The following is a 72,089-nucleotide window of genomic DNA, read 5'->3' as shown; positions in this document are numbered from 1 at the left end:
CCTTCCGGGGCATCCCCAAGCTTAGACGATTGAGTCTCCTTGAATATTTACTTGGGGTGCCTTGGGCATCCCCAAGCTTGAGCTCTTGCCTCTCCTCCTCTTCCTCATATCGAGACCTCCTCGATCTTCGAACACTTCATCCACACAAAACTTCAACAGAAAACTTGGTAAGATCCGTTAGTATAATAAAGCAAATCACTACTCTAAGTACTGTTGCAAACCAATTCATATTTTGTTTTTGCATTGTAGCTATTGTAATATAACTTTTCAATGGCTTAATCCACTGATAGAAATTGATAGTTTCATCAAAACAAGCAAACTATGCATCAAAAACAGAATCTATCTTAAACAGGACAGTCTGTAGTAATCTGAACATTCACCATACTTATAGTACCCCAACAATTATACCAAAATTAGGAAAAATAAATAATTTTTATAGAAAGACGGTGCAAAAAGTTTCAGAAGAGTTTGACATCCCAGTAAAAAAATGTAGAATCGCGCACTACAGCTAAAGTTTTTGTCCTGCACCGCACAAACCAACAAGCATTGTAAACATCCTAAAGGCAAACCTTGGCACATTATTTTTATAATACAATGGAATTGTACAAGGGGATAATTATTTTTGTTGAAAAGTTTCTATGATCAAGATTCACAAAGTTTCCGTGAGCATGAACAAAGTTCAAGGCTAGCTCCCACTTTAACAATGCCCATCTTTCTCACTTTCGCTTTTCTTTTTGAAAAGTTTTGGGTTCCCCTCTTTATTTTTTTTGTTTTTAAACTTTATGAAAGCACTCAACAGAAATAAATGACTCTCTAAATCTTCCGGATTGTCTCCCTGGCGGCGCTTTCTTTAAAGCCATTAAGCTAGGCATATAGTGCTCAAGTAATGGATCCACCCGGATCCCAAGGTATATCAAAGCCAATTTTAATTAATAATGATTTGTGATTTAGTAGTGAGCACAAAGTAACATATATCATGCAATAAAAAAGTCTAACTCTCTTCCTATGCATCGGCATGTCATAAAAGAACAATTCATGCACACATAGTAAAGGCCAATGCATAGTATAAACAATTTCTTGCAATTTCATCATGTTGGAAACAAAAAGAGGCGGAGATGTAGTTCCTCTCTCATAATAATTGCAAGTAGGAGCAGCAAGCACATGCATATTATATCTATCAAAATCATCATGTGTAGTAGCAAAATGTAACCCATCAATATAATCCTTAATAAGAGCAAACTTCTCCGATATAGTGTAGTAGGGAGAATTCAAAAAGATAATAGGACTATCGTGCGTGTGTGCAATAGCAACAATTTCATGTTTAACATAAGGAACTATAGCGAGTTCATCTCCATAAGCATCATTCATATTGGCATCATGGCCACAAGCATAGCAAGCATCATCAAAAATGGGTATTTCAAGAGAATCAATGGGATCATAACAATCATCATAGCAATCATCCTTCGGTAAGCATGAAGGGAAATTAAACAATGTATGAGTTGAAGAGTTACTCTCATTAGAAGGTGGGCATGGGTGATCAATCCGCTCTTCCTCCTTTTGTTCTTTGCTCTCCCCCTCATCTTTTTCATCCAATGAGCTCACAGTTTCATCAATTTCTTCTTCCATAGACTCCTGCAAAATATTAGTCTCTTCTTGGACAGTGGAGGAGTCCTCAATATATGGTTTAACATAGGCATTAGAAGCATAATTATCATAAAAATATTGAAGTATGGCAAAATTTTCAGATTTGTAAAGAGTAGCATCATACTTTTCAATCAAACAAGCAATTTCATAAGCACCCTTAAAAGCAACAAATTCTTCAATTTATTGAACATCGTAGTAATTTTAAACACCCTTAGCATACGAAGATACAATTCCATTATCACTAAACTCACATTGATAGGGAAGGTGTTTCTTAGGGTTTTCAGAGCAACAAGTAAAATCATATATTTCACACAAATTCCAAGCATAGCATTGCAAACGATGAATTTGATCCAGTAAAAGTTTCCCTTTTTGAGATAAGCGGTGTCGCACATAACAAGCATGTTCATCTAATGATTTGCCCTCAACTAAGCTAGTTAGGGTTTCAGCACGAGCACATAGGGACCAAAGATGATCCAAGTAAAAAGCTTCAGGAGTGTGATAGATTTTGAGTGGTTCTTCAACCATTGGTGTAGTAGGTACACCTATTTTTTGGTATTATGCGTTTCCTACCCATAACTAAGGATATAAAACAACTAAGAAGAGCAAAATAAAATTACTTAGTGATAAAGCAAACAAGCACACACGAGAATATTCACCCCACGCTATAACTCCCCGGCAACGGCGCCAGAAAAAGGTCTTGATAACCCACAAGTATAAGGGATCAGTTGTAGCCTCTTTAGATAAGTAAGAGTGTCGAACCCAATGAGGAGCTAAAGGTAGAACAAATATTCCCTCAAATTCTATCGACCACCGATACAACTCTACGCACGCTTAGCGTTCGCTTTACCTAGAACATGTATGAAACTAGAAGTACTTTGTAGGTGTTGTTGGATAGGTTTGTAAGAATATAAAGAGCGCGTAAATATAAACTAGGGGCTGCTTAAATAAAGAAGCAATAAAGTTAGTATAGCGAGTGTGGAAAAGTGGTGGTAGGAGTTGCAAAATTGTCCCTAAGCAATTGACTACTTTACTAGACCGATAGCAAGTTTTATGTGGGAGAGGCCACTTCTAGCATGTCATCCTTGACTTGGAATTCTATGAACTTATGATTGGAACTATTAGCAAGCATCTGCAACTACTAACATTCATTAAGGTAAGACCCAACCATAGCATTAAGATATATTGGTCCCCCTTCAATCCCGTATGCATCAATTTCTATGCTAGATTGAAGCTTCTGTCACTCTTTCCCTCCAATACATAGTCCTATCAACATACAACTAACCCTATGGTGTGATCCACGCGCGCTCTCATATGATGGGCACCAAAGGGCAGCAACATAACCACAAGCAAATTAAACCAATCATAGCAATTCACCAATTACCGAAAGGACAACGAAAATCTACTCAGACATCGTAGGATGGCAACACATCATTGGATAATAATATGAAGCATAAAGCGTCATCTTCAAGTAGAGGGTACAGCGGGTTGTGGGAGAGTGGACCGCTGAATATAGATGGGGGAAGGTGATGGAGAGGTTGGTGAAGATGACGGAGGTGTTGGTGTAGATCGCGGTGATGATGATGGCCCCGGCGGTGTTCCGGCGCCACCGGTAGAGAGGGGGAGAGAGCCCCCCTTCTTCTTCTTCTTCTTCTTCCTTGACCTTCTCCCTAGATGGGAGAAGGGTTTCCCCTCTGGTCCATGGTCCCCATGGCGTGGGAGGGGCGAGAGCCCCTCTGAGATTGGATCTGTCTCTCTGTCTCTCTCTGTTTTTGCGTTCCTAGATTCTGCCCTTTCACCGTTTCTTATATTCCCGGAGATCCGTAACTCCGATTGGATTGAAACCTTCAGCATGATTTGTTTCCGGATATTAGCTTTCTTGTGGCAAAATAAGAGCAGCAACTGCCTTACGGGGTGTCCACGAGGGTCAGGGGCACGCCCACCCCCCTGGGGCGCGCCCCCCTGCCTCATGGGCCCCTCGAGCATCGTCTCGCGTTGATTCTTCTTCCCAAAAATCATGAATATTCCAAAAATATTCTTTATCCATTTTTATCCCGTTTGGACTCCGTTTGATATGGGTTTTCTGCGAAACAAAAAACATGCAATAAAAAGGAACTGGCACTGGGCACTGGATCAATATGTTAGTCCCAAAAATAGTATAAAAAGTTGCCAAAAGTATATGAAAGTTGTAGAATATTGGCATGGAACAATAAAAAACTATAGATGCGATGGAGACGTATCAATACCCGAGCCAGCCGTCGCTGCTACATCTTGAAAGGCCATGCACCATGAGCGCTAGCGGGCGTCAACTAGGCGGAGCAAGAAGAAATGGTGAAACAAGGCCACAGAAGGAGCGATGCCGACCATGGCCTCACAGAGGAAGGCGAAGACGGCGAGTCGGATGATGGATTGGGGATCCAGGTGCAGCGCGTGGATCTAGTAATGCGGAAGTATGGCATTGAAGGAAGGGGAGAAAGGAGGAATCAGGCCTGCGAAGAGGGCGTGAAGATGAAGAGGGATCTCGGTGACGTCCATGTCGGCCGCGGTCCGCGAGGCAGGCCAGGCGATCATCGCTTTCCACTCATTGGAATCGGCGGCGAGAGCTGAGCGGACCTTGGCCAAGCCCTCCCGATTAACCACCGTCGACCGCGACCAGAGTGCGGAGCTTCCTCTTCTCTTTCTTCTACCGCGGAGCCATGGCGGAGGCAAGAAAAGAGGGGGGAGGCGCTGGCACCGGATCTACAAGAAAGGATGCAAGCTCGGGGGAGGAAGGAGGTCAAGACCAAGCGCGACTATCAACAAAGGAAGGGCTGCACTAGCGACGGGCGGTTGCCAGGCCTGGCGGATTTTAACGCATCGTGGGAAGCAGAGACGCCCATGTCCCATCAATCGCCACGCGTCGTCCAAGGCCGCAGGCGGTTAGGGCCCACGGCGCTCCGCACTTGCCCTTTGGCTTCGCCCAGAAGCCAAGTCCGAGCGCGCCTTGGGCCCGGGGGCTACTGTCAGTGTCCTGGATATGGGGGTACCCAGACTTGCCTGCCTACGGCCCACGGCGTGGCTTCATCGATGGCCTGGTACTGCCCAGCTTCGACATCAACAACTCAAGACCCTCGCGAGGGGCCAACAAGCCTCGCAAGGCGGACGACATCAAGACCTCCCAGGGGATTCGCCTCCTCAGGCTGGCTCCCGAGGATCGGAGGTTTCCATGCAAGGCCCACCTCGTGAGGTTCGGGTGATGTGAGCCATGACGACCGAGGCCAGACGGGCGTCAGCGGGCGCAGTGTACCAGTTTCCTCTTTGGTGCAAAGGAGGCAAGGAACGAGCGCGGAGTCCCGAAGAATCAACCAAAGGTTTCCATTCCCGTGCAACGGACCAATACCGCCAGGATGACAGGACGGAGGTCATCGCCGAGCCCACCGCAGCGTCACGACCAGCTGCTTTCTGCAGGCGAAGACCACTTCAGTCAGGATCAGATGTACTAGTTGTCTCCCTTTAAATTTGGTCGTTGTGGGAACCCTTCCCGCCTATATTTGGGAAGAGGACCAGGGCCACTATAAATAGGACCTAGCCACCACCACAGAGGGGAGAGGTCGACCGCGTCCATTCCACCCTCACCAGCTCACTTGAGCCCAAGAACACACCTCCTCAGGTTGTTCTCCACTGTACTAGTTCATCCTCAGCCCCTCGAGGCAAATCCACCATAAAGCAGGAGTAGGGTTTTACACCGCAAGGTGGCCCGAACCTGGGTAAATTGTTGTGTCTTTCTTCTCCTCGAGCTCGTCGCACTAGGCTGTGAGATTGGCGAGTTGGCAGTCTGGGTAGGTTGAGATCTACGCACGCACCCCAGAGTTCGAACCTCTCAAGGGTTTGCGGAACCCGAAATCCGATAGTTATGCGTACACAACAGCAAGATTTGGTGTTGGGTTCTTCAGATCGATTCAATACGGGGGTCCGATAGGGACGACTGCGCCTCGGGGGTGCTGGTCCTTAGGCGCATGTGCACGAAGACTTCCCAACTATCATCGACAAGGTCAAGCCAACTCCGGTACGAGAGTGGCGTGACAATTTCTCTTTCCAGCGGCGGCAGTGGTCATTCGGTGTTCCAGAGACCTTGATATATTTTTATTATATTTATGATGCTTTGTACTTCTAATGTACTGTGATAATAGATCTAGGACCCTCATAAGTGCCAGACGTGTGGCACGAACACATGGCAACTCCAAACATTTTTTATGGCAAGTTTAGTGACATGAGGATGTTAATTTTATTTGTCAAGCATGGCAACTTTTTTTTTGGATGGCAAGTTTCAGGCCTCCTTTGATTCATAGGGTAGGAATATCATAGAAATAGGAAACTTGTAAAAAATGACATGCCATGCATCGTAAATCCTATGAATGGAATAGAAAAGGAGATGTCCTTGGTTCACATCATAGAAATTTTTCCATTGAGCTTAGGCTAATGTTTATTTTCATATGAAATGTGGAGGATAGAAAGAATTCCTTCATATAAATAGGATTCTATTCCTATAAACCAAATGACAGTAAAAAAATCTACAAATCCTATCCTACAAAATTCCTCCAAACCAAAGGAGGGCTCAGTTTTTTTGAGTTTGTTTTTTCTTTTCGGATGACAGCTTTAGTTGTAAAAAACGTCAAGATCAGATTGTTTCATGCCACACGTGTAACACTTATCATTTGGGTAGGTCTAAGTCCTTTTCCAAAAGGAAAGTAGCTGATATTTAAGTTGACGTGTGAGAGCACCGCTGATTGGTCCTTATCTTTCTGTGACTTGAACAGGTGTGACTGTATCAGCGGTGACCGAAATAGAAATGTGCATGGATTGATATATTTGTGTAGTGATAAGGTCCGCTTGGATATATATCAACGGACCGAGCGAGGTTGCGATGGATTGCACCACGATCCCAGCGCCAGCGGCGTGATTGACTTTCTCATATGTGTCGAAGCTCCACCTCTTGAAATTTCGTGCTGGCAAATTGGCACATATGGAAGCGGGCCGGGGGTAATGGACTTCCTTGTACGAGACATATGTCGCGAAGCGCCGCTTTCTAGTACGAGACACATATCCTGGAGCTCCCCTTCTTGAAATTCTGTGCTGGAAAAATTGGCACATATACAGAAGGAAATGTAAGCAGAAATGTACGCTAGGCCCCGAGGCGGTGTGCCATGACATTCATTCTCTGCTAGATCTCCACGTACGCGGGTATATACTCCCTCAACATAAATCTTTTAAGAGATTTCACTATATACTACTCCCGCGGTCTCGTAGTGTAAGACGTTTTTACATTATGGGACGGAGGGAGTATATATGAAGCGAATGAGTGAGGAGAATGGCGTTTCGGTGCCTAGGCTCCTCCGCACCCGGTTAGAAAAAATTCGTAGAAAATTCAAAACAAATTCAAAGACTTTCAAGTTTTTTTATGCGGTAGACAATTTGACGCGTGAGGCCCGCTCCAAATTTCAAGTCATTTGGACATCTGAGCAGCTCTAAGAAAAAAAAAGATAAATCAGACCAAAACAGTACATGAACAGTAAACATTTTTATAGACCCCAAATTTGCCTTTTTTGCTGAGAGCTCTTCAGATGTCCAAATGATTTGAAAATTGGATCGTAACTCACGCATCAAATTGTCTACCGCACAAAAAAATTGGAATTTTTTGAATTTTTCTAGTATTTGTTTTGTTTTCTTCGTTAGAGTCGGTGCAGATGAGCTCGGGTGCAGAGATGGATTTCTGATGAGTGAACCTATACTCTATCTAAAAGGCGTCTATATTTAGAAACGGAAGGAGTACATTGGATGCATGCTTGCAGGCGGTCGCTGCATTTAATACCTACCTATTTTTCTTGACCAAGTTGATATTCCTTCATGCGGTGTTTGAATACCAGTATCCCAATATATATACTTGTGGTAACTGCTCAATCATTAATTCGACTGGCATATATATACTTCGAGGAGCCAGCAGGGAGAGAGTCGTGAGTATCCATTTCCATAGTTGAAGCAGATGGAGAAGAAGACCGGGATGGCCAAGCTTTGGGCGCTTTTTCTTGTGGTTTTGGTCCTCGCGGGGAGCGCGCAGGCGGCGGCCGACCGGAACGTGAGCCGTGGTGGTATGAGGCGGCTTGCCGGGGCGCCGGGCGTACCAGTGCCTATCACCGTCCTCACGTCCGCCGTCGCCATCGGAGCAGGTACGTGCATGTACATACGATTAAGTATTTTTTCGATCATGTCAAAATTGTCTAACCACCACCGGTTTGGAGGGGGTTTAGACTTCGGTGCAAATTATATATCGTCATGACTGTCCGTTAGATGTCATATACTATTTGCTGGCCCGGGGATTGGTGAGTGCTATAACACGCATGCCTTAGATGTTTTCTTCTTATATGAACACACGTGTGCGTCTAGTGACCTTAAATAGAAAGATATAAGCAACAAATATTTGGACGTGACTCTTTTTTCAAGCAAGTGTGGCAAGAGCTGCCTTTCATAAAAAAGAAACGAAAATTGCCAATTATTTACAAAACAGGAAATCAGGTGAAAACCAGCACCATAGTCCCACCAACCTTCTCGATTTTCAATTTTCATATACCTTAGCTAGAAAATCTACTTTCAACCTTTTGATTTGCAAAAATTGCACCAAATTAAAATCCAAGAATTTCAGGCAGTTTCTGCACTCTGTCGATATCTATCTATATCTAATTATCTATATACCATATATACACAACAGATCTCAAGCATATATCCTACCAATTAATATCCTACCAAATATGAACGTGCAATTAATATTCTACTCACATATATCTCTCCCGCAAAAAATATATTCTACCATATATAAACATGCAATTAATATCTCCACATGTAATGGGGTTTGTCTAGGGCACATCTAGATATGCTCTAATTATTGCACATCTGAATATCTCAGTCAAACTTGAAAGGAAAAGGAAAAAGTCAAAAAATTATGCTTGCATGAATCTTCGCGTAAAATCAATGGCATAGGATTTAGATGTGCAACACTTAAGGCACATCTAGATGTGCTTTAGCAAAACTGTAATGATATCTATGTTCAATTGTACTACTGCTGAATTTGTTGGATCCTTACAAATTCACTCTTAAATGCACATTTACTACCAAAATATTCTCCCTAAAAATACTATCAAATCATTTAAATTTGTACGATATTCTCTATTAAATCCTGCAAATTTAACACTAATTAGGCATTTATTATGCTGCTCAATGATATCAGGTCTTGCAATCTTCCAAACAACCTATATAGTTTCCTTGATTCTTACGACTCTTGGATCGTACAATTCATAACCACGGCTTGTGTCATGTCTTTTGTGACCTGAACGATTTTGATATAAATTTATATAAACGCCATAGGTTATTAAGTTTACGATGTTTTCGTAACTTGGTCGATTTCTTTTTTTCGTCCTTATCGATTCTCGCTAGGCTAATTTTCTCCGAACAAGGGCGGACAATCTGTTGGATTGACACGTTATGTATAAATGAAAATCAAATTGTACATTATGGCCGCAGCTAGTATGATCCATATGTAACAGCACCATATATGTAAATCATGTGCAGTGTGCATGGATGGGACGCCGCCGGCTTACCACATGGATTGGGGCTTCGGTGCAGGGAGGAACCGTTGGATCGTCCACCTAGAGGTACATACTCTACATATGCATATATAAAGACATGCATGTTGTATTCCCCCCCAAAAAAATACATGCATGTTGTCTGAGCATTGTGATGCATTTCACCAAATCAACCGACCAACATGCTGCACTACACGCAGGGAGGCTCATGGTGCGAGAGCGTGGGGTCGTGCCTGTACCGCAAGGCGAGCCGCCTCGGCTCGTCGAATCTCATGAACAGGCAGATGTACTTCGGCGGCATCTTGAGCTCCAGCCCCGCCGAGAATCCTGGTTCGTGCATGCTCCCTCCCTCCGTTTCAAAACATTTGAAGTTCTAGTAGCTTATTCTAAGTCAAACTTCTTGTATGCGTGTGTCCATTATTAGATTTCTTCAGCTGGAACCGGGTGATGATCCGCTACTGCGACGGCGCGTCTTTCGCCGGCGAAGGCTACGACGCGCGCTCGGGGCTCTTTTTCCGGGGCCAGCGCATATGGAACGCCGTCATCCAGCACCTCCTCTCCATGGGGATGTCCTCCGCGGATCACGTGCTGCTGACGGGGAGCTCCGCCGGGGCCCTGGCGGTGGTGCTGCACTGCGACCAGTTCGGCGGCTTCTTCGCCGGCCGGGGCACCACCGTCAAGTGCCTCGCCGACGCAGGATTCTTCCTCGACGCGTACGCACACTTGCATGCATAACTTATACCCATCCAAAGTAAATATTGAAGTGCATTATTCGTCTATCATGCTTCACCCGGCATATATATACATGCAGCGTCAACGTCGCCGGGTGGCGTACCTTGAGATCCTACTTCGGAGGCGTCGTGGCCACGCATGGGGTGGCTCAGAACCTGCCCAGGAGTTGCACCAGTCATCTCGACGCCACCTCGGTGCGTATCGTGAATTCTCTAATATACATTTCTCCGACAAGTATTTTTGAACGGAGAAAGTATGAACTCGTCAAGAACTCGACTGACCGCTACCAATTATCTCATGTGCACATGCATGCAGTGCTTCTTCCCGCAGAATGTAATCGGCGGCATAAATACCCCGATCTTCCTGCTGAATGCAGCCTACGATACCTGGCAGGTATATATAGGAAGCTATGTATTGACCTGATATCATCCAAGCCTAGGTTATCTTTTTATCTGTTAAACAGTATCGTCCACATGCACACCCCTACTGACAATAAAGAGCAAATGTAATTCAGATCCGGGAGAGCCTGGCCCCGGACGTAGCCGACCCCGGCGGCGCCTGGCGAGCCTGCAAGTCCAGTCGTTTTGCCTGCAACGCATTCCAGATGAACATCTTGCAAGGTATACATCCATCCATGGATTTATTAATTTAGCAACGCACCAAACGATGATCCAAGTTCGAGTTCTGAATGTCACATGTACTAGTATATATCAATGATCAATATGTACCTATGAGTGCAGCTTTCAGGAACCAAATGGTGGGCACCGTGCTAAGCGTCTCCCGTTCCAGGAGCAACGGGTTCTTCATAAACTCGTGCTTCACTCACGGCCAGTCAGAGTATGCAACTTGGAATGCGTATGGCTCTCCTAAACTTCTGAACAAGGTACCTACTAGCTATCACTTGAATTTTGAAGTGGATTATGTAGTTCATCATCATCGGTTCGCTTCATGGTTTGTGCTGTTGTTGCGTGCCTATACAGGCGATCTGGAAATCGGTGGGTGACTGGTACTTCGGCCGGGCTGAAGTGAGGGCCATCGACTGCGCCTACCCCTGCGACTACTCATGCCATCACGACATGTGAGGACAACTGATTTGATAAGTAGTAAAAAGGAAAATATATACATTACAGCTAGCAGAGTGATTGCTCTTAGTGAGTTTGTGTCGTGTAATATGTTTTTGTTGTGTGTACTTTCTTATGTCAACTCGTTCCAGACGGGATAGATATGCATATCAGTTAAAGCAGGTGAAATAATCACTGTACCAGCATATGAGCTGGAGCACATCCTGCAAAAGAACTTTTCAAGATTAAGCAATTACAACCAATGAGCTAGCACTAATTACATTGCACCTGTACTTTTAGTTATGTATCAGTATGACTACAGAAGCATTTCTCCACGGTGTGATCGTTGCCTGAACTGTGTGTCCTTGCGAGCAAAGAAACATCGCATGAGAACCGCATGTCCATGGAAGCAACGATTTCTCTGTCAACTGAATTTGACTGGACGGTATTGACACCGAGTGGCCTTTTTTAGCACGCACTTAATGAAGCATCTGATGGTAAAATTGATTAGTGTGACGCAACAAAAAATGAAAAGAAACTTGATATTTTCTTATAAATTCAATCAACGTTAAAGAAGTTCGCCTTTAAGAAACTTAATACACATATAACTACTAAGTGCCTCTTTGATTCGTAGGATTTGTAAAATGTAGGAACAGGAAAACATAGGAACGGAGTGGCATGACATCTTCAATGCGACATGACTAGTATGGTCGTTTGATAGTGCGCAGAAAAACCGTAGGATTCTTCACATGAGGTTGGAGTGGATGAAAATTATCCTATGAAAACTAGTACAAATTAATCCTACGAAACAAACAACTACACAGGTAAAAATCCTAAGGATTGGAACCCTCCAAAATTTCTTCAGGAATCCTTTGAATGAAAGATTCCCTAAGCCGGCGTCACCTAACCAAAATGCACCCATCGATATATCACCACGCCCACATACATGCTAACAACAAATTAGACGGTAGCTTTGTAAAATCAACTGCAAAATGAACTAAAATGGCTACTGCTTTTAAGATATTTTTACCACATCTTTTGATATTTTATAGTAAGGATTTACCCTTTTTAATACATTTTCTTCCATTTTACCTCGTTTTAAGTACATTTACATCACATTTTACCTTTTTATTTTTACACACGTTCTTTCATACTAGACACACCTGTCAGTGCACATGTGGCGTGCGGGTTTACTTCCGAAAGTTTTTTCTCCGTTCAGCATATTAGTTGAATATTCTTTTGCCATATTCATTTTGGAGTACATAATGATTAGTGATCTATTTCTTAAGCACGAAATAAATATTTTCTCTGTTTTTATTTACTCTGCATATTAGCTTTGTCCTAAATTAAATTTTATGAAGTTCAACCAATTTTATAGAAAATAATATGAATACAATTGGTATATGATGTGTAAATATATTCAATGAAGAATCTAATAGAACTAATTTCGTATTTCTGATGTTAATTATTTTCTTGAAAATCTATCTTGCGAACGTTCACCGGGGGGGGGGGGGGGGGGGAGGGGCAATCACAGCGAACGTGCTCTCTCCCGTCGGATTCGTCTCCACATCTGACTGTTAAACTAGCCAGGACAGGTAAGATTTGTTCTCTCTTTTTTATACCAGATGACAGTTTTTTCTAAATAATATTAACATGGGATTTTATAAAAAAAATAAACTATGTCATATGGAATTTTCAAAAAGAAACATTTTCTTCTTTGTTTCACAAAGTTTGTTTTTGTGCATGGCATTTTTATTATTTAAGATATGGCATTTTTTATTAATAAGAGATGGCTTTTTAATTACTAAGAGGTGACATTTTTTAAGAGATGAAATTTTTTATTATCGAGATATGGTAATTTTGTTTATTAAGAAATGGCATTTTTTTTATTAAGAGATGATATTATTCTGTTTATTAAGACAAGGCATTTTTATTATTAAGAGATGGTGATCTTATTTATTAAGAAATGGCATTTTTATTATTATGAGATGGTATTATTTCGTTTACTAAGATAAGGCATTTTTTATTTATTGAGAGATGGCAGTTTTTGTTTATTAAGAGATGTCATTTCTTGTTTATTGAGAGATTGCATTTCTATTATTAAGAGACGGCATTTTTATTAAGAGATGGCATTTTTGTATTAAGAGATGACATTTTTTGTTTATTAATAGATGGAATTTTTAATTTATTAAGAGATGGTATTTTTATATTATAAAGTGGTGTCATTTTATTATTTAGGAGATGGCTTTTTTTGTCTGTGCATTTCTTCCCTCTTTGTTGACATGGCAACTCAAATTATAGGACCATGAAAAGTTTTAAATCCAGGTTTTTAACATTAATGGTTAATTTTGTATTAAGAGATGACATTTTTTGTTTATTAATAGATGGAATTTTTAATTTATTAAGAGATGGTATTTTTATATTATAAAGTGGTGTCATTTTATTATTTAGGAGATGGCTTTTTTTGTCTGTGCATTTCTTCCCTCTTTGTTGACATGGCAACTCAAATTATAGGACCATGAAAAGTTTTAAATCCAGGTTTTTAACATTAATGGTTAATTTTGAGATGAGAGACCGACATTTACATAAACTGTAACCTTAGCATTTCAAATTTTAAGTTTTCTCTGTTTTTATAAGATTTTTTATGCCATTTTATTTATTAACTATGAGTTTTGGGTCAATCGGGGTCGCTCTAGCCCACCCCCGGCGAATAATTGCTTGATCGATCCTCCTTGCTGGAGGTCGAACGCCAGCTATTGGGATCCTAATTTTTTTTCTCAAAGTTTACAAAGTTTGGCTTAAGACAAAGTTAATATACACTTAACGTCTGGATGTGTCCACGGACATTTGTAGCCAGAAACGCATTGGAGATGCCCTTACCCTACAATGTTGTCCAAGCAACAGTGTGTTTCGATTTCAGGTCGTGTGTGGGTTGTACGGGTAGTGTATCCATTTTCACTCCCTAACATTAGGTCTGCCAAATAAAAGGCTCCAATAGTATTTGTTCTGAATATTGATTTACAATATCGATCGTACACATTTTTTTCATAAGCATTTTTATTAACTTAAAATATAGTATCAGGCGAATATAAAGCATGATAAGTAACACCTGGCCTTTGCATAGCTAAGATGCATACAACCAATTTTGACTGTAGCCTTTCTATTAATCATATCCATATGGAAGCAAATCCCTCAATATTGCATGCTACGTGTGCAATGGCAAGTGGACTAGCGTGACACAACATGCTCAAAAATTAAAGAGGCGATAAAATGTGGCATAAGTTTAGTTATAAATTGGGTAACATCGATGATCGCTCTAAAAATGACAAAATAGGGGATAGAAGGTCGAAAGAGCTCTGAGCTCAGATTTTTTTTTTCCATTTATTTTGGACTTTACTGTTCACCGAGCTCATATGAGCTCGGGCTCAGTTTATCCACTTCCAAAATTAACTCTAAACATTAGCAGAAACTTGTTTGAGGTTGAAATCCATCAATTCAAGCGGCGGCAACCGGGGTCTGGAAGAGAGGCACGTACTGCCCATTGACATCGCATGAGTGCGAGCGGTGCCAAACCCCGACGATCTCGACGGGGACGACGCTGGTGAAGCCGGACGCGGATGTTTAGAGCTCAGGTTTCTGGACACCCCTTATCCTTACCCTCCAATATTGCTTTGAGATCCGTGCTAGACAACTAACTTTGCATGCAGCTCGACGCCATTCCATGGGAGGACTTTGCATGTTTGACTCCCCATTGATTTTTGGTCCAGTATTTCTTTCCAATTTTTCAAGTCGATCATAAGTTATTTTTCAAAACAGTTTTCCTAAGTATTGCATACCTCATTGATTTTATGTTAAGATTCGTGCAAACTTTTTTTTTCTTTTCTCTTTCTCTTTCTAGTTTGATTGAGTAGACATGCCCCACATAAACACTCACCCCTATCAAAGTGACTTCAACCCAAACTCAGTTTGCGTCGATCGAGTTCTCGTGGTACAAAAGATACGTGAGAAAAATGGCACCGGTCGCATTTACTTGCGGCTGTTGGCTTTTGGATTGCGCTTTCGTGCCTTAAGGCACCTGCCTTTGTTAGTATGACATGTGCGGCCAATAGGTGACTGGCCACATGTCATGGACCCAAAGGCAGGTGCCATTACGGCATAGAGGTTGCATCCTCCCCTCTCATATATGGCTCAACCTCACCATGGCCGACAATCCTCACCAGGGCCGGGCCAGCAAAATTCGAGGCCCTGTGCCAAACGCTAAAATGGGCCCTACCTCACTAAAAGAACAACATATATATAACTACAATAATATTAAGATCATTATATGTTACATAGCGTACCTATTCTTCTCCCTCAACATTATTTTATGTCTCTATGTGGCTATCGCTAGGGCTCGGATCATTGTCAACATCATTATCACGTGCCTGGTCTTGATCAAGTGACTGATTATCGAAGGACATGAGACTAGGGTTTTTGTTTCTTTTCTATATCTCCTTTTTTTAGACTATAAGTTAGGTCCTTGATTATTATTTTGTTTCTTCCTACGCTTTTGCTAACCAAGATTCATGTTTTCTAAATTAAGACGTGACTTGGATCTTGTAATACTAGATGCCTAACAATTGATGAAAAGAATAAACATAGCTACAGGATTTTGCAAAAGTAAATAGTAGGCGAAATCGAAACTCACGGTCTAGGCCTCACGGGATTGCCATGTGACAACCCTCAAAAAATTGGAGATCGTGAGATGGCTTGAACAGTCCTTGCCTTCAGATCCTCCCTGCCAGCATCGGGCTGCCGTTCCACATTGGGACTTGATGCAAGCCATCAAGATTCAATAACAGATGAGACCGAGGAAGGATTCTTGCCTGGTTCTGCCTTTCTGAAACCGGATTCTGAGCAAGGAGGAACCCTAACATGCCGCCATGTCGATGGCCGCCAGACGAAAAGACGACGACAGACTCGAAGAGATAAGGGATTCAGGCTTCGCTCGTTTCGATCGATCGCTAAGGGCATGTGGTGCTATCTTAGGAGTGCCATGTAGGATAGATGATGAGGTGGAGGAGAGAGAACTCATAAGAAAAGACTTGTCTTCTCTTATTTAAGAGAAGACAAGAGATGATCTCTTAGCACAATATGTCTCACCACATTTTTAGAAATTGCTAGTTATTGAAGATAAGGCTAAGAAATGACCCATTGTAGACAAAAAATGTTGTCATCTCTTAATCACATGCAAGACTTAAGATAAGATTATCTTATTAACCATTGTAAGACGATACCGTATGTCCCGATCGGGCTGCTTCAGGCAGGCCAGCCAGATGCCAGGCAACAGTGGCCGAGGTGGAAACACCCAAAGTGGCCCATCTATTTATGTACTGCGTTGCATGCAAAATCTGGGGCCCCAAAATGCTGGGCCCCTGTGCAGGCGCCAGGTTGCACGCCCTTGTGCCCGGGCCTGCTCCTCACGCCATTCCCATCGTCGGCCTCACGATTCACAGAAAAGTGATTGACGCCACACAAAAAATTCAGATACCTGATTATTAGTAAACGTGAGTAATTTTTCTGATTGTTAGTAAACGTGACTAATTTTTCCGAGTAGCTGGCACGGCGTACATGTTTCTCGTGGTGCTCGTTGCAATAGCAAATTTCAAATGTCATTTCGAACCATCAAATACAACACTAGCACCGTTTGATCTCACGAACGTCAGATGAGGGAAGGTCCCAGCAAACACTTTGATCGCGGAAAAATGCCTTCAAAACGTCTTAATGCCTTCAAAACTAAAAACGTCTTATGTTAAGTTACAGAGGAATATATTTTACAAATCGTACAATTCCGTGGAGGAACTTGTACACCAAGCCGCCAACGTGCCCTAGCAACTTCAGAAAGATGCAGGTGTGCTTCATACACAATCCAAGTCTCTTCATAAGAACACCGAGCTATATGGCCTGACGAACCACAGGTCACCTCAGACAAATGGGAGATGAAATACAGAGCATGCGCATCATATGATTTTCTCGACAGTTAATACATTCTGCAATATCAGGGACCAATAAAAGGGGATGAAACAACACATGCATACCGACCGCGAAAAGATACTTTTCCACAATAACCTTTATCAACAAAATCGATGGACAGTGCACATTGGTATCATGTTCAAGGACTCGAGGGTAAGATGAACCCCAGTTCTGGTTTTGGTAAGATGGATTCGGTTAACCACGCAAGAAAATAGAGCCCAAAAATGTATGCACCGTCCAGTGCATGTTTACACCCTTTCTGTGTCAGATCTTCTAAAATGATGGGCCCGCAAGCCCCCGTCATCTAAATAAAGAGGGTGTGACCAATGAGGGTCGAACCCCTGTGTACTGCATCTAGCGTTGCTTGAGTCCATCCTGTCGCCTTTTTAGACCTCCACAGAAGCTATCACCCATGGTGCAAGCATTTACAAGGATCATGTCAAACTGTGTACCCAAGTTGAAAATTACTGTGCTCAGTTGATCTTGGGCTTCGGCCTCCTTGGTCGCAAAAGAAACCAAAGCAACCCAAAAACAACTATAAAAGCAGGGATGGTTGTCATGTCTAGCTGTACGTCAATTTTCCTTTGACGAGCACATTTTGCAGGGTGTAGACTTGAGATGGTTGAGTTCACAGCATGAGAAAATCTGACAGGGGAAAAACAGAAAAGCATCAGAATACCAGGTATGTACCAGATCATTCCAGTTAGGGACACAACTCCATTTGATAAAACAAAAAAACATCTTAATGTAATTCGCTAACATGGACCTTAATGAGTTCCAGAATATTTTTAAAAAGCTTAAGCTTGAGCTTAATAGCTTTTGTAAGCAGCTAATTGCATTTTATTCCAACAAGAAATAAAATATTCACAAATGCACATTATCAAATTCTACTTCACATAGCAAAACAAATCAGACAAGACGTAAATAAAGTGTGAAAGCTCGAGGACTACTGACCCATTAGAAGCCTCCTCGAGCGACGACATGAGCTTTACCGCATCACCATACCGCAACCCTCTAGACATAAAGGCAACCTACAAACAAAACATTAGCCCCCTATATACCAAAAATAACATAGGTAAAAGAGGCATATCCGACAACAACTTACCCTTCTCCACATGTTAACAACGGAATTGTACTTTTCAACCATCCCGCTCTCCTTGGTCTTGAAAATTTTAAAGCCTTGTTCAGCTGCAGATTGTTAAGGTTACAACAATAACAAAGCCTTTTGTCCCAAGCGAGTTGGGGTAAGCATCGTTACGGTTAATGGAAAAGCAAAACTGAATAAAATGCAAACATCCCTGTTACAGAGCTTTTGGCTAGGTTTGAAGCCACAACGTCCACTATAGTACAAGTTGGACTATCAATTGGCTAGCATGGATGTAAATTGTGCAAACAAAAAGTGTGTAGTGGCAAAAATGGATAACATATGGATGTTGGTAAGTTGTACAAAAAAGATATTTTGCGCAAAATTTTGATAGTACACATAATTTTCAGCAGTGTGCATCAATGATATTTTTCCCACAAATTTTCAAATGTGCATGTGTTTTTTTTTCAACTGAGAGCATGTGCCCCAACTATGAATCACTGTGTGAAGTTCATAGTACTTGCTCCAACTAGTTAAGTTCAAAGCAGGCATAAAAAAAGTATTACTCGCAGCTAATTTTCAAGAAATTGAATGACAAGACGATTCTTAGGATACATGTCCTCTCTGTTACCAATCGTTGAATTGCTGAATTGACTACTCGTATGGATTCCTCCACTCCAGTAATAATATAGTTCCGTGCGATCACATCTTGCTGAAATTCTGAAAGTTGCCAACCTTTAGAACTAATAGATAAGGGATTACAGCCCACAGACCATGTCCAGTCCTAGAAACACCAGAAAAATAAGAAGGTATGAGAAAAGGAAGGGGCTCAAAAATTACACACGCAAGCAGGTAAAGAAAGGGGAGAAATAAAATAATGAAGGAATGCTAACAACAATGCGAATTAGGTAACAGACAAGATATAAAGCTGCAATGGAGGAGAATATAGAAGTTGCCAACAAACAATGATGGACAATTCGACACAACTAAGTAATAAAAGATGGAAAATGTATTCTAAAATACATATATCGGGCAAAGTAAATATTTATCAACCTAGAAAGGTGGTAAATGCCACAAAATTTTCCTTACCTATGACATTTAGCAGTAATTTTTCAAGTTTTACCTTGGCAAATATAAGTAAGTTGATCATATCAAAAGTATTTCAGCAATATCTGGCATAGATGAAAACTTTTAATAAAATTGTATGTAACATATCTATTCCCTTTTTCATGCATGTGGTTTGGTGGGTGTAAAACCTACAAGTAGCTCCAATGGAATTAAACACTACATCTGATGAAAAATGATAGCAAGTGTCACATGTACTAGAGGAAGGTAATCCATTCTGGATCAAACATCAAGTTAAGCCAACATGCACAATGGTATGTTTGCGTGGAATACTGGAATTGCATATCATAGCAAGAGAATCATGGGATTGTGAAGACAGCATGTTGCTATGATATTGGTATTAAGAGTTGTACATACTTTTCATGCATAAGTTGTGTAATAACCCTATCATGTAAGAGGTTTCTGCATATTTCCTACACCTGTACGTGTATGAGGATCATAGCAAGAGAATCATGGGACTATATTGACATCATGTTACTAGGATATTGTTATTACAGTTGTACATACTTAACATATATCATCTAAAAAATAACCCAATTGCACAAGGGGTTTCTGCATATTTTCCACACTCAGTCTATGGCCTCATGGAATAGAAGTTGCATACTTCCTTGCATGCTATCAGAGCCTATGTTTAGGCTACACATTAGTCAACAAATAATTAAACTGATAGACATGAAAGGCAAAACAAACCTCTGATGCAGTTTCATGAGCTGAGCTATAAGCCAGATGCGAAGGAAGTAAACCAGATACATATTCAGCAGATGCAGCAATAGCCGCCTTAACTGGTTTCCTGTTTACAGTGAGTTATTAGTACCATTGATGCAATTGTCTATGATGGCGGACATGTACGTGAACCAAACTCAAAATGAGAAAGACATATTTAATTGTTTTTGGGTAGCATGGGTACAATGCGTGCCAAGTTATGTGCTTGTTCTTATGACTGATGATATAAGGGAGTTCACTGTGTTAGAAAGTTGAATTGAGATCACAAACAAAACGGCTGTTTGTATGCCAAAGAAAAGTTAGCTCCTCAATTTAGCTGCCACATAGTTTTTTGTCCAACTCATATGGCAGGTCAAACAAATTTTGTGTAAAACAATCAATTAAAAATGATGGTACTGTCCCATGTGTGGTCTCAAATCAAGCACACCCTAAAGTAGCAACGGTTTGGCTTCATGAGAAAAATAGGTCCAATTATGTCTATTCAAATGAGTGAAGTCAATGAATCACAATTCAAATTTAAATAGTGAGTTAACATATGCTTACCGCCACCTTTTAGAAAAATGGAATTTTAAAGCTTTGGTAAATGAAAATAAGGCTAGGATATTATATATATTGCAAATGGAACCAGCCAGCAACCCCGTAACTGTGAGCTATAGAATGGTAACTCGCCAGGTTAATGCCAATGTTCCCATATAAAACTAATGCATAATACTACCAATCATACCTCAGATCCCATAAGATTGACCTCCCATTGCATTGTATGTGGCTTTCCCAAGAATCGACATCTGACTGAACCACGACTACCATGTTTGAAAGAGCCTTAGCTTGATAATGTTTATCCAGTAATAGGGGTTCACTATGTATGAACCAGAATACTGGAACCTCCAATGTTGACCTGTGATTTGTATGTTCTCCTGTGTATAGAAGCAAAGCATAGTTTATAATAATCCATCATACTGTAGCATGTGATGGTGGCCTACTAAGTCATGACTAACACAAATGCAATTCAACATAGTAAAGACTTGCTCCATTTCTCTACTAACAAATCTCAGAGATGATAGTACATCAGTTCTTGAATACACGTTGACCTAAACACCATGCAGTTATGGTATCAGTATGGCTACAATATAATCCAGAAAGTTACAAGCAAGACAATACATGGAACGTTCTTGTGGTACATTAGGACTTTTATGTTTATCTTAGCATAGAAGAACATCCATAGAAAGATTCTATGCTTTCGACTTCTCTATTTCTGGATCTTTTGAGCCCTTTTCCATGCAAATGTTGTGTTGCCACAAAAATTGACATCCAAACATAATTTTTTTCAATTGAAAAAACTAAGTCGCATCACCATAAGTTTAACAATTTTTCAAATATATATAATTAGAACAGAATAAACAAAGGTGTGCGTGGGATATCAGGTTGTCCAAAACAACAGATAAAGAGAATGGTGTTAGCATTGCAAAAACAGATTCATGAACTTCTCACTTTTATTTCCTCTTAACAAAATCCCAACATTAACTTTAGCCTCATAACATCAATAGCAGTATAGCACACAATCCTCGCATGAATCCATGCATGATGTTCTTTACTCATGCTCATCATCATATGCAAGACCAGACGTCAATCTGACAACTAAAACACATGCATGCATGTGAATGGTCAAAAGAACAGCATGAACTATGCAACCGAAGGGCATTCTTCAGGCTAAACAGCATTAAGTGCCCAGGATTATGAGAAGCAAAAATATAACAAATATATACCTTTAAGTGCAGTTTGCTCACTTAATTTCTGTAATTGGTGCTGGAGAATAGCAGAATCGAGGTATGTACGGACTGTGGACCTATAGGTACCATTGACCAATAGAAGTGGAACCGCGGCTGCACGGCGAGCCATAGAAAATGCCATCATCAATGCTGGTTCCTCTGACAATGACAGCCTGAACATCAACATGCAGAATTCAAACTCATAAGAGTGGGGAAACAATATCAGTATAGGTAATGTCCACGTAGGTAGCTTATAGTCTCAAGATAGTTTACGAGGATGTCAAGATAACTGTAAGAAGCACACAAGGCACACAACACTTTCTGGATTTTCCTGAATTCATATTCCTTAAAGGCAAAAACTCAATTTGGCTCTCAGGCGCCAGTGATCTCGCTATCCGGGCCACCTAGTTTGACCCAGCATTCATCTGATGTCTCGCATCTAGCCCATGCTGGTTCAGTTATAAAGATTGAACACGAGTCAGTATATAGATAACTAGGACCAAATTCCTTGCTGTGCCAGGCGCATTGATGTGCTGGTTTACTACTACTAATCTCATGTCTGACTTCCACTGAAAACGACCTAGGTGGCTAGGTTTAGTTGTCGGTATTGTTAATCCATCCACACATAAACCAGTTCAATTAGGTAATCCCAATCTACTGTGTGAAAGAAGGTACTCCTGATCTACTTGCTATTGTATTGCTGCCAATAGAACTTCTGTTCATGGATTACAACACCATCATGTTAACAAGCAACGACAGATAATGCGTGAACACTAATCATGACTAACAGTCAGTTGTCAAGTAACAGAATGCCACATCAGATATTTGTATCAATCCACAGGAATCCTTGCAAGGTTAGAGGTACCAAAAAATAATTAGCAGACATTCAGGACAAATTTGTACCCCTATGAAGGATTGACAGAACAGGCTACACCACCAATTTTGTACAGCACACAAAAAAAGCCCCACCCATGTTCTTGCCCACATGAAAAACTAAAATGAAAATTTTAACCACTATTAAAAGTTCATTACAATGATTTTTAGGGGGGAAAGACTAAATTTTCACACAAGTTGCAGATTCATCCACCCCAGTTGAAAGTTTCATGCATAGCCATAGTTCAAAAAAGCGTTGGGCGTTAATTGTGCGTTTTGCCACCGCCTTGCGCTTTTCTGATCAAAGCGAAAGCGCATGCTTATGCGCAATTATGCGCTAGGCGTTTTGCTACCGCCTAGAGCCTAGGCGCACTTAAGCGCTCGCTCAGGCGCGCCTTTTTTAACAGCATAGCATAAGAGAAAGAAGTGCATGGATTTCACATGCAGTGTCATATCAAAAGTACATGCACATAAATTTCACATAAAAGTTCTATCTTGATTAGTTTTAAACCCTGTGGTAAGTTTATCACTCCATATTAGTAGCTAACGAAACACTTCTTTTGCTCTTGCTGATGGACAAAGGGCAAGTAATAACACTATAAACCAAGATTGAGAAAATGAAGTACACGTACATGTGTTGGGTAAACATTGACTTCTGAGACGGTAATAACAAAGAACTAAGGCCATCTCTGATGGATTTTACATTAATGGGCAACTGCTTTATGGTCCTGACTTTCTGGATAAGAAAAAGGACAATGCAGGGGGTGAGAAACTTCATTGATATAGGAAAAATAAGCAAAAGAAATAAAATAGCTACCTCTTGTGTGACGAAGTACAACTGAAATGATAGCTTCTCATAGTAATGGTATGCTCTGTGAGAAACAGATGGAGCAACTACATGCCTCATAGAGCCCCATAATGTTGACCCCAGGTGTGCAAGAAATGAATCACGAGCCACTGTGTAACTATGATGTTCCTGGAATTACAAGATGGAATTCTGCTATTAGAATACCTGTAAAGACATTGTTATTAAAAGAATGATTAACAGTAGGGGAGAGTTGATATTAGTAGAAAAATGAGTTCATATTAAAACACAATTTCAGTGTGATTCTTCATCGTGCTTTTTGTTATTGTGCATGTGATGCATGGCCAAATCTCATCATACTTCTTACAAAACCATCCGTCTAATTTCTGTTATTCGTTCTTGACATGCAAGGTGCAAGAATGAACATGTGATGTTGTACATAATTAGTTTAAAGATTGTATCAAACTAACATAATATCTTACTTGCATTTTATTTGTATTATTGTGTTATATACGACAGGGCAACGAAAAAATGGAACAAAACAAGACCCATCTGATTATTTCTCAGCTACCAGTTATATGCAGTTGGGATGTACCAGGCTAGAGAGTTAACTACTCCCTCCTTCCATCTATATAGGGCACTTGCTACAAACTTTATAATGTCTGCATCTATGTTGTTACTTCCTAGACTCTACCATGTTGTAATTAGCAACACTTTCTGTTACTTGATGGCAACCTGTCAACTGATTAATACAAGCAACTACAGGTGGTAGCCCTACATTATTTGGTAGCAACCATAGAAGTTATCCATGCGACTCCGTATTGCTATGTAGCAGCTATTTATTTTAGTAACGAGTGCCAGTACTTGTGCATCCATCTAACCACTGGCACTTGTTACTAAAATAAAAATAAGTGGGACATAGCAATACAGAGTTAAATGGAGTAACTTCTATGGCTGGTACCAAATAATGTAGGGTCACCATTTGGTAGCAACACGTCTTCTTTTGTTAAGCCTATATGGTACACAATGATTCAGATGGAATGCCAATCTTGACTCTTCTAAAGATAATAAGATGAAGTACAAGAACTGTATCTCCAATTGTCTAGTCCCCCATGTACATGAGTAAATGTGCGCTTACAAAGTGGCAAAACTGCATGCTCTGTGCTACAAAAGTATAAGTAGTTGGACCAAGCTAACCTCAGAGTTATCTTTAAACAAGTTCCAATTTTCCATCCTCTTCAGTGCATCAAGAGCTTTCTTCTTATTAATTTCTTCAGAATCTCCACTGTTGTAGCCCTTCAGTTCATTTTTCAGCTCGTGCATTCTATGATCGAGTTCTGAGCGGAAAAATGAAGGCGGTAATTATGTTTCTGATAAAGTAATATTGTGAACAGGATAAAACTCAAAAATGTAATTTATGAACGCTTCTGACACCTCACCCAATTTTCTACGAAACCAGGGATAAACAGGGTGGATTTGTTATTACTAATATTGCCATTATCTTAAACATATGCATGCTTGCCTGAAGCTTCTAGTCCAGCTATATTTACTTTTTTGAAGGAAAAGAAATACCAGTTACTTAGTGGCTTTCACAATTCATACGAAAACGAATAAATAACCTGGGTAAATACTTAATCCCTGGTGTGAGCTCCTGGACCAAAACGAATAAATAACCAAGTAATATGAAACAGCGGTGTAAGTGTATTGAGGAGTATTAGTATTGGTATAAGTCTCCTTGCGTATTCGTATAATCATATTGGTTTAGATTTCCTTACATGTACTCAAAAGTTTCTTTCTATATATATTCACGCCTTGGCCTATGCAATACAGATAAGTTGCTTCTTAAGAAAGTGCACAACTTAGACGACAGATATCACCTACAAGTTTACCATTATGTAGGATAGTAAAACAAAGGTGCAAATTTATGGGCATCCGGAAGTACCTTTGCAAAGGGCAAGTTGTACCCTTCTTTTCATGCAATGCTTGAAAGCAAAAAGTTCATATACATCAATCTCTGCCAATAGGATATCTACGGCATGGTAATCCTGAACCAAAAGAAATCAGTCCATATAAAAATCAAGAGCTAGTTTCATTTTTCAAGATGTCAACAGAAAAGGAAAAAAACGTGCCAAGTAGAGAGAGTCCATGCCCCTAAAGGCAGTTTGGGGCGTCATTATGCTGTGAGAGATTAACCAGCTGTAAAGCGACTTATCAACAGTTCTGGCATCAGAAGTATCGTTTATAATACAGTAAAGGAAACAATTTCAAGTATCCCAAATCTTTCTGCTCCCTCTCTTCTTACCTGTTATGCTGCCAGAGCCCTTCCTACCTCTAATGTTTCATGAATATCCTCACGCTTAGTGGTTGGGGTAAGACAAGAAGAAATTTGTAAATCAGCACCACCACCCTTTTATTACAAATCTACTATGCCCCATCAAGGAGATCAGAACATAAATGCGTCTCAGTTCATAATATTGAGTTGGCAGTAAAGAAGAATATCTAAACGAATTCTGACAGTACCTCGCCAACAGAAGAAAATCTTTCTCTGATTGTATCTTGTAGATTTTCTTCAGCCTCTTCCTCTGTGACTTCTGCATTAGATCAACTACAGTCACTTAATGCTGAACAAACAAATTGGTCAGAAATTCCTGTGCGACAGAACATTATTGTAGACGTAAACTAGAGAAAATGCACTCTACAGCTCAGTCTGCCACCTGGACAAGCCTACTCACTAGTACTCGCTTGGGCTCTCACCTGCTTCCGTCAAAAGATATAACACGGAGTTGCAATATACGACCCTTAAGCATTATATGCTCCTATTTTATGTTTGAACTCTATGCGGAAAAACTAATCCCACCGCTACCACACCTGTGCCCCACAGTTCCACTAGTTAGACCAGGGAGTTCATTGGCGCACCATGCAAATGGGTTAATGCCCTCAGCAATAGCCCATTTGTGCCGATAAATGCCTGGAACCCTCTCAGTAAACATTCAAACAGTTTACCCTCCAGAGACCAACATGCATTTGTGCCGATAAAGCAATGGTCATAATCCAGTAATATTCACAACACCCACATCAAGTTGTTCGGCCATTTGACAGACCTCAAGCATTATATTATAAATTCACTCCTTGAACTCTCTGTGTGAGACTAATCCGATACTAACCACCAGAATGCTAGCCTCTTGGCCATCATTAATTGGCCAGGCATACTGCAGGAATTGGGCTTGTTACTGGGTTTTCAACCCCTGCTTGTTTGCCAGTAATATGCTGGAAACTGAACAGCATCCAGTGTATATCAAGCAATTCCTGGTATGCTACAAACATGATATATCAAGTTATCAACAAATGACATCCACCGTACTTTTATGAGCGTGCATCTCAACTTTATTTATTTCAGTAAGACATTTGTTCTGGATGGTTTCCCCTTAGCTCAGTCAAAACAATCACTATACAACTGTCTTAACTTGTGTTCAGACATTTCACCAGTCAATAACTTCCTCTAACAACATTATAACTGGTGTACTCTATATAATACTACTTCCCTACAATCCATATTACTTGTCACAGCTTTAGTACAAGTTGTACTAAAGCTGCAACAAGTAATATGGATCGGAGGGAGTAACAGAATTTGGAACGACGTGATGAAATGAATACAGCTTATGCAGGTGGTTTACTAAAAATGAGTTCAAGGCATAAACAGACTGACATGGTTAATAGATCACCTGTTGCTACAATTAACTGTAAAGCAATGACTAGTAAGACAATATATGGCCTTTAGAACAAGAGCAAGAAACAGTAATGTAATATTAAGAACATGCTAGCAGCTAAGGAAACCAATGAGGGGTAACTTTTGAAAAAGACAATAAACATAGTGACGCCACACACCATGCATCCCTAATGCATAAGCAACCAGGCTCTGAAGTGTAGAAACAGATAGTAATGAAACATCATATGTACAAAGAAAAATGAAAAAAAACTGACCTGCGACAGCCCCAACAGTTTTTGCCACATTTGGCAGAGTAAGTTCTGTACGAACACCATCCCCACCGACAGCAGGGCCCCAGGAAAATGGTCCGGCAGTAAGATCAACAAAAGCAAACCTGGAAAAGGTAATTTTGGTTAGAAGAAAGGGAACCAATCCAACCTCAAAAGTACAGGAAAGAGTATATACTGCCCCCTGGACTTTGATGGCATATCTGCTTTGCCCCCAGAACTACAAACCAGGTTTCTAACCATAATTATTTATTATATTCAGGCGTTAAGAGTCATATTATGTTTCCACGTATAGCGTGTATAGTTTCCCCTAGTATAAGGGGCTTCCTGCATATTTACCACCTGTACATGTATATATATACTGGCCCTCGGCCCCCAGGAAATACAAGTTGCATATTTCCTAACATGGTATTAGAGCCCTAGCCCCTAGGTCAAAAAGATATTAGCACGCGCAACTCGTGCCAATCCAATCTCGTGCTGCCGCCACATCCTTGGCTGGGCCAATATCATGCAGCCATCTTCCTCCTCCATCGATCATTCGTCGATCAGCACCGTCCTCCTTGCCGTGCCCCCTGCAGTTGGCCTCTTGCGACTCGGCCCCAGCCTGTGAAGCCCCCGGCCTCCCGTGATCTGTGTTGTCCGGCACCAGCGGCCTCTGGTGCCCGCCCGCGATCCGCCCACAGCCCGCGTCATCTATTGCCAGGATCCGGCGTCAGCCTCTCATCCGGTCGTTTGCGTCCTCGCGAACTCCGTCCGTGCAGCTCTATCCCCCTTGGTCGTTCACCTCCTAGCCATCTAGTTGGCTATTGCCTATGCCTGCTCCAGCGCTCGAGGTGTTGGACTTGATCGTTCGTCTGGTTACTAGGCTAGTTCGATCATCCGTCTGCTTCCGTTCTAAAAAAAGTTACAATGTCTTCATCATCGAGCTACATCACCCAGTGATTTTTGATGGTGTTAACTACACCGAGTTTGTTACCTTTATGTGCATTCATATGCATGACCTTTGTCTCTGGGGTGTTCTTTCCAGCGAGGTCTCCTATCCGCCGCGCCCGATTCCCATGTGTCTAATGTCTTCTACCCCGCTGATGCCACTGGCTCTTGCCATGGATGATTCTCAGACTGATAAGGATGCAGCAAAGGTTGCTGATTTTGCGGTTGATGTTTATGAGCAGCAGGTCTTACAGTCTTACAATCAGGAGGCTCTTCACACTTACCATAATACAACATGATACAACAGAGAGAGAAGTGCTACGGCTCTCCTTGCCACTGTTGAGAGTCTATAATGTAGCCTCTGCTCCGGCCCACTCCACTCTCGTCACCGACGGAAACGTCCGGCAATGTAGGCTCGGAGAGGAGCGCGGTTTCCCTTTGCACATATTAGGTCTAGGTTTTGTGTTGTCCTAGTGGCGTGTGGCGAGATGCCATGAGCAGCCAAGCCCAATAACCAATTGGGGAGCGGCACGTACAAACCAAGTGGCGTGCGAGACGAGCCTGATCTAGGGAACATGGCCGTCGGGTTGATCTGGGCAAGTCAGAGGAAATTCTAGCTTGTGGTGACGAGATTGAGGAACTCAATCGAAGGAGACTGGAAAAAAAATCTGATCGGGGGGCACGAGTTGCGGCGCCATGAGGAAAAACCTAAACCATAGGCTCTAGTACCATGCTATGGATGCAACTTATCTCTATTGCATAACCTAAGGAGAATATATATATTACACGACTTGGGGTGGGGTGCAAGGAAACATAGCCTAATAAGGACTCCTGGACCAATACTAATACTCCTCAACACTTACTTCTCTTGCCATTCATGCGATGTGTATGCCCTCCCTCCCTCCCTCCCTCCCTCCCTCCCTCCCTCTCTCTCTCTCTGGTGGTCCATAGATCTAAGGAAAGGCTAGAACCTTTCATAACCTCCTTTGTAAACTCAATTAGGTAGTCCTTGTTTTATCCCTCCCCAAAATGGGAGAGGTGTACCTCCCCCCCCCCCCCCCCCTCTTTCTTGTACATATGTAACATTTTTTTAATATATGTCAGTGAGGGAGCAGTGAGGTGCTCCCTCACAGTCTTCAACGTTAAGAAAACAGAGAATGGAGAAAATCTGGTAGCTCATGGCGAGTAGACATACCATCAAATTTCAAGAGGGGGGGGGGGGGGGGGGGTAATAATAGCTTTTTTCCAACAGTAAAGCAAAACAAAATCATAGCAGACCTGTTTCTGCCGACCCATATATCTGTAAGGCATTCAGCATGCAAACCCTTCAAATCACTGGACATGAGTGCGCTCTCTAGAACATCATGCAGCTCATCTTTTGCACCATGTAATATCTAACAAGAACACATGACGTTACTTATATATACATGACAAGATATTTAGTTTTGTGCACTGATATAAGTGTGGCACCTGAACAGCTTTGTCATAAATAATGTCCTCTTTACTTTTTCCTGCCTTCAACAGTTCAAAACCACTTAAGGCTTCCTTGCACTGTTTTGACCAATCACCCTGTACAAGACGTGAAAAGGGCATTTTATTGAGTTACACGTAATATTGTCACGATTGGTTTTCATGTAACCTTGGGTTACACACAATAATAATCCACAAATCATACAGTACATCTTGGCAACAAAACAAGTATGCTGAAATTAAACAAGGTACTTGAAAAGCACATAAGGTATGATCCAAACTAGCAGTGCAAAATAGTTGTGCTGATTCCTACTGGCTTCCTAGTTTTTGCTTTCATAAGACTAACAACTGAATATCTAAACTCAAAAGTTCAAGTGCCTCAATACACAGGGCAGGTAATATAAACTGACTATGACAAAAACTAACAATCACATATAGATCAGTAGGTCCAAAGCTTAAGCACACTTGAGAACCAAACAGTGGTTGGATGCTTAGTGGGGTGGTTGTACCCCCGGAACACCACGGATAATAACCCAGTTTGGCACTTTGCTGTTTCATTAATGCGGATTATTCTTTCAGTGGGAGGTGACGTTCCAGTCGATAGCGAGGTGCATGTGGTGACTTTGCAAATCTTTAAGCTCCGTGACTCTGGTCTTCACTCTTCAGTAGCCAGTGTGTGTGTGTGTGTGTGTGTGGTGGCGTGTGTGTGTTTGTGATGGTGTGAGAGTGTGTGCATCTAGTTGTACTCGGTGTTTCTAAAGGAAAAGTTTGAGCACACTCACAACACCAGATTCGGGGTGGATGTACAAGATGAAAAATATAGCACAAATGGAAATGCTTGACTGAAACAAAACATACCATATCCACATTGTCAGTTGTGGTCCATGAAAATGATGACAGGGGATGATTTTCATACAAGGGCCTTTTGTTGACTCCCTTCTCTATATCTGCTTAATACAGACATGCTGCATGGTAAAGTAGCAGAAAAGCATACCGTATAATTTTAATAAAAAATACAAATGAGCTAATAGTGTTCTCTTCTGAGGAGTTTTACAGTGAAAATATCAACTTTGCCTTTACAAGGCATAATTATTGCACAAAGCAAAATATTTGAATAAAAGAAAAACCATGTTTCTCAGTTGGGATGGGTTGGGAGGACTGGATGCATAAAATCCACATGGCCTTGGCCATATCTCAGTGCCAGTGCCCATCAACTAACCTGCCCCAGACCAAATTTTTCTAATACTGAATCACTGTGTGGTATACATAAAATGAATGCACAAAAAGCAGCTGACCCAGTTTCCCTTTTCAATAAAGATGTTCGAGCACACTCTGGTATGTTGATTGCAGATGTGATAAAAATAAAAATTATTAAAAAGTTAAAACTACACACAGGTAGAATAAGTATCTGACGAGATCAGAACAAAGTTCAACAGGGATATTACAGGGATGTCAGATAAAATTACATGACTGTTCGAGAAAATAATGAGCTAGGGAAGTTGTATAGAAATTATGGTAATCAACATCATAACCAACTCATGCAATCCAAAATTTTGGTCTACCATAGTAATGCCATATGCAGACAATCCTTATTCAGAAACCTATTTTTCAGCTTTGCATTTGCATAGACTAACTTCTGAGGAAACAATGTCAGCACCCAGTGCATATATCTCTTATTGATCCAAATATTAAAATATGGGTCAATGAAGAGTTATATGTGTTCTCACCTTTAATGTTACATGAACTCAGAAATCAGAAGTTAATAACATAAAACAGGAAAGACAATATTTACCAAGATAAAGTTTTGGGTCCCTTTTAGATTGGAGTATCCGAGCTTGTAGGGTCTTATTCTGAAAAAATAACCACTAACATGTCATGTTCCAAATAATTACAGCTTTCCTCACTAAAGAATAGAATTACATTCAAGATCAATAGGGAAATTCACACTAAATTAAACATAGGTTGTGCAATATCCATGTATAGAAGAAGAATCCCATGGAATAATAGGGCATACACATTAAAAATTATAAGCGTCTAATATGCAGAACACAGGGACATATGTAACTGTTAGAGTTATATATATAGTCAAGTATAGCCATTGTATTTTTCTCATTGTATAAGGCGCTTGCTGCATATTTCCCACACTTGTACATCTGTATATACTGGCCTTTCGACCGAACTCCTGCTGCCATGGGAACTGTTAGGTTTTATATGCTTTGTGAAGCCTTCGCATCTCAACTTTTAACATAGCCAGAAAACCCTAGAAAAACATCACTTAAGGTTCAGCTTCTACTCATAACACTCTAGAAAATATTACTTGGAGGTTAAGAAAACAAACAAATACAACAACATATGACTTCAGGACCAACTTATCAGTCGAATCGATTTGACTTCAGATCTTTTTTCTTTATTTTTCTCTACTGTTCATCACCATATCTTCTATAAGGGGACAATTGGTGACACTTGAGCTAATCACAACCATGCATATATCATTCTATTTTTTAGGGAAACACATTATTCTATTGCAATAGAGTTATGTGTTATGGGTTACTGGACCACATGGGCCAAACCTAGAGTCCTTGACCACATGGGCCAAACCTAGAGTCCTTGACCATGTCTATGGGCCACATTCACTAAGCCGTCCTACATAAATGTATCACACTTTAGGAGAAAAAAGCCATGATGCCCTCTCTTGTTGCCAAGCCAACAGCTACCAATTGAAGATATTTTTATGTACAAAAAATGCCATAACAACAATATGCACACCAAAGAGATTCATGGAATCAACATTCAACAAGATAGAAGCACAATGATATTCCTCAATTCCTTGCAGGAAGTTTGCTAAAGCATGCAAGCATACCTCCCTCAGTAAGTTGATCTCAGACTCGGAGAAGCCCTTCCTGTGAAAACCGATAGCACAAAATACAAATAAATGAGTATGAAAAGAATTAGATGATGTGCTATTGGTTGCCAAAATGTACCGTTACTCTTGAATAATGAAACAGTATGAGAAGGAATGCACAAAACACTACCCAGAAAAAGTAGAAATCGACAATGTGCAGAGTTTGTACTCTTTCCATCTTAGCAGCAGAATTAGAATATTTGAAATAAATAAATTTCTAAAAGGCAATACACTATCCAACTTACGACAATTGCTCTAAGTCCAGGCATTTCCAGAAATGAGACGGCTGTGTGCAATACATGGCAACATTGCACAATCAGATTCATATAGTAAAAATAGGTTTCTAGATAGGTCTGGGTATGTTAAGAGTTAACAAAACTATTTAGAACTAAGACGTGTGTCGTGCTACATAATTACTAAATAATATTGTTCCATATTTGAAGATTAATGAATTGAAAAGGTCATATGTGTTATATGTAGATTGCCCAACCTCCTTCATCAGTTCGAACATTTGGTTCTACTGGTTGGTGCATGAAACTTGAGATGGTATCATAACCAAGAGGTCTTGGCTTAAATTCTTGAATTTCGCACTTTAAAAAAAATTGCCCCCTTTCTGTTCACGTTTAGGCCTTATCAAGACACATATGAGAGGGGGTGTTTAAGTATATCTGGATTACCCAACCTTCTCCATCAATTCGGGCTTTTACTTCTCTACTGGTTGGTGCATGAAAGTTAATATGGTATCAGAGCCAAGAGGTCATGTGTTCAGGTCTTGCCTTTCACAAGTCTTGGTGCATGAAACTTATTAATATGCACATTTTCGTGTTCAAATTCTCATTCGCATATATAAGGCTCGTGACTGAACAGAAAAGTGTCCAACTCGGTCATGTTTTGTAATGACCATCTTACATGATGGACAGGCATGGTCAACGCCATAAGAGGATTAATACTGGAAATCTTGGCTACAACCCTTTGAGTAAATAATAATTAACATGGCCATTTAGACCTCGATTATTTAGCAAATAAGAATATTAGTCTTGCAGATTCTACCTGGCCATACATCATCTCGAACCAAGTCTTTAGAAACGCAAAACCATGTGTTTTGCCATTCAAGACAGGCCATGCAGATTGAAATGTCATTGCAGCAAATTAAATCCAAAAGGTTCATACCATGAAAAGTTACCAAAAAATGACACATCATGTTCTTGTTTTATCACAATCTTGTCACTAATTGTAAATGAGTGCATCTACTATCAGAATCACGTTGGTGTTAACTACACAAAATGTAATGTAACATAAATATCTGTAAACTCACCGATAACCATACTGAGTACTCTTTTCAATAGGCTTGGGGTTAAGAATGAAGATGTTGTATGCTTCTTGTATCTGAAGGTGATCAACAAGTGTTGAAAATACATGCTCCATTTGATCACTGTCCACTTGCCAAATCGACGCCCCATTTTCACTGTATAACGTAAAGAAAATAATATTTTTAAGCAACGATAAAATGATGGGAAATGCGAGGTGGCATCATTGAGGTGATTGCAAAGGCCACCAGAAAGGATTTCCAAGTAAGTGTATGGTAAGCAGGTTTTACCCTGTAACAAGTCTATAAGGTATATTATCAAAGAAAACTAGGAATAAACTACAAAACCAATAGCTACACACTCACACACTAAAGCGTATTTCGTTGGATAATAAACACACAGAAATCTTGGATGTGTTATTGTTTTGAAACAATACATTGCATTTCCAAGTAACAGAGTGAGACCATATTTTAAGGTTCTTCTGGATGCACAATCAAAATTGCGGTGTCAGTCTACGGTTGCATTTTCTGGTATATGCTTGCACAATATGACACACTTAACCAAATTGCAGAATGTCAAGAACTGCAACATTGTGTTTCAAGAACATCTGACCTGGGATCTGTGAGATCTTCTCTGCGTGATAGAACTTTTACAGCATGTTCAAAGACAGACATGATATCTTCTCCCATGTGTATTGCATGCACAGAAAAACTACACCAAAAAGAAACGGAGATGGAATAGTTGAATCAGTACTCATGGAAGCATACCATGGCCTAATTACAGAAGAGGGTAAAAACATTGCATGATAAATTGGAACAACTTAAGTGTAGAGGTTCATTACTTGTGATTCACGTGGCTTACTAAAGGAAGATCATATTTCTTTAGTCTCTTAACGGTAGTCTTATAGAATGGGGTAAGAACTTCTCCAACCGGAGGGATTCTCGTATGCTCAATTATGTGGTCGATTTTTGTAAACCAGCGCTCCAGTTCTTCAGGTCCCAACTTAAACTCTGACACAAATAGAGTGACTGTTAATGCTCGGTATGAACAAACAGCTAATGGGAATAGTATTATTGCATTGGTATATATAATTTACCATGGCCCCCTTTGCCATCAAATCCCATAAAGATGAAGTTCACAGGGATTGAAAAATATATCGAATCAACTTCCGCCAGGTTCATATAGTTTGCAACATTGCCTGAATACAACAGAAGAATAAGCAAGGGATAAGCACAGTTGTAAAGTCCTATACTATCCATATCTCGTGTGCAATCGATTGCTTCAGATGCGCATATATTAGTCCTGCCATCACTCTAGTCACCTCTCCACACAGAAATGAAGCCAAACCTTCAATATATGATACTTACCATGAAGCAAAACCTGTTGCCAAGACAATGGCCACATGGCAATAACACTATCTGTAAAAAGTACCCATGACGGGTTTGTTCATATTGAAGTTGCATCTGCCGGTTGCTCTGATCATTAATTCTCAACTACATACAAACCCTAACTTCCCTTCAATTCTATTAGTTCCTTATTGCAGATCTTAGCCTGCAAGTTCTACAAGATACTGATATTGCTGTTACTGGTTAATGATTACAGTGGTATAAACGGTTATAGCACTCCTGCTGAAAGAATGGCGATAGGCCCATGGGCAGAAGTTTATCATAAGCTTTGAACCTACAGTTCCAATTCAGAATATAACACAGTGGCGATAACATCCAAACATTGATTTAAAAGAAGTATCACTGCAGGGGCTATGCTGAAGGTACTGAAAAAGAAGCTTCTGACAAAGCTTCGATGTGGTTTGACTGAGACATGGCATCGAAGAAAATTGATGAGCCAACACCAGAACCCACCAGCTCTCGTGAAGTTCAGAAGCCCAATGTTGATGGAGTCCCTTGACTTCGAGCCCTCCAAGTCATCGAACTCTACAAAAATCAAGAAACGCATAAGCGCCACAAACAAGCAGGAACACCAGGTGCCAGGACAGAAACAAAATAATAATGAAGTGAGGAACCGGACCTGTCCGCATGACCGATTCGGTCCAGAACTTGCTCTGGGGCTTCATGTTGAAGAGCGAGAACACCGAGGAACCGGCGTCGCGGCCGAGTTTGCGCGTCCGGGTCCCCGGCGTGGTGGGCTCGGCCGCCTCCGGAGAAGGAACCTGCAGGCGAAGGGCGAAACAGTGGGCATCAGGAAGCCGAGCGGAAGGGGGGCGGAATGATCAGATCTGACCAGAAAACCAGGTTCGCAGAAGAGCAGATTACCAGAGCGAGCAGCAGAAGGACGAGCGCGGACACGAAGGGGGCGGCGCGTAGCCGGGAGGGGCTCTTCATCTCGCCGGCCGGGGCGCCGCGGCGCCGGACAGCGGCTGCGGCGGGGAGACCGGGAGGCGAGGTTTTGGGGATTCCGGATCAGGGGTTCGTCGCTCGCTACTGTCAGTTCATCGCGCTTGGTGATGGTGTGTTCTGTTTCTTCTGACCAGTGCTGGCATGGAGTCTTCCCTCTATCTGTCGCGTCGCGCAAGTACTCGCGTCCTGGGCCGGCCCACTTCGAGCGCTCCTCCGATTTTCTTTCCGTTTGTGTTTCTTCTTTTCTACTATCAGGTTTTCCCAGGTGGTTTTTTCCAAAAGAAACCGGCTGCTGAATTTTTTACTGATTTCAAAAAACATGTAATTACAAGATTAACATTTTACAAAAAATTAAAACATGTCCATTAATTATGAAAATGTGCATGAAGTTTGAAAATGTTCATGAATTATAAATTTCTCACACATTAAACAATATTCATGTTTTCTGAAAATTTCAGTCTATTTAAAAATGTTCTCATATTTAAAAATATATGAATTTAATTATTATTTTGTTTTAAAAATTCTTGGATTTAAAATATATCCATGGATTTTTTTAAAAAAAATCATGAATGAGAAAATAAAAAGTGGAGAAACACATAAACAAAAAAACAAAACCGAATAAACCAAGGAAAACCCAAGGAACTAGAAATAGAAGGACAAAGTGAGAAAAAGATGGGGGGCAATGTGGGTCGACCCAGTGTGCTCTCCTTGCGTGTTTGCCCATCAAAATGTCACGCAGATAACAAATAGATTTACCCTTGACATTTTGCAAAGCTTTGAGTCTAGGCGGGCCGCCTAGGGTTGAGGATCCCATATGTACATCCCATGCATTGCTCAAAGCCAAGGAGGAAAAGTAAAAAAACGAAACTAGGCGGGGGGACCAACCGCCTAGGGTCGAGGGTCCCATATGTACAACCGAATAAACTAGAACCGATTGGCGTATACTCATGCTCGGCCACTATTAATAGTGGCACAACATAATGAACTTTAACAATTTGTCTTGCTCTAGACGGCAACATTCGATGTGCCTTCTCACGGCATGTAGTAGGTCAGCGTTGTGGGCTAGTCTTTATAAAAAAAATTGCTCCAACTATGGGTGGGCCACGGCCCATTGAGCCTTCTTGAAGCTCCGCCAGTGGTTCTAGTTTCTAAAAATATAATTCCATGTATTTAGTCTCTTTCACAATTTAGGTCTTAGAAGGGCCTCAAAGAAGTATTTGCCGAGTGTTGAGAGAAGGGGAAGACATAAAATGAGAGGATCAACATATTGAATCACAAAAGATGCTCAAAATAATTTATGTTGAGCTTCAAGTACCATCGATGTCAATGAAGATATGTGATGTATCAAGAAGGATGTGTTGGACAACATTGATATTGATATTGTCCTTGATGAGTGATGACTTTGCATGAAGAAAATGCACGAAGAAGAAAAAACCAAAGCATTATTATCAACTGAGTCGTTGGAATAAAAATCTTGTTTGAAATAATCATGCTAGTTCCATTTTGCTATTTGTTATTCTTTTTACAATAATATGACATTGCTCCGCGATCATTTTTAGACATCTCGAACTAAGGATATGTGGTTAATTAAAGGTTAAGTCTTAATACTTTGCAAGTGAAAGTACACACATATACCCATATGCACATACATATGTACAACTATAAGAATGAGAACAGAGGGAAAGAAGCCCCCTATGTCTTATTCTTATAGGAGAATGAGGAGACTCGAACCCAGGCCGGCGACAACAACCTTTGTGCTGTCCGCCACTCCACCTAGGAGAGCTCCTCACATATGTACAACTATAAGTGCACATCTTCTTGACTTTGCCTAAGATCCTCCAGAACATAGTGACGGCCTGTTTTTTTGAAATAGTGTCGGCCTACATGTGCATGTTTTTTCTATGTTGGTTCTTCGATGTACTTTTTTCTGCAACCAAGATCCCCCAACCTCATCTTATTCGCATTTCCTGCTTACTATTGAAAGAAAAGCTGTTACTGTTGCATATCCCCTTTTTCCTCTAATTCGAGCGAGTAAAGGCGCAACTTCCTCATCTTCGCTTTATAGTCAAGCGATTGTAAACTCCTTATTTAGGCTAGCTACTTTGCTGATTAACAAGATTATCGCATTGGAGTTGTGACAGTTATGTAAACTACTTCTCTAGCAAGTAATGAATCTGAGGTCAAAGCCAATGACAACACACTAGCCAAAGTCTTGGCAAAAATGTGAATGAGGTTGATGAGGCGATATACCCCAAAGCCAAGGCATCAATCATTTGAGCAACACGGTTAACAAGGCCAATTTCAAACCCTGGAACCCTCACATACAAAGCGAGTGCGGATTGGCAGAGATGGTCATGATGTCAGACTTCACGGTCCCCGATTACGGTTGGAGGACATCAGTCATGAAACCATCTGGCCCCAACGCCTTCCTCCGCGGCAACCGACACATCATCTCATAGACTTCCTCCTCTGTAAAGGGATCATAGAGGCTAACCAAGTCATCAGCAAGAACTCACACCGCTCAGTCGTTCCCAGAAGTGAGTTCAAGTATTCTAGGCCACCTCAGGCCGCGTAGTCCGACACCACAACATGCCATCAACCAGTAATCTATGCATCGCCTTCTATGCTTTTGGTAGGAGGTGTGCCGATGAAAGAACAATGTGTTAGAGTCGCCCTCACCCAAACCAGACAATCTCGGAATGGTGACGGCCATGGTGCACCCTATCCAAGTGAGCTCCAGATGTCCATGCTTAAACATGGTACGCAACTGGCACTTCTGCTCCGAGAGCTGCCACGACTCCCATGGCCACATCAAATAGAAGGATGTTCTCCCGACTCCACGGCCATGGTTGAGATTGATCTGGTCCAATCTGTGTAAGGTGTCATGGGTCTAATCTTCAACAACCTAACCGAACCATTTGTTTCCTATCGATAAAATAAAATGAAGCTCGATCTGTATAGTTTAGAGTATGTAAATATTGGTGAATGGTGGTGGTACTTTGTGGGTAATACGCACGGGTACCTTGCTAGCACGGCCCCATAGTCGCATTCGTGGGTGTTTTTCAGAAAGAAGCACGATGCAGTGTACATCTAATAAAAAAACAAAAAAGAAACTATAGATGAGATGATCAATGTCATGATTGCGCAGTCAAAGAAAGAGAGAAGTCAGTGAACACTGAGATTCTCCCATCGCCGGATTGAAGTTGAACTCTCCTTATCAATATTTCAAGGGAAAATAAGAGCATGACTCGTCCTCAGCGAGGAATCGATCCCACATTGAACTAATACTCACTTAAATGTACCATGGATATCAGAGACCTCGTACATACAACTATCGCCATCCAAGGAAATCTCCGGTTCCGATTCACGGAGTTACAGTACTGCTCCCACCGTTTTTAGATATTTGTCTTTCTAGAGATTTCAACAAGTGACTACATACGAAGCAAAATGAGTGAATCTACACTCTAAAATATGTCTATATACATGGTAGTCCATTTGAAATCTCTAAAAAGCTAAATAATTAGGAACGGAGGGAGTAGTTTGCATCATTTTTCAAGCTTATAGATGAGCATGCACGTCGAATGCAAGTTCATGTACAAAAAGTGTCTTTAACTACATACAGCAATGGTCATCCTCTCCATCCAAGGAAATCTCCGGTTCTGGTTTGCGGCCGCATGAGACGGCACACAGTATCATTATCCACCGTGCTCATCTTTTAAGACCCGAGAACGTGAGCCATGGGGCAGCAACGGCAAAAGGTGGTCAGTTCCAGTCAGCGCCCTCTTGTCGGCAACAGTGCCAACGTGCTCGAGGTAGAATACCGTAAGGTTCAAGCCTTTTCGTTCTGCTGAAGTTGTGCATGAATCGCCAAAGAGTCGGCATGTACCGGTGATTTGTTTTTGGTAGTCCTGGCCATCCACACAACGAAGCGCAAGTATACCCGTGTGTGTGTGAAGGCATCAACGCATTTGATCTTTATAAGTGATGAAGGTGTCTCCACCCGTGGCGTCAGAAGAGCTCCAGGACCTTTTCGCAAGAAAAGAAAGGAAGAGCTCCAGGACCACCATACTGAATCGTCAACGTGCCATCAGGATCACCTTGTACTCGTCCTTGGCTTGAGCGCATAGTCTGCAATGAAGTAGATATTGTTTTTCTTGTCAAAAAACACATTATCTCGAAGAGGTAATCTGGTATACCTCCGAGTAAACTTTATTGCAGTTATTATCCTTCGAATTAGAAGGTAACATTAGACAACAAACAAGACTTACGAGGCAATATATATATACATGTGAAATAGGATAAATTTATACAAAAATAGTAGGTCAAACATAAGAACAATGTAGAACAAATACCTTTTTCTTGATGTGATCTAGTTTCATCTGGTTCTCCTCTAACTTATACCATCCATAAAATGCTATGGGGCGCAACCGCGCAAGCACGGCCTGCAGTTTCCATGGTAAAAAAAAAACTTATACCATCCATTCAACTGAGGGCACTTCCAAATACCAAGTTCTTGAAGGTTGCTGAGTGAGTATGCTCTCCGGTAAAGAGATGATGCCTTTGCAAGATCTGATATTAAGGCCCAGTTCTTTTGTCAGAATCTGGGGATTCTCCCAGAATCCGACCCCTACCCAGTTTCTCCCAGAATCTTTCAGCCTCATTTATTTTACAATCCTATCTAATTAGGAATCTGGGGATTCTCCCAGAATCCGACCCCTACCCAGTTTCTCCCAGAATCTTTCAGCCTCATTTATTTTACAATCCTATCTAATTAGGAATCTGGGGATTCTCCCAGAATCCGACCCCTACCCAGTTTCTCCCAGAATCTTTCAGCCTCATTTGTTTTACAATCCTACAAAAGAACTGGGCCTAAGTGTCTTGAGCAAGGTGACTTCTCCTAACCACAGGGGTAGTTATCTCAACATGTTACATCTCTGCAGACTTAGTGATTGCAATTGCCTAAGTCGCACCATGTTCTTGTGCAATTCCTGTATGCCCATTCCTTGTAAATTCAGCTGCCGAAGAGATGTGAGCTCACCTAACCATTCTGGGAATTTGCCCAGGATAAGGTTTTCTAGGGATAGTGATTCGAGGAAGGTGAAGGCTCGGGTGATCTGTGGTGAGATAGTCATATTATGGCAACCGTTGATGATTAAACCACAAAGTCCAGGTAGGTGGTGAAGCAATCTCCACCGGTGCAAAGGCAACCTAGAGTATTCAATTTCAGTTTACTCACAGGAGAAGACGATGAGGGACCTACTGTGCTCAAGGCACACTCTCTCCCCATGACGATAGCACATCGTCACACCTTGATATATCTCACTTCTCAGCTCTAGTTGGACCATGAGGTGGACGATGTGCTATCCACTTGCGCTACATCTTCTTGAAGGAAAGAAATGCGCCTGCAGCCGTAGAGGTTCAGTTTCTTCAGTCTGCTAAAACTTTCAGGTACATAAAAACCATAGTCATTCATAGACAAGTCCAGCTCCTCAAGATGGGGTAGGGTACCGAGACGGTCAATGAAACTTTGGTTTACTGATGGGTTGTCCAACGAATAAGAACCCCTGCTGAAGTATCCTTGAAAACAACCCCTACTGATCCTTCGGTTTGCTGATGGGTTATCCAATGAATAACAACCCTTACAGAAGGATAGATTTAAATAACGGAGTTGCGTGAGTTTGATGATGACCTCTGGCAGTCCTATGACTCTCCCTCGACCTGATAAATTCAAATATTGGAGTTTGGTAAGGGCACCCAGACCTTTCGGTACCCTCATAGTTATAGGCTCCCACAAGCTTTGGTTCCATGAAGCATTGAGATACCTCAACTGTTTCAGTTGACCAATAGAATCAGGCAACTCTTCTGTACAACATCTGCTTAAATCTAAGACGCGGAGGCATTTAGCTGGCGAAAATGCATCATCATGAAGCTGAAACTGAAAGTTGCCAGGGCCATGCAAATGCAGTGCCCTTATCTTGGCGAGTGAAGAAACTGATGACTCAAAAAGCTTTCTGTGATCTGTCACCCGTGCATAGCGGCAGGTTGGACCGTCTATGCTAATTTCATCAGCTAGGACCGATGTTGCGAGATCATGCACCAGGTCATGCATGATGAAAGATTTCTTGTCCTGTGTCAACAGTATACATAGTATCAAACTTCAGAATGATGTTATTATATACTCCCACCATCCCAAAATAAGTGACTCAACTTTGTACTAGCTTTGGTCTAAATAGAAAAGGTAATGGAAAACCAAATATACATGATATCACCTGATGAGTGAAGTCTAAAAATATAAGGAGAATGGAGGGAGTACAAGAGGAACAGACAAAGATATGACAAAGGCAAAGTTGGTCCCTCCATTACTAGAATCTGGTTTCTCCCGAGTTCCAGAACTTCGCCGGCCGAGTTCATTCTATCGGGAACTCGGCAGACAAAAGTATGCCGAGTTTGATTCAAAATTGGACTCGGCAGTGATAAGCAACTCGCCAGAGTCGTGACTTTGCCTGGTTCCAACGGAAAACGACTCGGCAAACTAAATAAACCTGGCAGAATCTCAAGTTCGCCGAGTCCTGGGCAGAAAATTCGGCAAACCCTGACAGGTGGGTCCCTGCTATACAGCAGGCGACGCAGCCGTGACGGCGGCCTTTGTTTGCCGAGTTTTGACCTAAGGAGACTCGGTAAATTTTTACAATTTTCATTTTCTAAAATCGAAATGCCAGGTGTGGTTCCCGAGTTAACGTGCCATCCCGTCTGACGGTGTGGTTCGCCAAGTTTTTTTGTGCAGGAACTTGGCAAAAACTGTTTAGATATTCACTGAGTTCGCGATAGGGAAAACTCAACAGTATTAATGATTATCGGCCCCGTCCAGCCGAGTGTGGTGCACCAAGTTTGACAGTCGGCGAATATTTCTCCTAGTTGAATATGGGCTCCGCCGAGTTTCTTCAAAACTTGGCAAAAATGGGAATTCTAGTAGTGCTAGCTGCCATACATGTTTGAAAATCTGGCTTTTAGTCTCTCTTGATATAATAGTGATAATAGATGATTATGTAGTCTCAATTTCATAGGTCATATTTTAATTGTATGATTGACAGTTCTAAATCAGCTACATTGGCTAAGGTAAAGTAACTAGAATATTAGGGTCAAAGATCTATCTAATTAATCAAGGATGTGTCAATTTCTGGATATCAGTTATTTGGGAACAAAAGCAGCATGTTGAGTGAGGACGATTGGAGGCGAGGGTTTGCAAATGAAATAGATATTGCTTCAAGATTATCCCAACACAATGTAATTAATGGTGTTGTTGTTAGCATTCCCACGGGAATATGCACCATATGATCTGCATTGCCATAAGTTGAAGAAAACAATAGAACATTCCCGCACAGGCATGCAGTAACTCACCCGTGGCCATTGCGATTTTGAATGTTCAAAAAAGGACATGCCCAAAAGGTGTCTAATGTATTTACCACAACGCTGCATATTAGAGAATGTTGTTGATGGCTCAACAAGTCCAAGAGCAATCCATTGGTGAATAAGATCCGTTTTAGCTATCTCTTGACCTTTTGGAAAGATTGCACAATAAGCAAAGCATAGCTTCAAATATGAATCCATACTGCGATAGCTTAATAGCAAGGATGCATGCACATGATGAGGTGAAGATTCTTCCGAGGCAAGCACGTCCCATAACTCACTGTTGTTCACCGACACCCATTCACCAACTTTCATGGAGTCCAACATATACCCAATAGATTGGGCTGCTAAAGCCAAGCCTCCACACTTCTTTGCAATGTCCATCCCGACCCGCTTTAACTGCGCTCTGTCAGTTCTAGCTTCAAAGGAAGTTCTATCTTTTATGATAGTCCAACAAATGGCATCTACCAAGGGAGCTAGCTTGTAAGGCTTCACTGTCTGAATTTTCTGTGCAATATATTCTTCTCGTGTGGTTACCACTGCCACCACTTTGCTCCCTTTACCCGGCTTTATCATATTCTTCAACTTTTCCAACTCACGTGGTTCCCTCTCCCACAGGTCATCTAAGATGATTAGTGCCTCTTTACCAGCAAGGAGTGTCTGAAGGTTATTTTCTATCACCTGAAGGTCAGTATGCTGACTATTCCTCTCGGATAGTTGTGATATTATAGAATTCCCAATTTTCTTCAAGTCAAATGTCTCGGACACATAAACCCACACCTGAGAGTACTTTTTGAACTTGGAATCATTAAAAACCAGTTGTGCCATGGTTGTCTTCCCAATGCCTCCAATACCATAGATCGGAAGAATGGTGATCTCTTTTGTCATGCTCCCAGATAAACGATTCATGATTTCCAGTTTTTCCTTATCCCTCCCTACGACTTGTGCTTCCGTCACAGCCGCTGTTGTTTCCCGGTTGTAACGGACTTCCTGCACACTTGGGACATTTTCTTGCATGAAAGTGAAAGGAATGCGGTCTTCCGTGATCCCCTTCAACTGCCTTCTCATATTCTTCAACTTATTGGCCATTTTCAACCTAGAAACACTGATTTGAGGGCAACACTACAAAGGCAACAAATTTTATTTTAGTACATTTTGATGTTCAAAGTAATGAAACACAATTTGATAGTCCTGGGAATAAGATAATAATACATATTAATATTTACTCGAAATCAAACACCCCAACACAATGAAATTTTTTTTTGCTATTTTATAATGTAAATATGCGGTGGTGGCAACATGATGGCCAACACTACCAACTCTTTTATCCAAAATCTATTTACTAAAGGACGCAAAAAGCTACCTAGAACAATTAGAGCTCAAGCACTGGACAAATTTCATCTTGGTTCAGTCGGCTGGGTGCGCATACCTTTTGTGCAGCAGGTCCGGTATTGTCTTCGAAATCATCGATCATGTCAGAGATCTCATACATAGCGTCCTTGAGCCGCCCCAGCCACAGACGCACCGCCAGATCCGTGATGGACCGCCTCTCAGCGTCTTCGAGCAGGGCCTCCACCGTCTGCAGCGAGGATCTCATCTTCTGTAGGTCGCTCACGAAGTTCCACTGCAGCTTGATCTGCCCTTTGATGGCGGACATGATCTGTTTGCTCACGACACCCAGGATGGCCGAGGCGATGATGCCCCCGACATGCGCCATGGCTGTTCGCGCCTCTCAACTCCTCAATGGGCTGAAGGCTGAGGAGGAAGTGTGTGCCCGTGTGGACGATCGATCAGCTTTTCTCACGCCTGTTGGGTTCAGGTTGCGCCAGTTCAACCGTCAACGCCTACGAGTATTTGACGGCTGTGCTGAGCCAAAGGAAGCAACCTAGACCAGAATCGTCGTGAGTTCATATGTATTTTGCCCTCGGTCTTCCCATCATCCTACATTTCTTCGCCGGTCATCCATCCATGAGACAAGTACCGAAGGCAGACCTTGTAATCATCTTCATCAGCGGAGTTTCTGTACTGCTGAAGATGCTGTGTTCATTAAAAAAAAATGCTCCGACACCCTATAGGGAGAGTGCTTTTTGGTCGCTGGAGACTACCTATAATCTATTCCCTATACATTCTTTTGGTGACATTTCTCTTCAGTTGTGCACACACACGCTCTATGTTAGCTCCATCTCTCCATTCCAGTTTTACATTGTTGCGAAACTCTTCGCCAAGGTTCTCTCCTTGCGGCTGGCCCCTAGACTCGGCGAGATGGTCTCCTCCAACCAAAGTGCCTTCATTGCGGGCAGGAGTGTGCACGATAATTTCTGTTGAGTATATTGATTATTAGGAAACACGAAATAGATTAGGATTTGTTCTGCCTTGTCTTGTACTCCAAGTAGATCATTATACTTCTATATATATGCCCACGAGGCTCAAGCAATACAACAACGATTCCACCAAATCCCTCTCTCCCTTCTAACATGGTATCAGCCTAATCGATCCTAAACCCTAGCCGCCGCCGCTTCCGCACCCGCGCGCCGCCCCGGGACGGTCGGCCTCCATGACCGCTGTCGGGGGCCGCGCCGCCCGTACCTAGGGTTCGTCCGCCGGTCGTGTTGACCGGCTGCCCTAGAGAGTCTTTTTCCCGATCCTTTGATTCGGGTTTTCTCTCTCTCGCCGGTCGTTTTGATCAGCGTTTTTCTTTTTGGTTTTTCGATTTATGCTTGATCGGTTTGCGTCGCCCGCCGCCGCCGTCGACACCCCGCGTCTCTACTCCGACACTGACGCGACCAGCCGGCTACTTCACCGACCCAGCAGCCTCGCGCGACAAGTAGCCCTCAAGGCCGTCGTCCGCGCGCCGGCCCGCCCGTCGCCCTGCGCCGGCCGTCACGGCCCTGCTCCGACCAGGACACCTGCGTCGCCAACACCCGGCGGCCTCGCGCCATGCGGCGGCCAATCATAGCCGCCGCTCGCGCATCGACCTGCCAATCGATCCATGCCACACCCGCCTCCGCCGAGTCTGCACGGCACGGTCTACCTCGTTGGCCTCATCCTCGGCTACGTCGGGACGGCTGCGTCAGGCTCGTCGGCTGCCTCAATTCGGGCGTCGCTGCTCTGTTGGTCGCTCAGGCCTCGCTGCCCGGGCGCCGGCGCTGCTTTGGCAGCCCGGGTGCCGGTGCTGACAAGCTCGTCCGCACGACGTCCCACGCCGTCCGCCGTCGCCGACCTCATCTTGGACTCCGCCGCCACCCAGCCTCCACCGAGCGGCGCTCATGCGCGATCGGCTTGATCACCCGCTCGTCGTCGCGATCCGCCTCATCTACCGCGCGACCGACCTGGCCCGTCGGTTACGCGCCCTTCGCAGGTGCCGTGAAGATCGTCCACGAGTTCAGTGCGCCCCTCCACCGATCGAGCAACGGGCTGCCGTTGCGTCGCCCCGTCGGGCCGCAGCGCCACCGCCCCGTGGTTCTCCTCGCGGCTACATCGACTCACGCGTCGCCGCTGCGTCGCCCCTACGGGCCGTAGTGCCGCGATACGCGGTCCCAGCCGCCGCCCCGAGGCCGTCCCCGCGGTTGCACCGACCCGCGCTCCGCCGCTACACCACCCCTTCGGGTCGTAGCGCCACGGCCTGCGGTCCCCGCCGTCGCCCCGAGGTCTTCCTGCCATCGCCCCCACCTGCCCGCCGCCACTGCGTCGCCCCTTCGGACCGTAGTGCCGCGGCCCCTGGTCCACTTCGCCGTCCCCGCACGTCCACTTCCTGTGGTATGCGTCGCGCTATCTCCCTTGGCGCGGGAACGCCACCGTCCGCGCCGGTCTTCGTCACACTGTCAGGGTTCTTCACCTACTTCGAGCATCGCCGCCGTGCTCCTAACCTAGCCGCCGCCGCCGCTCTTCTTCGGCCGCCGCCGCCGCTATCCCCGTAGCCGCCGCAGCCGCACGTCCACCCCCTTCGTCTTCGTTCAGCACCAGCCCATCGCCAGCGTCGCTGTCATCTACCCCGACCGCTTCATCTACTCCGACAACCGCGGGCGACATTGGCCCCGCAACCGTCGTCGAGTCCTTCTCTGCTGGCCTCTCCGACTTCTTCGACATGGCGTATAGCTTGTGCAGGTCCCAGTCTATGCATGCCCGGTGCTGGCAACACCGCCGCGTGCCTTCGTCCACGACGTGTCCCCGGGCCTGGCAAGCCTGGTGCGGCGCTTTGTCAACTTTGTCTTCTTTCGTCTACGCATGCCCGATGCTGGCAACACCGACGCGTGCCGTCGTCTATGATGTGTCCTCGGGGTTGGCAACCCCGGCGCAACGCGTCGTCAACATCATCTACTTTCTGGCGCACCACTACTTCGACACCACTGCGCCCATGACTAACTCGGCGCCTCCTTGCGTCCTCGGCTCCACGGCGACTTCCTTGACACCGGCTACCCCGACTCTACATCAACCATGGCATTCTTCGCACGACTACCTCGACCACGGCTCCACCACCCACGCTCTCGGCTACCTCGACAAACGGCACAAAGGGCTACCGCCTGCTTGAGTAACCTTGTCGGTTTCCACTCTAGCCACACCTTCCGTGATGCGTCAACCGTTACGACTGTGTGTGTGGGGGGGGGGGTATCCGTCGGCTTGCCTTCGGATTCTTCTCCAGTCTCACCGTCTGCGTCGCTCCCGTTGTGACTGCGGGGGATGTTGAGTATATTGATTATTAGGAAAGACGAGATAGACTAGGATTTGTTCTGGCTTGTCTTGTGCTCCAAGTAGATCATTATACTCCTATATATATGCCCACGAGGCTCAAGCAATACAACAACGATTCCACCAAATCCCTCTCTCCCTTCTAACAATTTCATCCTCGTCCAGCAAACAGCGCAGCAACTCCATCGGCTCCGGCTACCCCGAGTCCTCCTCAAGCTGGGTATAGCTCGCGCCTTCGACTTGGTATCCTGGCCGTTTCTTCTCCAGATCCTCGAGCACCTAGGTTTCGGGCCCAGGTGGCGCGAGTGGGTGTCTATACTCATATGCACGGTCTCCACTCGGGTGATGATCAATGGCACTCCGGCCCCTCCCATTGCCCACCATCAAGGCCTTCGACAGGGTGACCCTGTCTCACTGATGCTCTTCACCCTCGTGATTGATGCTCTAAACTCACTTCTCCAATATGCACTACTAGGGAAAAGCCTATACACAGGATCTTACCAGCAGCGAGTTCTAAAATAAGGCGTTGCTGCAATTTATCAGTAGCGCACTCCACCAGAACTCGCCGCTGAAAGAAAAGTAGCAGTAGCGCGCCACCTCTAAGCCATGCTACTGCTATAATTCCCACGATCCCGCCACGGAGCTAGTTATAGGAGTAGCACGTTAAATAGAAGGGCGCTACTGCTAGGTAGTTTAGCAGTAGCGCCTTTACGTACACCGCGCTACTGCTAAAACTAGCTATCTCACCACCCACACGCTCTCCTCTCTATCCGATCCACATGCACTCGATCTCCCCCTCAACACCCCCCCTGCGCCGGTCCTCCCCCGTCGGCCGCCGTCGCCTACCCCTCCTCCCTCTGCGCCGCCGTCACCTCCTCCTCCTCCTCACTAGACTCGATACCGCCCTCCTCCTCCGTCCTCCCTCGACTCGCCGCCGGCCGGCTCCTCCTCGACCCACCCTTCCTCCTCCGTCCTACTCTCTCCTCCCTCCTCCAGTCGCCCCTCCTTCTCCCTCCTCCCTCCTCCATCCACAACCCCTCCTCCCTACTACATTTTGATTTAGTAGGCTAGGTCATATGCAACATTTTGATTTAGTTCATATGATTTAGTTGATTTAGTAGGCTAGTTGATTTAGAACATTTTGATTTTGTTGATTTAGTAGGCAAGTTGATCTAGTAGGCTAGTTGATTTAGTTGATTTATAGAACATTCTAATTTATTTGATTTAGTAGGCAAGTTGATTTAATAGGCTAGTTGATTTAGTTGATTTATAAAACATTTTGACTTAGTTGATTTAGTATGCTAGTTGATAGCTCTGAAGATTTGGCACCACCTAGCTGTGAAAATATAAGTGAAGAAGAACCAAAAAAATCACATGCTACTGTTTTTTTTCGTGTGAAGTGGATTGTTAATCCTTTTCTCATATTACTTTAGGAAAATGGCGCCACCACCACCACCACCATGTCGATTGTGCAAGTCAAGGTGCGCCAGCAGCCTTGCAACTGGCAAGTTGTCCGGCATCTACTTCCCGAGTTTTCGTCATGCGGTGGAAAGAAATTATGTGAAATGTAACAACTATTTTATTTTTAGTGTTGGCATTACTGCATTGTGTCATTTTGCTTTTTTACACATATCGTCCCATGCAATGTGAGGTTGGAATTCAACAAGCTAACAGGAGACACTGTGACATTTGAGGCTCCTGGGGGGCCGTACACTATGGAGGTCGAGAAAGGACGCAATATTTCACAAATTGGAGGAGATGGATGGGCCCGTTTCCTCGCCCGCATGCGTCTTACTGGTGGTGAGTTGATCAGCTTCTGCTTCAGAGCAGAAAGACCCAAGCTGGTTGTCATTTATATCAACCTGGTGGAAGATGATGAAGATGACGAAGATGATGAAGATAATGAGGACCCACTCGATGAAGATGATGAGAACCCACTCGATGAAGATGATGAGGACCCACTTCATGAAGCCATCGTAGCTCAAAGAATGAGGCTGAGCGAGGAAGTGTCCAACCTATGGGACATAATTTCGCCACGTGCTGACTATGTCGGGGTGCCATTCGTGACCCGCCTGACAAGTACCATGGTCGATCGACATGATATGGTATGTTATACTTACAAATGCAAATTATCCGATGATATGCTTAGTGTAGAGTCCAATGATATGTTGTGTGGAATCTAGTCGATGATATGCTTTAGTGTAGAGTTTGATCACATGCTTATTAGTGTAGAATCTAAGGAACTATTAATAGTGTAGATAATCCATATATACTTATTTGCAAGAGTATGTGCGAGGCTATTTATTAATTGATATGTTTTTTCTTTTTCAGAAATTGGCAAATAGCCTATCTGTGAGTTATGGTATTGAGCCTGATGAAGAAGGCTCAGCTGGACTACGTCTTACCGCAAGGGGCTCCGTCACAATCTGTAATTACCACGTGGACACGGACGGTCGCACACACTTAAACTCGGTTGGGTGGAAGAGATTCCTCGATGGCAAGAATCTTCGTGTTGGACAGGCCATCCTAATTACTACCAGGAACACCAACCGCCCAGGCTTGAGGATGATGATCGTCTTCGATATCATCTAGAACTACATATGTGTGTGTGGCTATGTTATCTAGAACTACATATGATGATCGTCATCGATATCATCTAGAACTACATATGATGATTGTCGTCGATATCATCTAGAGCTACATATGATGATCATGGTCGATATCACCAAGTACTGCTTGAGGATGCATGTTGACTATATATGAAATTGTTATCTAGTACTCCCTTCGTTCCAAATTACTCGTCGTGGTTTGAACCACGACGAGTAATTTGGAACGGAGGGAGTACTACCTAGTACCTATAATGCTTTATGAAATTGATATCTAGTAGTACCTAGTATCTGGACCGAAACGGGGTAGGAAGCTGGGGAAAATGATGAAAGATATAGCAGTAGCGAGGGGCTAGGAAACCACTACAGCTAACTAATAGTAGCACGTTCCAGAAAACCGCTGCTGACATAGTCAATAGTAGTAGCGCGGGTACAGACCGGGCTACTACTAAGAGTTAGCTGTAGCGCCTTACTAGTAGCGCCGCTTCCCGTGCTGCTGCTAGCCTCAAAACCCGCGCTACTACTAGGGTTTTCCCTAGTAGTGATGCGGTGGCCAAGGGCATCATCCGACGACCCATAGGCCGCATGGCCGCTTCTAGCATCTCCCTCTTCGTGGATGATGTGGTCATTTTCTGCCACCCCGATCCCTAGGAGCTCGCCGTTGTTAGCGGCCTCCTGGATTTCTTTGGGGCTGTGTCTGGGCTACGCACTAACTTCACCAAGTGCTTGACGGCGCCTATTCAGTGCACCCCCGAGGCCTCCGAAGCGGTTGGCTCCTCCGTGACATGTCCGGACACAACCTTCCCCATCCAATACCTAGGCCTCCCCCTCTCTCTCCGCAAGGTGCCCGCCACTCATCTGCTACCCCTCATCGACAAGCTGCTCCACAAGTTGGCGACTTGGAAGGCCGCACTCCTCTCGCGTCGAGAGCGTCTTGCCTTGGTACGACAAGTCCTTACGGCCATGCCCGTGCACATACTGCTGGCCATGTCGCTGTCCCCTCCTATCCTCAAGAAGGCGAACCAGATTATCCACAACTTTCTGTGGCATGGCCACAAGGACGCCCGCACTGGTTCTTGTCTTGTCAGCTGGACAAGAGTTTGCCGCCCCATCAAGGTTGGTGGGCTCGGAATTCGTGATCTGCACCGCACTGGCATCTCTCTTCGCGTCCGATGGCATTGGCTCCGTGCTTTAGATGGCTCTCGTCCATGGTCTCATCTTCAGCCGCCCTCGGGCCCCGAGGCCCTCCAGTTCTTCCACGCCTCGACGACTTGGTCCATTGGCAATGGCACATCCTGCCACTTTTGGATCGGCAAGTGGCTCCAGGGCTGCTCTATCGCTGACATCGCCCCGAGCCTTACAGCCCTTGTACCAAGCCGGCGCCGCTGATCGCGTACTGTTGTTGCTGCCCTACATGACCGCGGGTGGATCAGCGACATTCAGGGCCACCTTGGTCCGGCTGCCGCGCTCGAGTACTTTGATCTCTGGTGCCGGCTGCAGGTCGTCACTTTATCACAGGAGCCCCACACTATTCTATGGAAGTGGACGGAGAACGGGACCTATTCCACATCCTCCTGCTACAATGCCCTATTCACTGAATCTACGCTCTCCGAGCACTGGCGCCTCGTGTGAAATCGGGTGCCCCCCTCTCCGTCAAATTCTTCCTCTACCTCGCCTCTGTTAATCGTTGCTGGACGGCTAACCGACTAGAGCGGCGTCGCTTACCGCATGAGCCAGCATGTGTGTTGTGCTCTCAACATGCCGAGACCCTGGACCACCTCTTGGTTGAGTGTGTATTCTCTCGCATCATATGGCATGTCGTCCTCTCCTGGTGTTGCCCCGGGACCACCGCACCAGATGGCTCTCTTGGTTTCTGGACTGGCTCAGCTCGGCTCTTACTTCGACGACCCCGGACAAGCGACATGGGCTCTCCACTATCGCTGCGCTGACAGTCTGGTCTCTCTGGCGTCATCGCAATGCTATCATCTTCGACAAGATCGCACCCTCCTCGGCCTCCCTTGTAATTGCGATACAAGATGACGCCCGATCGTGGGCCTGTGTGCAGGAGCCAAAGGACTTAGTAGTATCATCCCTGTAACGTAGTGTACTATCTGTGCTGAGCAACCCTCTCCATGCTCGCTTTGTATCAAGGGCACGCCTTATAGTGTACGAGCCCCTAATGCTAATCTGTACGTTCTTCCCCTCTATCAATGCAATGATACGCTGACCATAGCATATTCGATAAAAAATAATTTGAATTATTAAAGATATTTTAAATTCATATGTTAGAAATTCAAATTCAAACACCTATAAATCTGAGTTTTGCGAGAAGCTCAGCCGTACCTAGAAGCGAGTTGAGGTGAGTTACATAAGTAAAACACAAATATTCAGCCATTCTATAACTAGATGATTCCCCTCGCGTTGCTGCGGAACATTTTATAATAATCAATTGAGTAGCAGCCTAAATAGAGGTTACATTAAAGAAATATTATAACATAGGTCCCTCGGACAATCACCAAGTGCCAGGCAACCGGTAGCATGCTTAAAACCACTTATGCTCCTATCTGTAGGACAAACAAAGTGAACATAGCCAATGAATTCATCCATGCTTATACCGTAAAGAAATGATAAATTTAGTGTCTTGAATTTAAAAGCTAAAGAAAGGATGAAACAAAATGTAATTAGCCAAATGATTGAACATCGAAGGCACGCATGACTGTTTTATGCGTGTACAGGGTGCCAGCAGCCGGAGGAAATTGTCTTGTCGGATACTTGTCTATTAATAGGAGAAGCAAAACCACCAAATCGTCTTAGATCCTTGCCATCAGCGGAAAATCGCTCGACACTTGCAGCAGGTGGGCTCTGACCAAATTTGAAAATAAGCTTGCCATCCACGACATATATGGTATCACAATTGTCGACTGTAATGTGTAACAAATAGAATCCGTCAGAATCATATTCCCATGCTCCCTAAATTAGTACGCAGACTAACAGAATGTGCATATGATAAATCAGTGCAAAAATAAGCTTGTGCTCTCTAAATAATTATGGAGACTAATGAAATGTGCATATGATAACTCTAGCAAAAATAAAATTCAGATATGAGAGCTTGTGTGCCAATGCGAGCAGCAAGAGTCTCATGTGTCATCGATAAACCACTTTTGCCAGGGCGGACGTCTATCTTCTTTGCAGCAGGAGCAGAACTTGGCAAAAAAGGAGGAGACTAATTCGCAACAAAAGAAAATAAATAAAGAAGCCAATGTATATCCCTTCAGATAAGTATATTCGCAGCATATGTACAGTGCAGAGAAATAAACACAAACAATGTACTGATGGCGCACAAACTGATGATTTTCTTCTTCTAAACAGTAAGCACTTCTACACATTTTTTATTTAAGAATAAGAATGTTAGGTTTATTTTTTATTCAAAAAGCAGAGGTTGATTAGGACAAACTGATTGTCATGCATGGACTCGAGGAGCATATGAAAATAAACGTAAATTCAAGCGCAAAGAGGTGCTTGTCGAATCAAATTTTAGGTGCGTAGCTAATCATATTCTGAATACTTTGCTTTCTGAATAACAGTGAATAATTCTTACCACGAAGTGCATATATACCAATAATTTGGTAGCGCAGGTTGAGAGTGAGTGACATGCTTATGACCCTGCATCACAACATGTTGAGATGTGAGTCAAAACTCAAGAGTCATGTTCTCAAGCATTTTTTTACTAAAGTTGAAAATATAGAGGTACTAATTCTAGGTATGGGAGAGTCATGTTCTTCAGCAAGGCTATATTTTTTACTTCAGAACGCTTTCCATTCGTCAGGATCTATCCTCCCACTGTTGTTCAAGTCTGCCTTCTTGAATGTCTGTTGGAATGTAATTTAGCATAAACATATGGATAGCTTTAATGCTCCTTGCACGGCAACATTTGATCTGGATGTGGTGTACCTAACCCATAATCTGTTCAACAGCATCATTAGAAAGATGTAGGTCTGATTCATTCAAGATTGACACACCCAAACTATCAAACTGTAAACTTGTAAAGGTAGTGTGTGTGCTATACTTAGCGGCCGATATAATGGGTCTTGTGTTATTTTTTCAATGAACCAAAGAGTAATTCTGACAGAGCTGCTGAAGGATAAGCATCTAAATCGACAAATTGCAGTTTATGGTGGTATGCTCAAAACATCGTGAAGTAGTCTATTAAGTTGTCAGGATTATGTGCAGAATAATTCAGTTAATAAAAGATACATACCTCTTCATATTCGACGCGGCTACTTGTGCCTCGCAGAACCATAGTCTGAAACTCTGAATGCAACTGTGAGAAGGAATTGAACATATATAAACACAAGTCACCCCAAATCCTATATAGCAGCCTACTGCCACTTGGATATCTACACATAATCAAACACACGCTGTCACACACTGAAAAAACAAAGGTATGAATCAAAGAAAGAAGGCGAGGAAGAAATAGCCTGAACTGAAGGCGTCCTTCCTGATCTCCAATGGTGCATCTCGGAGGGCATGGTGGGTGGCGGCGGACATCATTCTTCCTCTACGGCGTTCCCAAGAGGCGGACGGTATCTAGTGTTGGCGGAGACTCCTTCCTCTCCGCCCAAGGGCCGCAGTTTGGCAACCGGTGCTGACGTCCTGTGGAGGAGGCACACCACGTTGAGCAATAGGAAGATCACATGAAAACATGTTGTGGAGATCACATCGGCAACAACATCAGTCCGTCTCCTCGTCTGCTTGTGCCTCTAGGTTCGTCGACGGGCGGCAGCCGATTTGGTTTGGATTGGCAAGCACGGGAGGTGGAGTCTTGTACCGGTGGCAGATTTGATAGGCGAGCCAAGAAGATGGAGCAGCGGATGCAGACTTTGTTGGGAATGGGAGTGGATGTGGAAGGGTAGGCGGCGAATAATCTCGAGACTGCGTTTCTGCTGCGTGGAAGATGGGGATGTCCTATCGATGGAAGGAGAGAGGGTCGTTCTGTTCTCTGGTCAAGCGGTAACAGAGGATGATGTGGCAGAGCAGCTGTGGTGGTAGGGCCCATCCATAAGCCGGTAATTCAAAGTTGACGTGGCAGACATGCTGAGGTGGATAGGCTGCATGTCAAAAGAAATAGAATAGTGGGGATCAACTATTTAGGTATTATAGATTTTCATATTTATAGGCGTTTTAGCATCGCCGCGTGGTCCGACACCTCCGCACAATCAAACACCAGGCTATGGGTCACCTTCTTTTGCTTCCGGTAGGAGGTGTTTTTTTTTTCGAAAAAGGGGGTATGCCCCAGCCTCTGCATCAGAATGATGCATACCGCCAATATTATTAATAAGTAAAATATCCAGCATAAGTCTCCAAGTCTCGAATAACAAACGAAAAAAGGCTCAGCAAGAGCTAAACTATAAAATGGAAAAGCCACAACTGGCTGGCATAAAAAGATAAGAGCACTACATGCCTATCATATTACATGACCGACATCCAAATCGGTTGAAAATATCTCGTGCTACCATCTCCCATCGGGTAGACCCAGTAACCAAATGCTCCCTGTCCTCCGTCGGAGTGAGTAGCAACCACATACGGATCAACGCAGTGGCTCTAAAGATAACCTACAAAAACTAAATATTTGTTGTTCCGTTAAAGACCAGATCATTTCTGCAATTCCAGACTGCCCATAATAAAGCACATACTCCTACATGAATGTGTCTCGTTGTATTGTAATCTATCCCATCAAGCCACGTCCCAAATAATGTGTTGATAGAATTCGATGGAGTAATGTTAAAAGCTATGTGAACCGACCGCCATAATTTTTTTGCCAGAGGACAATCCAGACAGAGATGTTTGATTGATTCATGTTGGTCGCAGAAACTACATCCGGTAGATCATGTCCAATTATGTTTTGTCAAATCATCCTTAGTTAAAATAACTTATTTATGCACAAACCACATAAACACTTTGATTTTCAAAGTAACTTTAACTTTCCAAACGTGTTTCGATCTAGGAATCACACTAGAGTTGATAACATCCAAATATATGGATTTAACCGAGAATTCACCATTCTTAGTTAGTTTCCAGCACAAATGATCGGGCTGTTGAGACAGCTGAACATCCATCAATCTTCTGACAAGATTGAGCCAAGCTTCCCAACGGGTTCCCACTAGCGTCCTCCTAAATTGAATATTGAGCGGAGTTGACTGCATAACTGTTGCAACGTAAGCGTCTCTACGTTGAACAATGTTATACAAAGAAGGATATTGGAGCGCGAGGGGCGTCTCCCCTAGCCATGTATCCTCCCAAAACCTCGTAGCGTTACCGTTTCCAACTATGAATCTTGTCTTATTGAAAAAGAGTGGTTTAACTCTCATCAGTCCTTTCCAAAAAGGCGAATCAGTCGGCCTCACTGTCACCTGGGACAAGGTTCTGGAGTGAAGGTACTTGTTCCGCAAGATCTGAGCCCAAGTGGCCTCCGCCTCGATAGAAAGCTTAAACAACCACTTGTTGTTCTTCACTTCTAGATTCTCAATACCTAGTCCCCCTTGGTCTTTCGGCCTACAGATGATATCCCATTTAGCAAGTCTGTATTTTCGCTTAAGTTCATCACTCTGCCATAAGAAGCGTGATCGATAGAAGTCTAGCCTCTTCCGGACTCCCACCGGAACCTCGAAGAAAGAGAGAAGAAACATGGGCATACTCGTGAGGACCGAATTAATGAGAATTAAGCGTCCTCCGTATGACATCAGCTTGCCTTTCCAGCAGCTCAATTTCTTCTCAAAACGATCCTCAATACACTTCCATTCTCTGTTGGTTAGCTTACGATGGTGAATTGGTATACCTAAGTACGTAAAAGGTAAAGCCCCCAATTCACACCCGAACAATTGCTTGTACGCATCTTGTTCATCATTAGCTCTTCCAAAACAGAACAACTCGCTCTTGTGGAAGTTAATCTTTAACCCGGACAATTGTTCGAACAAGCATAACACGAGCTTCATATTTCGTGCTTTTGCCAGATCGTGCTCCATGAACATGATAGTGTCATCAGCATACTGTAGGATGGATACACCTCCGTCTACTAAGTGCGGGACAAGGCCGCCTACCTGACCCGCATCCTTAGCTCTTCCTATAAGAATTGCCAACATATCGGCCACTATGTTGAAGAGAATAGGAGACATCGGATCCCCTTGCCTCAGTCCTTTGTGTGTTTGGAAATAGTGACCTATGTCATCATTCACTTTAATTCCAACACTCCCTTTTTGCGTGAAGGAGTCCACCTGGTGTCTCCAGGCCTAATCAAAACCTTTCATACGCAATGCCTATTGAAGGAAGGGCCATTTGACCTTATCGTATGCTTTCTCAAAGTCCACTTTGAAAACAACTCCGTCTAGTTTTTTTGAGTGGATTTTATGGAGTGTTTCATGAAGAACGGCAACCCCTTCCAGGATGTTTCTGTCCGACATGAAAGCGGATTGGGACGGTTGCACGACAGAGTGCGCAATTTGTGTAAGCCTATTAGTCCCGACCTTGGTGAAAATTTTGAAACTAACATTAAGAAGACAGATAGGCCTGAACTGCTCAATACGAACGGCCTCTGTCTTCTTGGGGAGTAGAGTAGTCATTCCAAAATTAAGTTGAAACAACTGAAGTTGTCTAGAGAAAAGATTATGGAACATTGGAAGCAAATCCCCTTTGATAATATGCCAACATTTTTTATAAAACTCCGCCGGAAAACCATCCGACCCAGGAGCCTTATTGTTCTTCATTTGTGAAATAGCCTCAAACACCTCTTTCTCCGTAAATGGGGCGGTCAAGACCTCATTCTTGTCTAACGCAAGTTGAGGGACATCCTCAACCCTGGACTCATCTAAGGACACAAAGTTATCTTCCGGCGGCCCAAACAACTGCTTGTAGTAATTGGTAATATAGACTTTCAGATTTTCTTGACCTAAAATCGTCCCTTCTTCCTGCTCAAGCTGAAATATGTTCTTCTTGCGGTGTTTGCCATTTGCAATCATGTGAAAGAACTGAGTGTTATCATCCCCTTGGACGATTTTGCGAACCTTAGCTCGCAATGCCCACTTCAATTCCTCCTCTTGAAGAAGATCTTTCAGTCTCAACTCCGCCTCTACCTTAGTTTCCAGCTCTCTGGTATCTAAAATAGTGGATTCGGCTTTTAAGTCTAGGGATTGAATAAGTAAAAGGAGTCTTTCCTTCTCAGCCTTATAAATCCCATGCGTATGTTTAGCCCATCCACGAAGGAATCTTCGCGGATGCCTAATCTTATTCTGTCATCTCTCAACAGGATACCTTCCTCCAGAATCTTTAGCCCATTCTCTAGCGATCAACTCAAGGAACCCTTTATCAAACCACGATAGCTCGAAAGAAAAGGTGTTCTTATTTTCCACATGGATTGGATCGCCAGAGTCAACAAGCAACGGGGTGTGCCCATGGAAGAACGTTGTGTTAGTGTCACCCTTACCCAACGAGGCAATCATCGATGGCTGACGGGCCATGGTGCACTACATCGAAGCGAGCCCCAGATAGTTGTGGTTAAGCCTGGCACGCAAATGGCACTCCGGCTTCGAGAGCTTCCGCGACGCCATGACCACGTCAAGTTGAAGGGTGAGCTCCCAAGTCCATGGCCATGATTGGGGTTGATAGGATCCGGTCTGTAGAAGGTGTCATAGGGATCTAGACTTCAACAACCTAACCGAACCATCTATTTCTTATCGATAAAATCAAATGAAGCTCGATTTGTACAATATAGAGTCTGTAAATATTGCTGAATGGTGATGGTATTTTGTGGGTAATATGCACGGGTACCTTACTAGTGCGACCTCATAGTCGCATTGGTAAGTGTGTTTTTAAGAAAGTAGCTCGATGCAATGTACATCTAATGAAAAACAAGAGAGGAAAAATAAAATAGAGTCCCTCCATATCAAATTAGCCTACAAACACGTCTTATATTTGGATAATGATCAGTGTCATGATTGCACAGTCAAAAAAGAGAGAAGTCAGTGAACACTGAGTTTCTCGCATCGCCATATTGAATTTGAACTCTCCTTATCAATGTTTCATGGGGAAATAAGAGCACGAAGCGTCCTCGGCGAGCAATCGATACCACATTGAACTAATACTCACTTAAACTTACCGGCGATGTCAGAGACCTCATACATACAGCTATCGTCATACTCTCCATCCAAGGAAATCTCCGGTTCTGATTCGTGGCTGCATGAGACGGTATACAGAAGCACCGTCCGCCGTGCTCATCTTTTAAGACCAGAGAAGGCGAGTCATAGGGCAGCAACGTCGAAAGTTGACCAGAGTAAATGTGCTCGTAGTAGAATACTGTAAGCTTCAAGCATTTTGTGTTGCTGAAGTCACTCATAAATCGCCGTTATTTAGCCACTCAATACAGAAGGGGAAATAAAGTGAAAGTGCTCACAAAACCATCGGAGCCCGGAATAAGTGAAAAGTTTATGGGAAATAAAAGGCAAAAAATATGCAAATGAAGATCATCAAAGCGTTTGATCCTAGGTAAAGGTCTCCACCATGGCGTCAGAAGAGCTCATGGGCCACCATTCTGAATCGTGAACATGCCATCTGGATCACCTTGTACTCGTCCATAGATTTAGAAGGTACTATTAATAATCTGCAATGAAGTAGATATTCTGTTTCTTGTTAGAAAAACACATGGGCACGACAATTTTCTGGAAGGTAACATTGTTTTTAGTAATAATCTAACAAGCTAATCTGGTTTACCCCGAGTTAACTTTGTTGTATTTATTATCCTCTGAATTAGAACGTACCATTATACAACTAACAACATTTGCGAGGCAATATACATATGAAAGATGATAAATTTATACAAAAACAGTCGGTAAAACATAAGAGCAATGTAGAACATATACCTTTTCCTTGATGTGAGCGAGTTTCATCTGGTTCACCTCTGACTTACACCATCCATATAAGTGAGGGCAGTCCAAAATATGAAGTTCCTGGAGGTTGATGAGTAAGCTCTCTGGTAAAGAGATGATGCTCTTGCAAAAACGAATCTCAAGTGCCTTGAGCAAAGTGAGTCCTCCTAACCATTGCGGCAGTGCTGTCAACGCATTACAGTGCTTCAAACTCAGTGATTGCAACTGTGTAAGTTGCTTCATGTTCTTTTCCAATCCCTGTAGGTTGTTCATGCATATTAAGTTGAGCTGTCGAATAGATGTGAGCTCACCCAACCATTCTGGCAGAATTTTCAATTCAATGCATTCGAGGGAGAGTGATTCCAGGGACTTGAAGGCTTGGCCGAACAGTGGTGAGATAGTCAGATCATCGCAATCGGAGATGGTTACATCACTAAGGCCAGGAAGGTGGTGAAGCAATCTCCACTGGTGCAAAGGCAACTCGGACTTCTCAACTTTCAGTTTGTGCACGGGAGGAGAAGAGGAGGAAGCAGGTGTGCTCGAGGTCGAGGCACACTCTTCCCATGACGATAGCGCGTTATCACTACTTGATATAAACCAGTGCACAGCTCTAGGAGGATACGGATTGATCCTCAACTTGGGGCACCTGTACATTTCCAGATGCTCAAGTTTAGGCAACGTGAGCTCATTTGCACCGTCCCCACTCATGGAGCACCCTGTGGTAAATTCTTCCAGGCTATACATGTAGCCAAGAAAAATCTTGTGTAGGTTGGGTAGTTGGACGAGCGTTGGTAGGCTGCTGCACAGCAGATTCCACAACCTCAAGCTCACAAGATTAGGAAGATATTTGCTTATCTGCATAACCCAGTATGGAAATATGACACCCTTGTAACCAAATATATTCAAAGTCTGCACAGTTGTTGGTGGCACTAGCTCTTTGAGCAGCGCCATGTGTTCCACAGAACTCGCGCCTTCGCCCCACCACAATGTCAATTCTTCGATGCTCTGTTTTTCCATCAACCTTATGCTGCGTGCCTCCTCTACAGACTTCACATTTACAAGATCTTTGATGCTCAACACTTGAGGATTTGCATGCTTAAGAAAGGCAAGATTGCTGCTGCTAGATTCACCATCATCTGCACGTCCTCACAAAAAAAAAAATCTGCACGCACAGGAAACTCCCCGTGTTGCAACAATCCAAAAAGGCTCAGGATATCCAATTTGGCCACATTTTCTGGCAGGCTAGCAATGTGCATGCAGCCGCGGAGGTTCAATTTGTTGAGGCTGCTAAAACTTTCAGGCACACAAAAACAATAGTCATTCCAAGATCGGGAAGGGTACCGATACAGGCAATGAAACTTTGATTTGCCGATGGGCTGTCTGATAAATAATAACCGTGACAGTGTGAGATATTTAAATACCGGAGTTCCATGAGATTGCTCATGACCTTTGGCAGTCCTAAGAGTCTTCCGCGACGTGATAAATTCAAATACTGGAGTTTGTTAAGGGCACCCAGAGCTTTTGGTATCCTTGTAGACTCCCACCGTTGGAGCTTCCGGCCCCATGAAGAAGCATCGAGATACCTCAACTGTTTTAGTTGACCAATAGAATCAGGCAACTCTTGCGTACAATATCTGCTTAAATCTAAAACACGGAGGCATTTAGCTGGTGAAAATGCTTCACGATCAAGCTGAGAGTTGCTACGATCATGAAAATGCAGTGCCCTTATCTTGGCGAGTGGAGTCATTGATGACTTGAATAGCTTTCTGTGATCTGTCAGCCATGCATATCGGCAGGTTGGACCCTCTATACCAATTTCATCGGCCAGAACAGATCCTGCGAGATCATGTACCAGGTCATGCATGACCAAGAATTCAGTTTCAACTTGCATGCTCTGCGTCAATAGTATACATAGTATCAGACTTGACAAATCGGAACACCTTCATGCTATTACGTATTGGATATATTCTCTTCATTAACAACTAGACAGAAAAGGCAATCGAAAAGCCTTGTACACATGATATCACACTGATGTGCGCTGTCTAAAAATATAAGGACAATGGAAAGAGTAGAAGAGAAATCCATCATCGGGAATGCTGTCTTCGTACTATCTTCCATCCTGATCCATACTACCTAGCTGCTGATAGTCTTCGTGCTTTCACTATATTGCTTACTTGACTATGGCTTGTCTAGTGTAGTCTACCTTCCGCTGCATGTCTAAAGGTTCATTTCTATTGTTTGTCTTCATAACATCCCTGTTTTGAAGACTTTCACATGAGCTAGCGTGTAGTTTATGTACAATGGTTATAAGTTTTTCGGGATTTTTGGTGTACTGGAAGTATCTAAAAATAATAGAGGGTACGTGTAGGTGCACACTAGATCAGATCAGTTACTCACCCATGAAGACTTTGGATGTTCAAGGAAGCACATGCCTAAAAGCTGATTAATATATCTATCACTGCTCTGTTGATTGTAGGATGATGCCGTTGGTGGCTCAACAAGTCCAAGAGCAACCCATTGGTGAACCAGAGCTTCTTTAGATATCCAATGACCTTTTGGAAAAATTGCACAATAGGCAAAGCATAGCTTCAAGTATGAACCCATACTGCGATAGCTTAGCAGCAAGGATGCATGCACCTGATGAGGTGAAAATTCTTTTGAGGCAAGCACGTCCCAGAGCTCACTGTTGTTCACCGACACCCATTCATCAGATGACTTCATAGAGTCCAGCATATACCCAACAGATTGGGCTGCTAGAGCCATACCTCCACACTTCTTTGCAATGTCCTTCCCGATCATCTCTAACCGTACTCTGCCAGTTCTAGCATCAAAGGAAGTTTTATCTTTTATGATAGCCCAAAAAATGTCATCTGTCAAGGGAGCTAGCTTGTACGGCTCCACCGTCTGAATTTTCTGTGCAATATTTTCTTCTCGTGTGGTTACTACCGCCACCACTTTGCTCCCTTCACCCGGATTTAGCATATTCTTCAATTTTTCCAACTCACGTGGTTCCCTCTCCCACAGGTCATCTAAGATGATTAGGACCTTCTTACCAGAAACGAGCCTTTTAAGGCTATTTCCTATCATCTCAAGTTCAGTAGGCTGACTATCACTAACGGATAGTTGTGATATTATAGAATTCCCAATTTTCTTCAAATCAAACGTCTCAGACACATAGACCCACACCCGAGAGTACTCTCTGAACTGTGGATCATTGAAAACCAATCGTGCCATGGTTGTCTTCCCAATGCCTCCAATACCATATATCGGAAGGATGGTGATCTCTTTTGTGATGCTCCTAGATAAACGAACCACGATCTCCTGTTTTTCCTTATCCCTCCCTATGACTTTTGCTTCTGTCACAGCCGCTGTTGTTTCCCAGTTATCCTGCATGCGAGGGACATTTTCTTGCAGGAAAGTGAAAGGAATGCGGTCTTCTGTGATCCCCTTCAGCTGCCCTCTCATATTCTTCATCTTAATGGCCATTTTCAACCTGGAAACACTGATTTGAGGGAAACACTACAAAGGCAACAATTTCAGTACATTTTGATGTTCAAAGTAATGAAACACAATTTGACAGTCCTGGGAACAAGATAATAATACATATTAATATTTAATAGAAATCAAACACCCCAACACAATGAACTTATTTTTCGCTGTTTTATAATGTAAATATGCGGTGGTCCGGAACATGATGGCCAACACTACCAACTCTTGTGTCCAAAATCTTTTTTGAGAGCAGCAAAGTTTGTTTTCTTACTAAGGACGCAAAAAGCTACCCAGAACAATTAGAGCTCAAGCACCGGAGAAATTTCGTCTTGGTTAAGTCAACTGGGTTTGCATACCTTTTGTGCAGCAGGTTCGGTGTTGACTTCGAAATCATCGATCATGTCAGAGATCTCATACATGGTGTCCTTGAGCCGCCCCAGCCACAGGCGCACCGCCGGATCCGTGATGGACTGCGTCTCAGCGTCTTTGAGCAGAGCCTCCACCGTCTCCAGCGACGATCTCATCTTCTGTAGGTCGTTTACGAAGTTCCACTGCAGCTTAATCTGGCCATTGATGGCGGACATGATCTGCTTGCTCACAACACTGATGATGGCAGAGGCGATGATGCCCCCGACATGCGCCATGGCTGGCTGCTCACCTCTCTCAACTCCTCAATGGCCTGATGGCTGCGAGGATGTGGGTGAAGGGGTAGACGAGCTCCTGGTGTGGACGATCGATAAGGTCTTATCACGCCTGTTGGAGATTGGGGTGGTTGCGCCAAGTCAACGGTCAACAACTGCCTATCAGTGACGGTGAGAATAAAGTACGCGTACAAGTTGGTGGGTACCAACAGTTGTGCTACCAACAGAAGCAACCTACGCCAGAATATCATTACCACGAAAAAGGCCCTTAAAGCATCTTCATCGGGTGGAGTTTATTTACTTATGAAAACGTTTTGTTTAGTTAAAAAAAAATACTCTGTTTAGTACAAAAAATGCCGATTTACCCACCATGTTTGGAGGATGGTTAAGGACCGGCTCGTTTTAGGGGATCTATGTTAAAATAGGTCTAGCGTGTCACGTACACGTATTTCGTACTTATATAATTGTATGTGCTCATCATTATATATAGAGACGTGGAGAGGCATTGCCCCACGGAAAAACCTAAACCTTATTCTCAAACTTGGTATTAGAGCCAACCCTACCCTAGCCGCCGCCGCCGCAGTCCTTTTTCGCGGCCGCCGCGATGTCCACCTCCCCGGCCGCGAGGTCCACCACCTCCTCCGCGCTCACCCTCACCGTATCCGCCCCGGTCATCGCTCCGCCCACGGCGTCGGCTCCCGTCCCCGTCCTTCCGCCCATTGCGATCTCTCTGGACCGCAGCAATTTCATGCTATGGAGGGCTCTCGCTCTCCCCAACTTCGCCGGAGTTCGCCTCCATGGTTTCCTCAATGGCTCGGCCAGGGCGCCGGCACCGACCGTGACGACAGGCACCGGTGACGCTGCTCGCACCGTGTCCAATCCCGAGTATGAGCAGTGGTGGACTCTTGATCATAAGGTTCTTGGGCATCTCCTCGGTTTGATGCACGCCGAGATCTCCGCGCAGCTGATTGGATGCAGGTCGGCAGCCGCAGCTTGGGCGGTCGTGCACACCATGTTCGCCGTCGAGAACAACGTCGGCGTGCGTAATCTACAGTGCCAGATTCAGACGCTGAGGAGAGGGGACAGACCCGCCGACGAGTACATGTAGAAGGTGAAGGCCCTCGCTGACTCGATGGCCGCCGACGGCTCTCCTCTTCATGATGATGAGATCATCGACTACATGCTGACCAGGCTCGGCTCAACGTTTAACCCTATCGCTGCTTTGATGAACTTCACGGACGTGCCTATCACGTTCCCTGCGTTTTACTCGAGTGTCCTTCACTATGAGGCCCTGCAACAGCAGCAATTGGAGCTTGAGGATTGGCAGTACTCCGCCAACGCCGTGTCCCGGCCGGTCTACACCACCAACTCCGGCCATGCACAAGACTCGGGCCGCCCGAGTGGCTGTCGTCCTTCTGTCCCCTCCCTCCCACCCGGATCGGGTGGCTACGGCCCCAGCAACAGCAGCGGCAACGGCCGCAATGGAGGAGGCAATAGCGCCGGCAACAGCAAATGAAGGAGGCAACGGGGGAGGTCACACCCGACGCTGGCGTCCCCGCTGCCAGATTTGCAAAAACTGGGGGGACGAGGCAGGCGATTGTCGCAGCCGCTATAATACTAACAACCGGGCCGCCAACTCCGCCTCCACCTCCTCCTCCGCTCATACCCGCCGCACTGGATCCTAGACATCGGTGCGATCGACCACCTGACGAGTGCTACCTCTTGAGCACTGCGTTGGATTTCCCCGAAGAGGAAAGGATGATGCAGTAAAGTAGCGTAAGTATTTCCCTCAGTTTTTGAGAACCAAGGTATCAATCCAGTAGGAGATCACGCACGAGTCCCTCGTACCTACACAAAACGATAGCTACTCGCAACCAACGCGATTAGGGGTTGTCAATCCCTTCACGGTCACTTACGAGGGTGAGATCTGATAGAGATGATAAATAATATTTTTGGTATTTTTGATGTAGAGATGCAAAGTGAAAAGTAAAAGGCAAAGTAAAAACAAAGCAAGTAATAAAGTGATGGAGATTGATATGATGAGAATAGACCCGGGGGCCATAGGTTTCACTAGTGGCTTCTCTCAAGAGCATAAGTATTCTACGATGGGTGAACAAATTACTGTTGAGCAATTGATAGAAAAGCGAATAATTATGAGGTTATCTAGGTATGATCATGTATATAGGCATCACCTCCAAGACAAGTAGATTGAAACGATTCTGCATCTACTACTATTACTCCACTCACCGACCGCTATCCAGCATGCATCTAGAGTATTAAGTTAGAAACAGAGTAACGCCTTAAGCAAGATGACATGATGTAGAGGGATAAATTCATGAAATATGATAAAAACCCCATCTTGTTATCCTCGATGGCAACAATACAATACGTGCCTTGCAACCCTTTCTGTCACTGGGTAAGGACACTGCAAGATTGAACCCAAAGCTAAACACTTCTCCCATTGCAAGAACTACCAATCTAGTTGGCCAAACCAAATGGATAATTCAAAGAGACTTGCAAATATAACTCAATCATACATAAAGGAATTCAGAGAAGAATCAAATATTGTTCATAGATAAGCTAGATCATAAACTCACAATTCATCGATCTCAACAAAAACACCGCAAAAAGAAGATTACATCGAATAGATCTCCACAAGAGAGGGGGAGAACATTGTATTGAGATCCAAAAAGAGAGAAGAAGCCATCTAGCTACTCACTACTAGGGAAAAGCTTATACACAGAATCTTACCAGCAGCGCTTGTTAAAATGAGGCGCTACTGCTACTTAACAGTAGCGCGTCTACCAAAACCGCGCTACTGTTAACCCCTTAGCAGTAGCGAGACAGGAACTGAATGCGCTACTACTATAATTGCCACACCGTTCCCGACGTGCTAGGTATAGTAGTAGCGCCCTTCTAGAAACGGCGCTACTACTACCGGTTTTAGCAGCAACGCGTTTTCCCCTCGCGCGCTGCTGTTATATCTATTCTCACCTACCCTCCCGCGCGGCCTGATTCCCTCCTCTTCCTCCCCCAATTCACGACACTCTCTCCTCTCCCCCTCGTCGCCTCCGCCTCGCCGCCGTCTCACCGCCGTCTCCCTCGACCCCGCCTCGCCGCCGTCTCCCCCGGCCCCGCCTCGCCGCCGTCTCCCTCGATCCGCCTCGCCGCTGTCTTCCCCGACCCCGCCTCACCGCCATCTCCCCTGACCCCGCCTCGCCGCCGACCCCGCCTCGCCGCCGTCTCCCCCGACCCCATCTCTCTCCCCGCCCTCTGTAAGCACTCTCCCCTTCCGATCCCTCTTGTTAATTTGCTTAGTATAACCCTAGCTATTTAGTGCTAGTTAGTATGAACCCTAGGCTATTTTTAGTGTTAGTTAGTTAATTTAGTGTTAGTTAGTTAGTTAGTATGAACCCTTAGCAGTAGTTCCTAGGTACTAATTAGTTAGTAAGAACTAGGTACTAATTAGCTAGGTACTAGTTTATTTTTATTTATAGTAAGTTTATCTTCAGTAAGAACTAATTGAATTAATAGAACATGTTAGTAAGAACTTGTTGCTATTTTTTAGTTAAAGCAATTTTTCCCGCATCGACATGGACGATGCCTATCCCGCATCCTCGTCGTCGAGTCGGTGGAGGACGACACCTGCTTGACCAGATGGGCCATGTCCGAGACTGGGCTCCGCCGGGGTGGTACTGGGAGGCGCTACCTACCGGGGGGCACAGGTTGGTGAGGAGCCAGCCTGTCGTTGACCCGAACCTTCTTTGGTGGCGGTCGCGTGGGCCGGTGACGGTCCAGAGGCTCGAGGACCCCGCAGAGGTGGTACGTCACCGTGTCAGTAAGGAGGACGCGCACGTCCGTCGCTACTTGTTTGCATTGGAGCACAGGTTCTCCAATACCTGGCAGGTTCTCCAGGGATCTCACTGGAGCAATGATCCCGTGATGGTTCCTTCTCTGTGGGTGTCCACTGCCCGCGCCGATACCCGTCGTGTGCTAGGGTTTTAGTTGTATTAGTGATGTTATATGTATGACACTATTCAGGATGTATTAGTGATAATATTCGATGATGTACGAACACGCATGAGATGATTTACTTTTGCTTATTCAATGCATGCTAATTTGAGTCCTATAAGATATTTTGAAATGTATATCTTGTGTTGCTCAAATATGATATGTGCTTGCCCAAGTGGCCGGTCATGTTTGCAGGTTACACCTCCGAGTGGCCTATGTTTTGCCGGAGTGTTGATTCATTTCCGTTCCGGCAAATTTCAGGCGCTCGATATGTCCTATTTTAGCAAAGGTCATGCCAGATTTTTCCGTGAATTTTGGCATGACTTGTGCCAGAATATGTAGGAAATATCGAGTGCCCCAGATTTGTGTGTTGAGTATCCTGGTACTTGTCTTCGATAGATTTTCGATTAATGTTTTAACGATGAACATAGGAAATGTCTGAGGATGAAAAGGATTTCGGTATTTGCAAATAATGCGAAGATGAACGCGGCCTGTGGACGGAATCTTCCTAGATGATGATAGGCGCTTCAGCATCAAGCTTGACGAGAACTTTGAAGTGGATACAGTAAGTCACAACGACAAGTCTTTTTTCGTAATTAAGCATGACATATGCTTCATTTGATTCAACTTATAATTTGTTTTTACTATTCTACTAGCATATCCCCTGCCATGCAAGAGTTTTTGTATTGGATAAGATTCGTACTATGGAGGTAAAGAAATTTTACTTGAAGACCGAGCATGGTTATATTTTCCACACAAAATTATACAATTCAGACGACTACACCTATTTTGGATGCAAAACATGGCGAGCACTATGCAAGACTTATGCATTTGAGCCTGATATGGTTATCACCTTTGATATTCGTCCAGAAGATGATATTGAAGGTAATACCGACATCTGGGTCGATGTGCAGACGCCTCCAGTTATACCAAAATGTGAGTTTCTCAACCATATTTATGTCTTTGATATTGTTTATTCAAAAATAGTTGACAATTAATTTCTATTGATAGCTTATTTCGGTGCAAGCAAACATGTCCAGCGCTTGATAGACATGACCGTATACTGTGCCGGGGCTGAACTCAACTGCGAGGAGCTCAGTCATTATGTTTCATGGCTTGCGGATCTTGATACTGTCAAGACAAATTTTCTTCCTGGATTTAGAAATGTTAGTACTGAAAACGTGCGACCAATAGTGTTCGTACTGAACTACGGTCACATCTATTTAGGAAGGATGGTAAGATTTTTAATATTTGTCCTCAGTGCATCTTTTCCATACATTATTTTTGAAGCTAAGCTTCATTGCTAAGTATGTTACCATACGATGTTCTTCAACAGGGAGTCCCGATGAATGTTGTGCCTTATGGGATCGAGACTAAAGGTACCATGAGTATTATTAGCTTACGGCCAAGATATCCTACAGATTACTGTAGTGCATTCAAGATTAGCGACGGATGCTTAATAGTGCAAGACTGGACCAAATATGTGATGGGGGAGCGCAGAGAAGTACTAGGGGGCAACAAACTGAAGCGCATCCCGCGATTAGGAGACAGGTTCATCTGCATGCTCCAACTTGATCAAGAAGAAGAGCTACACATGTTTTATGTTATTTTACCTAAGAGAGAGTAGCAGGAGTGATTAGCTAGCTAGAAATGAGTTTGAGGATGATGGTGTGCTACACATTTACTATGATGATTATTATTAGCTAGTGTTAGTGGTGATTAAATAAATAATGTTGGTGGTAATTACTATGATGATGATTAAATAGCTTGTGCTGGAGGATTAGATTCAAGTGGAGGCAACATGTGGTGCAGATCGAAAGTACTACTAGTCCAAACTAGATCAAGTTTGGATTAGTAGTATACTTTTTACATGCACCACATATTGCCTCCACTTGAACCTAATCCACCTTCATTTGACACATTGGACATAATGATGTAAACCTCATAACTGGTATTGTACCAATATTTGTATGATGGAGAGAAAACCGCATAAATACACCAAAAATAAAAAAAATAAAAAATGAATACTAGTAGCGATGGACAGAAAACGCGCTGCCACTAGTTTCATTAGCAGTAGCGTGGGGATGGACAAACGCTACAGCTATTTGTCCTAGCAGTAGCGCGGGTCGGCACGCGTTACTGCTAAGCAATAGCTGTAGCGCCTTATTAGTAGCGCGCCTACCCGCGCTACTAGTAAGCACAAAACCAGCGCTACTGCTAGGGTTTTCCCTAGTAGTGAATAGCTATGGACCCGAAGGTCTGAAGTAAACTACTCACACTTCATCGGAGAGGCTATGGTGTTGATGTAGAAGCCCTCCGTGGTGGATGCCCTCTCCGGCGGAGCTCCGGAACAGGCCCCAAGATGGGATCTCGTGGATACAGAAAGTTGCGCCGGTGGAATTAGGTTTTTGGCTCTGTATTTGATCTGACGGGGGTACGTAGGTATATATAGGAGGAAGGAGTACGCCGATGGAGCAACAGGGGGCCCACGAGGCAGGGGGCGCGCCCAGGGGGGCACCCCCACCCTCGTGACCTCCACGGCTATTCCTTGGAGCAGGGTCCAAGTCTCCTGGATCACGTTCGATGAGAAAATCACGCTCCCGAAGGTTTTATTCCGTTTGGACTCCGTTTGATATTTTGTTTCTTCGAAATACTGAAATAGGCAAAAAACAGCAATTCTGGGCTGGGCCTCCGGTTAATAGGTTAGTCCCAAAAATAATATAAAAGTGGAAAATAAAACCCAATATAGTCCAAAACAGTAGATAAAGTAGCATGGAGCAATAAAAAATTATAGATACGTTGGAGACGTATCAGGCATCCCCAAGCTTAATTCCTGCTCGTCCTCGAGTAGGTAAATGATAAAAATGAATTTTTGATGCGGAGTGATACTTTGGCATAATTTCAATGTAAATCTTCTTAATTGTGGCATGAATATTCAGATCCG

General features: G+C 43.6%; 2 protein-coding genes and 2 pseudogenes across 2 annotated transcripts; 1 reads left to right on the top strand and 3 right to left on the bottom strand.

Moving 5' to 3' along the window:
- The first annotated feature begins 7,577 nt into the window (after positions 1–7,577).
- LOC123117530 (pectin acetylesterase 6) lies at positions 7,578–11,310 on the top strand. The gene is made up of 9 exons (XM_044538264.1): positions 7,578–7,844; positions 9,241–9,323; positions 9,455–9,584; positions 9,679–9,967; positions 10,066–10,180; positions 10,302–10,379; positions 10,501–10,606; positions 10,727–10,869; positions 10,967–11,310. The coding sequence occupies exons 1-9, from the start codon at positions 7,661–7,663 to the stop codon at positions 11,066–11,068; spliced, it is 1,230 nt and encodes a 409-aa protein (XP_044394199.1). The 5' UTR covers positions 7,578–7,660; the 3' UTR covers positions 11,069–11,310.
- A 5,811-nt stretch (positions 11,311–17,121) lies between these two features.
- LOC123114047 (uncharacterized) lies at positions 17,122–36,526 on the bottom strand. The gene is made up of 25 exons (XM_044535404.1): positions 36,308–36,526; positions 36,063–36,204; positions 35,897–35,968; positions 35,134–35,235; positions 34,879–35,047; positions 34,650–34,748; positions 34,046–34,195; positions 32,689–32,728; positions 31,621–31,678; positions 30,687–30,775; positions 29,829–29,927; positions 29,637–29,752; positions 27,417–27,535; positions 25,956–26,026; positions 25,378–25,480; positions 24,633–24,772; positions 23,448–23,606; positions 23,263–23,366; positions 21,755–21,930; positions 20,716–20,905; positions 19,959–20,058; positions 18,759–18,927; positions 18,165–18,247; positions 18,014–18,090; positions 17,122–17,704 (listed from the first exon to the last, which is right to left on the bottom strand). The coding sequence occupies exons 1-25, from the start codon at positions 36,374–36,376 to the stop codon at positions 17,533–17,535; spliced, it is 2,868 nt and encodes a 955-aa protein (XP_044391339.1). The 5' UTR covers positions 36,377–36,526; the 3' UTR covers positions 17,122–17,532.
- Positions 36,527–39,679: 3,153 nt separating this feature from the next.
- LOC123115221 (putative disease resistance protein RGA1) lies at positions 39,680–45,599 on the bottom strand (annotated as a pseudogene).
- A 14,864-nt stretch (positions 45,600–60,463) lies between these two features.
- Positions 60,464–65,175, bottom strand: LOC123117529 (disease resistance protein RGA2-like; annotated as a pseudogene).
- Positions 65,176–72,089: the final 6,914 nt, after the last annotated feature.

This window comes from Triticum aestivum, chromosome 5B (genome assembly GCF_018294505.1).
Source record: "Triticum aestivum cultivar Chinese Spring chromosome 5B, IWGSC CS RefSeq v2.1, whole genome shotgun sequence".
Taxonomy (NCBI): domain Eukaryota; kingdom Viridiplantae; phylum Streptophyta; class Magnoliopsida; order Poales; family Poaceae; genus Triticum; species Triticum aestivum.
Note: the sequence above shows the minus strand (reverse complement) of the source record. Positions and strands in the feature narration are given on the sequence as shown.

What these genes read in the sequence shown, in the direction of transcription:
- LOC123117530 (XM_044538264.1), top strand. Translation starts at nt 7,661, where the DNA reads ATGGAGAAGAAGACCGGGATGGCCAAGCTTTGGGCGCTTTTTCTTGTG. An exon ending in CGCCGTCGCCATCGGAGCAG is followed by an intron (nt 7,845 to 9,240) that starts GTACGTGCATGT and finishes AATCATGTGCAG; the next exon opens with TGTGCATGGATGGGACGCCG. An exon ending in GTCATCTCGACGCCACCTCG is followed by an intron (nt 10,181 to 10,301) that starts GTGCGTATCGTG and finishes ACATGCATGCAG; the next exon opens with TGCTTCTTCCCGCAGAATGT.
- LOC123114047 (XM_044535404.1), bottom strand. Translation starts at nt 36,376, where the DNA reads ATGAAGAGCCCCTCCCGGCTACGCGCCGCCCCCTTCGTGTCCGCGCTC. An exon ending in GAAGATCTCACAGATCCCAG is followed by an intron (nt 34,196 to 34,649) that starts GTCAGATGTTCT and finishes TACGTTATACAG; the next exon opens with TGAAAATGGGGCGTCGATTT. An exon ending in AGATCAACTTACTGAGGGAG is followed by an intron (nt 31,679 to 32,688) that starts GTATGCTTGCAT and finishes TTATTTTTTCAG; the next exon opens with AATAAGACCCTACAAGCTCG.